The 71,850-nt window shown below is 45.1% G+C and overlaps 1 protein-coding gene and 1 non-coding gene across 3 annotated transcripts; both read right to left on the bottom strand.

Annotated features, from left to right (window-relative positions):
• Positions 1-4,173: 4,173 nt before the first annotated feature.
• On the bottom strand, positions 4,174-4,277 carry LOC138847751 (U6 spliceosomal RNA). The gene has a single exon (XR_011385711.1). It is a non-coding gene; the product is annotated as a U6 spliceosomal RNA (small nuclear RNA).
• An 18,441-nt stretch (positions 4,278-22,718) lies between these two features.
• Positions 22,719-59,220, bottom strand: GNL3L (G protein nucleolar 3 like). 2 transcript variants are annotated; one of them, XM_008272661.4, is made up of 16 exons: positions 58,515-59,220; positions 56,424-56,553; positions 45,834-45,874; positions 43,910-44,017; positions 43,175-43,291; positions 42,435-42,518; positions 41,784-41,919; positions 40,447-40,550; positions 37,145-37,289; positions 34,519-34,606; positions 33,836-34,010; positions 33,604-33,746; positions 33,137-33,273; positions 31,332-31,459; positions 27,509-27,728; positions 22,719-25,443 (listed from the first exon to the last, which is right to left on the bottom strand). In XM_008272661.4, the coding sequence occupies exons 2-16, from the start codon at positions 56,440-56,442 to the stop codon at positions 25,361-25,363; spliced, it is 1,728 nt and encodes a 575-aa protein (XP_008270883.2). In that variant the 5' UTR covers positions 56,443-56,553; positions 58,515-59,220; the 3' UTR covers positions 22,719-25,360. The 2 variants fall into 2 exon arrangements, with proteins under 2 accessions (XP_008270883.2, XP_051683095.2); XM_051827135.2 differs by lacking the exon at positions 56,424-56,553 and having other exon boundaries at positions 58,515-58,666.
• Between the last annotated feature and the right edge of the window lie 12,630 nt (positions 59,221-71,850).

Here is a 71,850-nt window from a genome sequence, read left to right as displayed (position 1 = left end):
GTGTCTGTTAAAAAATTTAGGAGAGGGGCCAGCTCACTTGGTTAATCCTCCACCTGCAGCGCCAGCATCCCATATGGGCGCCAGTTCTAGTACCGGTTGTTTCTCTTCCAGTCCAGCTCTCTACTGTGGCCCGGGAGGGCAGTGGAGGATGGCCCAAGTGCTTGGGGCCCTACACAGCATGGGAGACCAGGAGAAGCACCTGGCTCCTGGCTTTGGATTGGCGCAGTGCCGTCCATAGCGGCCATTTGGGGAGTGAACCAATGGAAGGAAGACCTTTCTCTCTGTCTCTCTCTCTCACTGTCTATAACTCTACCTGTCAAATTTTAAAAAAAAAGGCCAAAAAAAAACATATTAGTTTAAAAAAAATTTAGGAGAAAATTATATTCAATTTAAAAATGGGCTAATGATCTGAATAGACATTTCTCAAAAGAAGATATACAAATGGCCAACAAGTATATAAAATTCTTCAATATCTCTAAATCAAAACTGTAATATCTCACCCCAGTTAGAATAGCTATAATCAAAAAGAAAAAAAAATGACGCATACTGGTGAGGATGCAGAGAAACAGGAACTTTTACTGTTGCAGAGAATGCAAATTAGTAAACTATTATGGAAAACAGTATGGAGGTTGCTCAAAAAACTAAACATAGGGGCCTGCACTGTCACGTAGGAGGTTAAACTGGCATCCCATATGAGCACCAATTCAAGTCCTAGCTGCTCCATTTCTGATCCAGCTCCCTGATAATGACTAGGAAAGCCATGGAAGATGGCCCAAGTGCACGGGCCCCTGCACCCACGTAGGAGACCTGGAGGAAGCCCTGGCTGCTGGCTTCAGATCAGCCCCGCTCCAGCCATTGCAGCCATCTGGGGAGTGAACCAGCGGATGGAAGACCTTTCTGTCTCTCTGTCTCTGTCTCTCTCTCTCTGATTCTCCCTCTCTCTGTCTGTAACTCTGCCTCTCAAATAAATAAATTAATCTTTAACAAAAAACACCTAAACATGGACCTATCATATGAGTAAATGAACTCGGGATTTTGAAGAAATAACTATGCTGTCATGTTTATTGTAGCATTATTCACAATAGCCAAGATATGGAATCAACGGAAGCATCATCCGTTGACAGATGAATGGATAAAGAATATTTGCAATATATAAATTATGGGATATTATTCAGCTATAACATTTTGGCTTTTCATGGGCTGCCAGAGGGACTGCCTAAGGAGCAGTGCTGATGAGAACAGTTTGGATGCCGGAAGGCTACTGAGCACAAAGGAAGTAAGTATAGAGGCTTGTTGCAGCCCCAGAGAGGTTGCATTACCTCAGAGTGACACTAGGAGGAGGAAGTAATTAAAAGCTCCTAAAGATGCACACCATGTTTAGGGCAGCACTGTTCACAATAGCCAAAATTTGGACTCAACCAAGATGTCCATCATCAGACGAATATAAAAAAGTGATATATGTACATATACATACGCACACATGGAATATTATTCAGCTATAAAAAAGAATGAAATTCTATCATTTATAGAAAAATGGATGCAACTGTGTGTGAAACAGGCCAGACCCAGGAAGACAAATACTGCATGTTCCCCTTCAGTGTGGGAGCTAAAATTAAAAAAAAAAAAAGAAAGAAAAAACAAAAAGAAAGAAATGCCTTTGTGTATCAGTAGTGCTACAAATAGAGCTTCATAAAACTTTGTTTTATACCTTTGTAAAACCAATGGTTAAGAAGGTTACAGTGGAGCTGGCACTGTGGCATAGCAGGTTAAGCTGTGGCCTGCAATCCAAGCATCTCATATGGATGCCAGTTCCTGTCCTGGTTGCTCCACTTCCAACCCAGCTCTCTGCCAATGGACCTAGGAAAGCAGCGGAAGATGGCCCAAGTTCCTGGGCCCCTTCACCCATGTGGGAGACCCAGAAGAAACTCCTGGCTCCTGGTTTTGGTCTGGTCCAACTCTGGCCATTGTGGCCATTTGGGGAGTGAACCAGCAGATGGAAGATATCACCCTCCAGTGGTCACTGCAGCTGGCGCACTGCGGCCGGCGCACCGCGCTGATCTGAAGCCAGGAGCCAGGTGCTTCTCCTGGTCTCCCATGCGGGTGCAGGGCCCAAGCACTTGGGCCATCCTCCACTGCACTCCCGGGCCACAGCAGAGAGCTGGACAGGAAGAGGGGCAACCAGGACAGAATCCAGTGCCCCGACAGGGACTAAAACCCGGGGTGCCAGCACCACAGGTGGAGGATTAGCCTAGTGAGCCGTGGCGCCAGCCTGATACTTCTTTCCATCCCTCCCTCCCTCCCTCTCTCTCTCTCTCTCTGTAACTCTGCCTGTAAAATAAATAAATAAATAAATAATAAATAAATTTTAAAATAAATAAATAAATCTTTAAAAAAAGCCTCATACTACTGTGGGCCGGGGCTGTGGCCTAGCAGGTTTAAGCTTCAGCCTGCAGTATAGCATCCCATGTAAACACGGTTCAAATCCCAGCTGCTTCACTTATGATCCAGCCCCACACTAATGCACCTAGGAAAGTAGTGGAAAATGACCCAAGTGCTTGGGCCCCTGTACCCACGTGGGAGACCCAGATGAAACTCCTGGCTTTGGCCTGGCCCGGCTCCAGCTGTCGTGGCCTTTTGGGGAGTGAACCAGTAGATGGATGATCTCTCTCTCTCTCCTTCTGTCTCTGTAACTCTGCCTTTTATATAAATAAATAAATCTTTAAAAAAAAAGAGTGTAATAGCACTATAGGTTTAATAGTCTGTGATTACTTTAAAATTTACTGCATGTGGGTGAAAGGGTCAGTTTTCCATTCAATTATTGTTTATAGTCACTATTCCCACTAAATTCCCATATTCCCACTAAATTAGGGTCTTTTTGTTTTATATTTGTTAAACTTGTTTGGTGAAGCAATATGCCTTTTTACTGTAATGCAAATTTAAAAGATGCTATCTTAAAAACTAAAAAAACAGAAGGAATAAATAAATCTTTTTAAAGAAAGAAAGGGAGAGGGAGAGAAGGTGAAGTCAGCTGAGGAATGAACTAGTTGGATGGAAGAGATCTCTGTCTGCCCCTCTATATAGAACTCTGCCTTTCAGATAAATAATGCTTTTTAAAAAGCTATAAATCTATACGAATGGATACACAATGTAAAATTATATAAATTGTACAGCCGGCATTGTGGTGTAACGGGTAGAGCCGCCACCTGCAGTGCCAACAACCCATATGGGCACCGGTTTGAGTCCCAGCTGCTCCACTTCCCATCCAGGCTATGGCCTGGGAAAGCAACAGAAGCTGGCCCAAGTCCTTGGGCCCCTGCAACCGTGTGGGAGACCCGGAAGAAGCTCCTGGCTCCTGGCTTCAGATAGGCACAGCTCTGGCCATTGTGGCCATCTGGGGAGTGAACCAGCAGATGGAAGTTCACTCTCTCGCTTGCTCTCTCTCTCTGCCTCTGCCTCTCTGTAACTCTGTCTTTCAAATAAATAAATCTTTTTAAAAAATATATAAATTGTAACATGAGTAATAGAGTAACAGAGAAGAGTAAGATGTAAAGGATTAAGACTTGGGGGTTAGCATTATGTGACAGTGAGTTAGTCCACCGCTTGTGGTGTCAGCATCCCAAACAAGCACCAGATCAAGTCCCGGCTGCTCCACTTCTGATCCAGCTTCCTGCGAATGTGCCTGGGGAAAGAGCAGAAAATGACCCAAGAGCTTTGGTATCTGCAATCCTTTTGGGAGACCTGGAAGAAGCTCCTGGCTCCTGGCTTCTGTCTGGCCCAACCCTAGCCATTGTGGCCATTTGGGGAGTGAACCAGTGGGATGGAGGATTTCTCTCTGTCTCTCCTCCTCCACCCTCTATAATTCTGCCTCTCAAACAAATAAATAAATATTTTTAAAAATAGATAAATATTTTAAAAGATTTATTAAAACGTGTGATAATCAAAATGGTGCAGTATTGATGAAGGGATAATAGCATAGAACAAAGAAAAAGAATAGAGAACCCAGAAATAGACCTACATGAATATAGTCAATTTATTTTTATCTTTTAAACTTTTGATTAACATATACTTCTTGTACAACTTTACTACTTATTCAGCTTTCAGGGGGCACAGTGTAATAATACAACACATGTAGATAGCATAAATGGATACAATAAGGCATCAGCATCCCCACCTGAAACTATGGAATATTTCATGAATTTTTATGCCATTCCTTGTGCAGGGGCCATGCTCATCTTCTCTATATCATCAAAGTTTTAATATTTTTGCTGCCAAAGCGAACACTCATCAATTGATTTTTAAGAAAGGTACAAAGGCAATTCAATGGAGAAATGATAATGTGATTTTTGAGGTGGTGCTAGAAAAATTAGGTTGCAAACAAACAAATTTAAAAAGAAAAAAAGTTGATCTAAACCTCACAATTTACAAAAGAAATCAAAATGGATGATACACAACTTTAAATATAACATAGAACTCTAGAAAGAAACATAAAAGAATGCCTTTGTGACTTTAGGTAAAGCAAAGATTTCTAAGGACATCAAAACAACAACACATAAAATAAAAATGATGAATTTCAACAATATTTTATTTATTTTTATTTGAAAGGGAGAGAGAGAGAGAATCTTCCACCTGCTGGCTCACTTCCCAGATGCCTACAACAGTCAGGGCCAGGCTAAGCCAGGAACCCAGAATTCAGGTCAGCTCTCCTATATGGAAGGCAGAGACCCAAATAGTTGAGCCATCATCTGCTGACTCCCCAGGTGCACATTAGCAGGAAGCTGGAATAGGGAGTGGAGCCAGGACTTGAACCCAGGCAGTGCCATATAGAATGTGGACATACTAAGCAGCATCTTAACCAGAGTCAAATGTCTACCCACAGTTCAACAAAATTTAAAATCTTTGTTCTATGAAAGACAATGTTAAAAAAATAAAAAACAAGCTATAGGCTGAGAGAATATATAAGACAAAGCACATATATATAGAATATATAAAAAGTTCTCAAGGTCAAATCATAAAAACAAGTCAATTTTAAAAACAAGATAAATATTTGAGCAGATAATTCTTTATGAAAGACATATGAGTGTCAATTAAGCACATGAAAATCATAACACTGCATATTCAAACCACAATAATAATGATACCATTACAGAGCTATTAGGATAGGTAAAACGAAGTAAAAAAGAAAAGAAAAAACAGGCACTACCCAGTGCTGGAAGGATACAGACCACCTGTAACTTGTATGCATTTTTGCACTTTACAATGAAATTAAACGTATGTTTACTATATAATCTACAATCACGATTCTAGATATTCATCACAAGGAAAGAAAACACAAACATGCACTGGCAAATACTGATAGTTTTATTCATAACTGCTAAGAACTTGAAACAACCTGAAGTGATGAATGAACCCTGATGTATCCCTATAGTGGAATACTAATCAGTAATACAAATACCTAAAATAAATTATTAAATAAATACGTGAACTAGATATGTGGTGTGCAACACAAAATGGATGAATTTCTAAAACATGCTAAATGAGAAGCTAAATCAAAAGCTCACATACTTTATGATTCTATGTATATGACATTTTGAAAAAGGCAAAACTGTTTAGAACTAGTGAGTGATTATGAGTGGCCAAAGATTTGACTAAAAAGAGAAACATACGGAAATTATTTAGAGTGACGTAGTTTTTAATTTACGCTAGTTGTGGTGTTGGTTCAGACAAGAATCTATTTGTAGTTGTCAAAAATCATAGAACTGTATACCAAGAAGAGTGAACCTTACTACGAGGATAATTTAAAATAAAGTAAATTGGGAACGGTGCTGTGGCGCAGCAGGTTAACACCCTGGCCTGAAGCGCCGGCATCCCATATGGGCGCTGGTTCAGGATCCGGCTGCTCCACTTCTGATCCAGCTCTCTGCTGTGGCCTGGGAAAGCGGTAGAAGATGGCCCAAGTGCTTGGGCCCCTCACCCACATGGAAGGCCCGGAAGAAGCTCCTGGCATGGATCGGCTCAGCTCCGGCCGTTGTGGCCAATTGGGGAGTAAACCAGCAGATGGAAGACCTCTCTCTCTCTCTGCTTCTCCTCTCTCTGTATAACTCTGACTTTCAAATAAATAAATAAATCTTTAAAATAAAATAAAATAAAGTAAATGAAGAAGAAATATTTCCTCAGACAAACAAAACTAAGGCTGTCAGCAGCACTGCAGTACAAAAAAATGGGAAAGAAAGTTTGTTCCAGTAGAACAATGTGCTTCAGAAACACAAAAGTGAAAAATACCAAACAATGGAATAAATAAAAATAAATAGAAATTTCTTTTCTTTTATTTTTATTTGCCCTGATAATTGGCTAAAGCAATCATAGGACCAATGTGTTTCTAGCAAATGGAAAAATAAAATGTATGATAATACCATAATGACATGGAGAGAATATTTGCGGTTATGCTATCATGAGATCTTAACACTTCATGTGAATAATATAATATGAATGGACTATAAAAATGTATATTGTAAACCCCAGAGTAACCACTAAAGCTTTATTGAAAAGGGGCCAGTGTTGTGGCACAGTGGGTTAAGCCACCACTTGCAATGCCAGCATCCTATATCAGAGCACAGGTTCATGTGCCAGCTGTTCCATTTCCCATTTAAATCCTTGCTAATGTGCCTGGAAAAGCAGCGGAGAATGAACCAAGCACTTGGGCCACTGCCACCCACATGGGAAACCTGGATGGAGTTCCAGGATCCTGGCTTCAGCCTGGCCCAGCTCCAGCCATTGCAGCCATTTGGGGAGTGAACCAGCAGATGGAAGGTCTCTATTGGTCTCTCCCTGTCTCTGTTGCTCTGTGTTTCAAACAAATAAAATAAATAAACCTTTGATAGAAAAGAATAGTATAAATAATAAGCCAATAATGAAATAAAATCATAAAAAAACAACCCAAAAGATGTCAGAAAAAAAAAAACATGGAATGATGAAAATGGTTTAATACAACCATATCAACCATTACATATCCTAAATATTCCAATTAGAAATCAGAGAATGGTAGAGTGGACCAAAAAGTGAAACCCAGCTCTATGCTGTCTAAAGGAAACTTCCTTCAAATATTAAAAAATAAATGTTAAAAGTACATGATTGGGGGCAGGCACTGTGGTGTACTGGGTAAGGCCGCCCCCTGCAGTGCCCGCATCCCATATGGATGCCAGTTCAAGTCCAGGCTGCTCCACATCCGATCCAGCTCTCTGCTGTGGCCTGGGAGTGCAGTGGAGGATGGCCCAAGTGCTTGGGCCCCAGTACCCATGTGGGAGACCCAGAGGAAGCTCCTGGCTCCTGGCTTCAGATAGGCGCAGCGCTGGCCGTAGTGGCCAATTGGGGGGTGAACCAACAGAAGGCAGACCTTTCTGTCTGTCTGTCTCTCTCTCTCTTTTTTTTTTTTTGACAGGCAGAGTGGACAGTGAGAGAGACAGACAGAGAGAAAGGTCTCCCTTTTGCCGTTGGTTCACCCTACAATGGCCGCCACCAGCGCGCTGCAGCCAGCGCACCACGCTGATCAGATGGCAGGAGCCAGGTACTTCTCCTGGTCTCCCATGGGGTGCAGGGCCCAAGCACTTGGGCCATCCTCCACTGCACTCCCTGGCCATAGCAGAGAGCTGGCCTGGAAGAGGGGCAACAGGGACAGAATCCGGTGCCCCGACCGGGACTAGAACCCGGTGTGCCGGCGCCGCAAGGCAGAGGATTAGCCTAGTGAGCCATGGCGCCGGCCTCTCTCTCTTACTGTCTAACTCTGCCTGTTAAAAAAAAAAAAAGAGAGAGAGAGAATGCAAATGCATAAGTTGCAATACTTACAAAATTTTAAATAACTGAATTATAGAGTATTTCTCAGACAACAATAAAATTAAACTCAAAATCAGTAGCAGAAGGATACCTGATAAATTTCCAAATAATTGGAAATGAAACAATACACATCAAATAGCTGAGAGGAAATCACAATAGAATTTTAAAATATTTTTAACTGAATGGGGTCATGTACCAAATTTGTGGGAAGTGGACAAAACAGTGTTTCTAGGGAAATTCATATCATTAAAGATGTTAGAAAAATATCTCAAATCAATTATCAAATTTTCACCTCATTAAAGAAAACAGAAAAAGAAAAAAAAAGCAAGGGGCAGGTGTCTGGTGCAGCTGCTTGGGCACCCACATTGCATATCAGAGTCTCAAGTCTGCTTCCAATTCCAGCTCCCTGCTAATGTAAATTCTGGGAGGCAGCAGATGCTGATGGCACACGTGCCAGGGTTCCTTCCAGCCACATGGGAGACCTAGATTGAGTTCTGGGATCTCAGCTTCAGCCTGCTCAGCCCGAGTCGTGGGCATTTGAGGAGTAAGCCAATGGATAAAGATTTCTCCCCCTCCCCCTCCCCCTCCCATTCTCCCTTCTCTCCCTCTTTCTCCTCTCTCACCCCCACTCTTCCCCTCCCCTTTGCCTCTTCTCCCTCTCTTTCCTCTCGCTCTCTTCCTCTCCCTCTTCTCTCTCTTTAATTCAGGGGTGGGAAAACATTTTTCTGCCAAGGGCCATTTGGATATTTGCAACATCATTCACAGGGCACACAAAATTATTAACTTAAAAATTAGGCTGGGGCCGGTGCTGTGGCGCAGTGGGTTAAAGCCCCAGCCTGCAGCACCGGCATCCCACATGGACGCCAGCTTGAATCCCAGCTGCTCCTCTTCTGATCCAGCTCTCTGCTGTGGACCGGAAAGGCAGTAGAAGTGGTCCAAGCCCTTGGGCCCCTGCACCCACGTGGGAGACCTGGAAGAAGCTCCTGGCTCCTGGCTTCAAATCAGCTCAGCTCTGGCCATTGTGGTCATTTGGGGAGTAAACCAGTAGAACGGAAGACCTCTCTCTGGCTCTGCCTCTCTCTCTGTAACTCCATCTTTCAAAGAAATAAAATAATTCTTTAAAAAAAAATTAGGCTGCTATAGATTTATTGAATTTCAAGTCCCACCTACATTTGTCTTGGCAGGACCAGAACAAATGATTTCTTGTACCTTCTAGGGCCCATGGACCAGACATTCCACACCACAGCTTTAAAATAATTGGGATCGGGGTTTGGCGCAGCCCTGAAGTCATTTGTTGAGATGCCTCCATTCCACATCAGAGTGCCTGGTTCGAATCCTAGCTCCTCTGCTTCTGATCCAGCTTCCCGTTAATGCCCACCATGGGAGCGGGCAGCAGATCATGACTCAAATACTTGGGTCCCTGACACCCATGTGGAAAACTTCCATTGAGTTCCAGGCAACCAGCCCTGGCTATTGTGGGCATTTGGGAAGTGAACCAGTGGATGGATGATCTCTCTCTCTCTTTCTCTCTCTCTCTCTTAAATAGATCCTGTATTACTCTGTTTTTCATTACTAAAGTGATTATATACCTGACGCTTGGTAACTTTACTTTAAAATGATGCATCTCACAGTTTTTGAGGTTCAAGGACATGGTACCAGCTTACCCTGGTGAGGACCTCAAGGGAGAGGGCATCATGCTGGCAGGAAAGCTTATGAGAAGGACAGATCACATCAGGAAGTCAAGACGTTGGGGGATAGACACACTTTTTTTATAACCATCCTCTCACAAGAACTAACTCAGGGGTCTCACAAGAACTACCTCAACTCCTTCAAAGAGCGTGCATCCCAGTGACTTAAGAACTTCCCACTAGGCCCCATCTCTTCAAAGTGCTACACTGCAGAACACACCTTCCACATACAAACACTTGAGGAGAACAAACCACAGCAAACCAAAGCAGTCTTAATCTCTACCACACTCACATTCTGAGGTGCTGGAGGTTGGGACTTCAACAAATGAATGTGGGGGTGCCAATACCACACAACTGCTAATGCCTATCAAACACAACAAGCAAAAAAGGGAAATGAAAGACATATAAGTGGCAATCTGGGGATGGTTGAATGAGGAGCCTTGCAAATACTTTGAAAACAGAAACAATAAAAACTGAACAAAATCATCAAAACAACTATTTAAAGAATCTAGAAATTGTAGAAAACAACTTGAGAGCTCTGGAAATTGGCCAAAGGCACATAACACATTTATTCCAAAAATTCTACCAAACCTTGATCAGAAGCGTGATAGTCTGTGGTATTTCAGACACATTTCCTAGGGCCAGCGCTATGGCGCACAAGGCTAAGCCTCTGCCTGCGGCACCTGCATCCCCTATGGGCATTGGTTCTTGTTCCGGCCACTCCTCTTCTGATCCAGCTCTCTGCTATGGCCTGGAAAACAGTGGAAGATGGCCCAAGATCTTGGGTCCCTGCACCCATGTGGGCGACCTGGAAGAAGCTCCTGGCTTCGGATTGGCCCAGCTCCGGCCGTTGCGGCCATCTGTGGAGTGAACCAGTGGAAGGAAGACCTTTCTGTCTTTCCCTCTCACTATCTGTAATTCTACCTCTCAAATAAATAAATAAAATCTTTTAAAAAATAAAACTGACACTTCCTCTCTCTCTCCCCCAACATCTCTGGCATAGAAACTGTGGTAAGCCCTATCTAGGGGAGTTGTAGAAAACTCTAGCAACCTCAGTGGAAAACATTAAGGTCAGACTAAGATCTTAGCTAGCCTAAGAATGCAGCACTGTGTGGGGCAAGTAAAAGAGCAGGAGACCAGGCAGAAATTTATCAGAGAAATCAATGGAATGAGACAGCCAGTGTGAGTGTGGATAAGATCCAACTTACCGATAAGAAGGATGTGTTTAGTCACAAAGGCGTCAGCACACTCGGGAGAAATAAGAGATAGCTTGGAGAAATGCTTGTCCACGGCTGAATGTGAGGTAATACTGGATGTTGGGCTTCTCCAGAGAAAGAGAGACAGACACACAGAAGATGACAGATACATAGATACACAGATATATAGATACATAGATGATAGATACTGAGAGAGAGAATTTAAGGAACTGTCTCACGTGATCGTAGAGGCTACACATTCAAAAGCTGCAGTGTATAGCAGCAGGCTGGAGACAGAGGGAGGGGTTGATGTTGCAGCTTGAATCTGTAGGCAGTCTGCTGGCAAAATTTCCTTTTTCTACAGAAAGTCAGTCTTTTTTTCTATTAAGGCCTTCTACTGACTGGAATAGACCTACTCACATTTACTAAAGGTTGGCTGATATAAATATTAACCTCATGTTAAAAACACCTTCTCACAAACATCTAGAATGTTTCGCCAATTATATGAATACTATATCAAAGCCAAGTTAGCACATAAACTACCACATGCATGAACACAGAAAAATAGAACCCAAAGGGCCAGCATTGTGGTGCAGTGGGTTAAGCCCCTGACTGTCACACCAGCATCCCATATGAGTACCAGTTTGAGTTCCACCTGCTTGATTTCCCATCCACCTCCCTGCCAATGTGTCTGGGAAAGCAACGGAAGAGTAACTGGGACCCAGCCACCCACATGAAAGACTCGGATGCAGTTCCTGGCTCCTGGCTTCGGCCTGGCCCAGCCCGTTATTGTGGTCATTTGAGGACGTGAACCAGCAAATGGAAGATCTCTTTCTTGCTCTCTCTCTCTGTAATTCTGCTTTTCAAATAAATAAAATAAATCCTTTAAAAATGCCTAGAAATAAAGTTAACCAAAGAGGTGAAAGTTTTCTACAACAAAAACAATAAATCCTTGATGAATGAAATTGAAGAAGACAAAAAGAAAGTGGAAAATATCCCATGCTCATGGATTATTAGGATCAATAGCATTAAAGTGTCCATACTACCCAAAGCAATTTACAGATTCCAAGTAATCTCTAGCAAAATACCAATGACATTTTTCATAGAACTAAAAATATCACTACTAAAATTCATATGGAACCACAAAAGACCCTGAATTTCCAAAGCAACCTACCTGATGTTAAAATATCAGTAACTAACACATCATGGTATTGGCATAAAAACAGACACATAGAATAATGAAACAAAACAGACCCTGGCAGTAAACCCATACATCCACAGCTAACCGATCTTTGACAAAAGTCTTAAGAACATGGATTGCAGAAAGTACAGTCTTTTAAAAAAAATCCATCAATTTATTTGAGAGATAGAGTTACTTACACACACACACACACACACACGGGGAGAGAGAGAGAGAGAGAGAGAGAGAGAGGTCTTCCATCCACTGGTTCACTCCCCAAATGGCTGCAATGGTCAGAGCTGGGCTGATCCGAAGCCAGGAGCCAGGAGCTTCTTCCAGGTCTCCCACGGGGGTGCAGAGGTCCAAGCACTTGGGCCATCTTCTACTGCTTTCCCAGGCCATAGCAGAGAGTTGGATCACAAGTGGAGCAGCTGGGACTCAAACCAGCACGCATAAGGGGTGCTGGCATCGCAGGCAGAAGGTTAACCTACTGCACCATAGGACCAGCCCTGAAAGTATAGTCTTTAGTAAACAGTGCTAGGTAGTGTTCGTTTATCTGAGATGTTAAGCTGACATTTGGAATGCCTGCATTCCATATCAGAGTGCCTGGGTTCGAGTGAGTATCATGTGCAACCTGGGAGGCAGCAGGTGATGGTTCAAGAACTTGAGTCCCTGCCACCCACATGGGGGACCTAGATTGAATTCTCAGCTCCTGGATTCATCTTGGCCCAGACCTCACTGTAGCCAGCATTTAGAGAATGAATCAACAGGTGGGGAGATCTCTGTCTCTCTAATAAATATTTTCTAAAATATTTTTTATTTGAAAGGCAGAGTTACAGAGAGAGAGAGAAGGAGAGAGATATATATCTCTTCCATTCATTGGTTCACTCCCCAGATGGCTGCAATGGCAATGGCCAGAGCTGGGCCGATCCGAAGTCAGGAGCCAGGAGCTTCTTCCAGGTCTCCCACACAGGTGCAGGAGCCCAAGGACTTAGGCCATCTTCTACTGCTTTCTCAGGACATAGCAGAGAGCTGGATCGGAAGTGGAGCAGCCAGGATGATCTCTGTCTCTGCCTCTCTCTATAATTCTGCCTCTCAAACAAATAAATAGATCTTTTAAAAATCTGAATTTACACTTCAATAAATGAGAAACAGAAGAGAACACTGAACTTAAACCAAGCCAAAGGAAGAAAATAATGAAAACTAGAATAGGAACCTACAAAACAGAAATTGAAAAACAATACAGAAAGTCAATGAAACCAAAAGTTGATTCCTCATAAAGATCAAAATCGACAAAACTATAGGTAAATTAATCAAGAAACAAATTCACAAGTTATCAAAATCAAGAATGAAAGGCTGGGGTCCAGCATTGTGGTACAGTGGGTTAGGCCACTGCCTGCAAGACAAGCATTGCATTCAAGTCCCAGCTGCTCCACTTCTGAACCAGCTCCCTGCTAATGTGCCTGGGAAAGCAGTGGAGAGGACACCACTACTGACCTCACAGAAAGAAATGAAAAGGATTATAAGCAAATTCTACAACAATTTTATGGTACCGAATTAGACAACTTGTAAAATATGGACACATTCCTTCCAAAATGTGAATCACTAAAATTTAGGGAGAAATACAATAAATAGAGTAACTGATAGAAATGTAACAAGAAGGGCTGGCACTGTGGCCTCTCTCTGCCTCTGCTTCTCTATAACTCTACCTTTCAAATAAATAAATAAATCTTTAAAAATAAAAATATATTTTAAAAAAACAATGCTAACAAGAAGAGCCAGCATTGTGGCTTATTGGTTATTTCAGGTGGGAATAAAAATACAGCCCCTAGCCATTGTGCGCTTTGTGTACATTGTATAGCAGGTTAAGCCTCCACTCTGTCTCTCTCTCTCTGCCTCTGCCTCTCTGTAACTCTGCCTTTCAAGTGAAATAAGCAAATCTTAAAAAAAATCTCTCAACAAACCAAGAGTAGAATGGAACTTTCCCAGCTCAATAAAGGGCATCTACAAAACATAAAATTGACACCATACTTAATAGTGAGAGATCAGATGTTTGCTTCTTAAGCTTTGGAACATGACAGGGATGTCTGCTTTCACCCCTTCTTTTTGACATGGTCCTAGTCAGTGCAGTGAGTCAGGACAAAAAAATTACAACAACACATATTGGAAAGCAAGATGTAAAACTACTGCATTCACAGATGGTATGATCCTATATGTAGGAAATCCTAAGTAATCTATTTTAAAAAACTATTAAAACTAATAAGCAAGTTTAACAGTGATGAAGAAACAATATTAATTATACATTAGCATAAACAATACAAAATAAATTATATTTATCATAGGTCAAAAAAAAAAGGAAAATGTACGGGAATAAATTTAACAAGAGAAGTACACAATGAATAGGGGCTGTATTTTTTACTCCCACCTAAAATAACCAAAAAAAAACCCCACAAAATACATGAAGAATGCTTATTATGAACTGAACACCAGCCAATGAAGGACACCGTTCCCTGAGAGATAAGAAACAAATAAGGTGAGCCCCATGAGTATCTGTGCTAATTGCCTCAAAAAAAGATTCCAGTGCACAACCTGGAGAGAGGGAGCTGAGTCACCACGCAGTAGACTCAGTGAGTTCAAGAGACAGACCTGAAAGTCCAAAGAGATCAAGGCACCTTGAGTTCATAGAAAGAGTACCCAGGGCTGGCACTGTGGCGTAACAGGTAAAGCTGCTGCCTGTAGTGCCTGCATCCCATATGGGCGCCGGTTCGAGTCCCCGCTGCTCCACTTCTGATCCAGCTTTCTGCTATGGCCTGGGACAGCAGTAGAAGATGGCCCAAGGCCTTGGGCCCCTGCACCCACGTGGGAGACCTGGAGGAAGCGCCTGGCTCCTGGCTTCGGATAGGCACAGCCCCGGCCGTTGCGGCCAACTGGGGAGTGAACCAGTGGAGAGAAGAACTAACTCTCTCTCTCTCTCTCTCACACACACACACACTCTCTCTCTCTCCCTCACTCCCTCTCTGTGCAACTCTGATTTTCAAATAAATAAATAATCTTTAAAAAAAGAAGAAAGAAAGAAAGAAAGTCCCCGAGATGACAGAGCTGCACAGTGTGTCACTGACCTGCACAGGCCCTCCTCCCACATTCTCAGAGTACTTTCATACACAGGAAGAAACTACCCAAAGCTGGCAGAAGAACTATCAGAAAAGTTTACAGAGAACAGTAACTAGTATCCACACAGTGGCTGCTATCACCAGTCAAAATGGAAAAACTAATTCACAGGCCATCAGCTATGGTGTCCCAGAATGTCATATCTCAGTAGCAGGAAATAATTAGCCCTCAGGGGAGCACTGCTTTGGACCTGTTTAACAAATATAAAAGATCCAAAAGGATGAAATTGTTTCTGAATAACTTCACTGTGTTGAAGAACAAAGCTCAAAAAGTTCATAGAAATACAAATATACCCAGCAACCAAAACAGATAACAATTCACAAGACCTGGCATCAAAGATTACCAGGAATGCAGAAAAATATGATCCATGATGAGAATAACTAATCAAACAAAATCAACTGAGGACTGCCAAAGGCGTTAGAGTTAACAGAGAAGAACATGAAACAACTATTATCATAAATTCCTTATGTTCAAAACAGAGGAATGAAAAATATTTTTAAACGCAAATTTTCTATAGGGGAAAACTATAATGTCTCAGTGGAGCTACACTGAGTGGTGACCAGCTCACTAGACAATGCAGAAGAAAACACTGGTGAACTGAATGGCAACCCACCCCCCCACCCCCCCAAAAAAAAAAAAAACAAAAAACTGCCCAAAAAGAAACAAAGACTGAAAAAAGAATCCAAAACATGAAAAAAGCATCAGCAGTCTGTGGGGAAACATCTAGCAGCCTAATATGGGTAAATAGAGTCCCTGAAGAAGAGAAGCAGGTGAAGAGAAAAAATGTTTGATAAAATAATCCAAGAACCTTCCAAATTTGATGAACACTAAACCTAGATATCCAGGAAGATCAATGAACCCCCAAGCACAAAAATAGGAAAAACACCACCAAGACACATGATAATCACAATGCTCAAAAATTATAAAGAGGGGCTAGGGGCTGGTGCAGCAGTTGAGATACCGCTTGGGATGCCCATATCGCATGTGAGAGTGCCTGGCTCGAGTCCTGACTCCTCCACTCCCAATTTCGGCTTCCGCTTAATGCAGATCCTATGAGGCTGCAGGTGATGGCTCACATACCTGGATCCCTACCACCCACATGAAAACCCAGATGGAGTTCCCAGCTCCTGGTTTTGGCTTGGCCCAGCCCCATTCTCTCATTTTCTCCCTCTCCCTCCCTCCCTCTTTCCCTCTCTAATAAAAAAGAATTTTTTTAAAGGCAATGAAATCTGTAAGTATAAAAGCCAGGAGGGGAGAATTAAAGACTGATACTATAAACTCTAAGCAGCTAGTAAAATAAGAAAACAAAGAGTTATAGCTAATAAACCAAGAAGAAAGAATGGAATCATAAATAATAATAATTCAAAAGAAAGGGAAAATGAACAAAGTAAACATGGAACTAATAGAAAACACAATAGCAAGATGACAGACTCAAACCTATCCATACTAATAATAACATTTAATGTAGATGGTCTAAACACCAATTAATAGGGAGAGACTCTTGGGACCAGACATTTAGCTTAGCAGCTAAGCACCCATATCCCACATCAGAGTGCCAAATTTGATTCCCGGCTCTAGATCCTTATTCCAGCTTCCTGCCAAAGCAGAGCCTGGGAGGCAGCAGTGATGGCTTAAGTAATTGGGTTCCTGCCACCCATGTGGGAGACCGGGATAGAATTCTCAGCTGTTAGCTCTGGCCACAGCCCAGCCCCAGCCATTTACAGAGAGAACCAGAGTACAGCATGTGTGTCTGTCTAGTCTGTCTCTCTTAAATTAAAAAAAATAAGGCATATATTTGTAAAATGGGATAAAACAATAAGAACCTATATGTAAAGATAGGAGAGGTCGAAGAGATATTACACTGCTGTTTTGAGACGGGGAATGACCCTAGGAACCTAAGCAGCCTCTCAAAGCTAGAAAAGGCAAGGAACACTACCAGTGCTTTGATTTTGGCCCACTGAAATCCATTTGGGACTTCTGACCTCTAGAACTATAAATGATATATTTGTGATATTTTAAACCATTAAGTCTGTAGTAATGAGTTACAGCAGCAACAGGAAACTAATATACATCCAACAATATATTAAAAGGATATTATGACAAAATTGTTTAATCACAGGAATGCAGGCAAGGTTTGTTATTACATGATCAGAGGACACAGGGGGTTTAAGCTGAGCATGGTTTCTAGGCTCCAGGCTACTCCATTTCCAATCCAGCTCCTTGCTAATTCACCTGGGAAGGTAGCAGTAGACTGCCCAAATAGTTGGGCACCAGCCACCCATTTGAGAGATGTGGACAGAGTTTCAGGCTCCTAGCTTCAGCCTGGCCCAGCCTTGGCCATGACAGCAGCCATTTGGGGAGTAAATCAGCAAATGGGAACATCGAGGTCTCTCTCTCATTCTAAATGCCTTTCAAATAAATAAATAAATTTTTTTAAAACAACTAATGTGTATATTTTTTTCAAAGGTCAGTGTAATTTACTATAAAAACAAGCTACAGCAGAAAAGCTATGTTGATACCTCAATAGGATTAAAGCATTTGAGAAAATCCAATATCCAATCATGAAAACAAATCCTTGATACCCCATTCTGGTAAAAGGTAATAAAAAAAACCATACAACTAACATACCAAATGGTCAAAGAGAGCATACTTTCCCCTTAAAGTCACAAACAAGACAAATACTTGCCTGCTACTCTCACTCAGTAGAGAATAGAAGTCCTAGCTGCCACAATAAGGCAAAAGGAAATATAAGCATGAACATTAGAAATGAAGAAGTGAAACCATCTTTAACCACAGAAGACATGATTATCAATGTAGAAAGTCCCATAAAACCTAGAAAAAAGTATCAGAACTACATGAGATTAGCCCCATTGCAGGATACACTATCTACATATAGAAATCACTTATATTTTATATACTAACAGTGAACAACTGGAAATTGAAATTTTAAAAATACCATTTATATAAAAATTAACTACTTAAGGATATGTCTAAAAAATGTGAAAGTTCCACACATTTAAAACTACAGGAGCATGGCACTTAAGACACCCCTTGGATGCCTGCATCTGTTATTGGAGTGCCTACATCCAAATTCCCGCTATACTTCCGGTCCAGCTTCCTGCTAATGCACACCCTAGGAGGCAGCTCAGGTAGTTGGGTCCCCGTCACTCACATGGGGAACCAGGAATGAGTTCCAGGCTCCTGGCATTTACGTTGTCCAGCCCCACTTGTTGCAAGCATATGGGGAGGGAACCAGTGAATGGAAGTTACTCCCTCTCTCACATATGCACACTCTCACTTGTACTCTCTCACTCTGCCTTTAAATAAAGACAAAATGAATAAAACCAAAAAATACTGCCAAGAGAAATTAAAGAAGTCCTAAATAAATGGAGAAACACTTCTTGTTTGAGAGCCAGATTCTCAGTATTACTAAGATGTTAATTCTCCCCCACATTGATCTATAGATTCAGTGTTAATTCTAATTCAAAATCCTAGCAAGTTTTTGTAAAAACAGATGATTCTAAAATTCATATGAAAATATTAAATGCCCCAAATAGCCAAAACAACTGAAAAAGAACTACCTGATTTCAAAAATTATTTTAAGGCTACAATGATCAAAATCATGTGAGGGGCCATCGCTGTGGCACAGCAGGTAAAGCTGCCACCTGCAGTGCTAGCATCACATATGGGTGCCGGTTCAAGACCCGGCTGCTCCACTTCCCATCCAGCTCTCTGCTATGGCCTGGGAAAGCAGTGGAAGATGGCCCGAGTTCTTGGGCCCTTACACCCCCGTGGGAGACCCGGAAGAAGCTCCTGGCTCCTGGTTTCAGATTGGCGCAGCTCCGGCCATTGCAGCCATCTGGGGAGTGAACCAGCGGATGGAAGATTCTCTCTCTCTCTCTCTCTCTCTCTCTCCTCTCTCTGTGTAACTGTGACTTTCAAGTAAAAATAAATAAATCTTTAAAAAAAATGTGATACTGGCATATAAATACATCTATGTATAAATACATCAATGAAAAAGAATATTTCAGAAATGAACCCACATATTACATGGATTTTTCAATTTTATTCACTAATTTATTCAAAAGTAATAGAGGAAAAGCTCAAATTCACTGGTACACACCCCAAATGCCAGTAATGGCCTATGCTGGCTAGAAACAGGCCAAAACCAGAAGTCAGAAACTCAATCCTAGTCTCTCACATAGGTGGCAGGAGCCATCACTGCTACCTCCCAGGATCTGTGTTAGCAGGAAGCTGGAGTCAGGAGCTGGAACCAAATATTGAATCCATGTACACCTATGGAATGTGGGCATGTTTTTAAAAATTCTTATTAAGACAGAGACAGACTAAGAAAGATCACCTATTCTTTGGCTCACTCCCCAAATGTCTGGAACACCCAAGGCTGGGCCAGGTCAAAGGCAGGAGCCCAGAACTCCATCCATGTCTTCTACATGGGTGGCAGGGACCCACATACTTGAGCCATTACCTGCTGCCTCCCAGGGTACATATTACCAGGAAGCTGGATAAGAAGCAAAGGAGCTTGGACTTAAAATAGGAACTTCAATATGGGATGTCAGTATCCCAAGCAGTGTCTTTTAACTGCTACACCATACACGGGATCTAAGCATCTTAACCAGCAGCTTAACCTCTAGGCTAAAAACTAACTCCTGGACAATTAATTTTTTTTAAGATTTACTTATGTACATATGTATGTATTTGAAAAGCAGTGACAGATTTTTCCATCCGCTAGTTCATTCCCCAAACACCAGCAATAGTCAGGGCTGAGACAGGCCAAAGCCAGGAGGACCACAGAACTCCATCCAGGTCTCCTACATGCTGGCAAAGTTCTCCAGTTTTGGGGCAGTAGATGTGGCAAAGAGAGCAAAGACATTTCTACAGAGAATATAAACAGGTAGCCAATTAATGCACATGAAAAGATGTTCAAGGGGTGGGCATTCAGCCAACTAGTTAAGACATCCACTTCCCATATTCAAGTGCCTGGGTTTAATTCCTGCCTGTAGATCCTGGAAAGCAATGGTGATGGCTCAAGCAACTGCATTCCTGCCACCCACATGGACTACCTGGATTGAGTTCCAAGCTTACTAGCTTTAGCTTCGTCCAGCTTCAGCCTTGCAGGTATCTAAGTTAACTGATGGGAGTGTTCTGTCTCCATCTCCCTGCCTCTCAAAAAATAAATTTAAAAAGAAAGAAAGAAAGAAACCATGGGGCTGGTGCTGTGGCCCAGTAGGCTAAGCCTTCGCCTGCAGCACTGCAATCCTATATGGGCACCGGTTCGAGTCCCAGCTGCTCTACTTCTGATCCAGCTTTCTACTGATGGCCTGGGAAAGCAGTGAAAGATGGTCCAAGTCTTGGGCCCCTGCACCCACGTTGGAGACCCAGAGGCAGCTCCTGGCTCCTGGCTTCAGACCGGCTCAGCTCCAGCCATTGCAAACATTTGGGAGTGAACCAACGGATGGAAAACCTTGTTCTCTGTCTCTACCTCAGCTTGTCAAATAAATACGTAAAAAAACTTTTTTTTTGGACAGGCAGAGTTAGTGAGAGAGAGAGAGAGAAAGGTCTTCCTTCCATTGGTTCACCCCCCAAATGGCTGCTATGGCCGGCGCTGTGCCGATCTGAAGCCAGGAGCCAGGTACTTCCTCCTGGTCTCCCATGCAGGTGCAGGGCCCAAGCACTTGGGTCATCCTCCACTGCACTCCTGGGCCACAGCAGAGAGCTGGATTGGAAGAGGAGCAACTGGGACTAACTAGTACCCGGTGCCCCAACCAGGACTAGAACCTGGGGTGCCAGCGCCACAGGCGGAGGATTAGCCAAGTGAGCAGCAGCGCTGGTTTTGTTTTTTTTTTTTCTTAATTTTTTATGGGAGGAAGCACCCGGCTCCTGGCTTCGGATCAGCACAGCGCCAGCCATGGCTGCCATTAGGGGAGTGAACCAAGGGAAGGAAGACCTTTCTCTCTGCCTCTCTAATTCTGCCTGTCAAAAAAAAATCACCTTTTAAAAAAGATGCACAACACTATAAATCATTGGGGAAGTGTAAAACAAAACCATACTAAGATACCACTTCACACTCATTAGAATGATTATTATAAAAAAAATTAGAAAATAATAAGTGTTGATATACAGAAACTGGAATTCTTGTGCACTCTGGCACTGCCACTGTGAAAAACAGTATGGAAGCTGCTCAAAAAAAAATTAAAAATAGAATTACATATGATCCACCAATTCTACTCTGGGTATATGAATATACCCAAAAGAATGGAAAGCAGTGATTCAGAGTTATCTGTACATCTATGCTCACAATAAAATTATTCACAATAGCCAAAAGGTAGAAGTAACCTAAATATCAAACACTGGATGAGTAGATAAACAAAATGTGGCATATACATACAATGGAATATTACTCAATCTTAAAAAAAGAAATTCTGACACAAGTTATAACATGGATGAGCCTTGGAGGTATCATGCTAACTGAAATCATCCAGTCACAAAAAGACAAATACTGTTTGATTCCATTTATATGAGGTAGCTACAGTAGTCAAATTCATAGAGAAAGAAAGTATAATGGCAGCTGTTGGGTGTAGAGAAGGGGAAATGAGGGTTATTGTTTAGTAAGCAAGAGTTTTAGTTATGCAAGATGAAAAGTGTTCTTAAGATGAATTGTAGGGGGCCGGTGCTGTGGCACAGTGGGTTAACGCCCTGGCCTGAAGTGCTAGCATCCCATATGGGCACTGGTTCGAGACCGGGGTGCTCCACTTCCAATCCAGCTCTCCGCTATGGCCTGGGAAAACAGTGGAGGATGGCCCAAGTACTTGGGCCCCTGGACCCACGTGGGAGACCCGGAGGAAGCTCCCGGCTCCTGGCTTTGGATTGGCACAGCTCCGGCCATTGCAGCCGACTGGGGAGTGAGCCATCGGATGGAAGACCCTTCTCTCTCTCTTTCTCTCTCTCTCTCTGCCTCTCCTCTCTGTGTAACTCTGACTTTCAAATAAATAAATAAATCTTTAAAAAAAAAGATGAATTGTAGTAATAGCTGTAAAAGAATGTGAATGTACTTGATATAACTAACTCTACTTTTACAAAATATTTACCTTTTATGGTTGCATATTTTATCACAATTTTAAAAAATAAAAATAAACTTACCAATAAAGCTTCTCTATAAAGAAAAAAAAAGACAGTTTAGAGAATGACAAGACAAGCCAGACTGAGGAAAAAAATTGTTAGAGCATATATCTAATAAAGAATGTGTGTTCAGCATAGAATTCTCAAAACACAACAGCAGTAAAACAGCCCAATACAAAATGTGCAAGAGACTTGAACACTTTGCCAATGACAGAGATGGCAAATGAGCACATGGATATATGCTCAGATCATTAGTCATTGGGGAAATGCAAATGGAAACCACAATGAGATCCCACTACATACCTATTAGAATAGCTAATGTCAGGAAAAAAAAAACCTGGCAACATCAAGTGCTAGAGAGGATGTGGAACTGAAAGTTTCATACGCTGATGGGAATGTCAAATGTTAGAGCCACTCTGAAAAACTGTTTAGCAGCTTCTTAGAATGTTAGACATATGCTTACCATATATCCCAGCAATCCAACTCTAGGTATTTACTCTAGAGAAATTAAAACACAAAAAGTTGCATACAAATGTTTATAGCAGCTTTATTCATAATCACCCAAAACTGGAAAGAACCCAAAGGTGCTTAACTGGGAAACGGAGCTGTAGTAAATCCACAACGAGTACAAGTCAGAAATAAGAACTACTGATACACCCAATGCCATGGATGAACCATAAACTCATTATTCTTAGCAAAAGTTACTCTCAAAAAGCCACATACTGTACAATTCCACTTATGTGACATTCTTCAAAAGGCAAAGATATAAAGACAAAAATATCAGTCATTGCCAGGTTATTAGGTGTAGGGGACTGGTTTTGACTATAAAGTAGCAGGAATTAACTTGGTGGGAAGAAGTTAATAAAATTGTTCTGTAGCTTATATTGGTAGTGACATAAACTGATGCATTTACCAAAGTTTATAGAACTATACATCAGTGACTTTAAGTTTTTTAAAAAATTTAAATACATAAAGGCATAAAAATAAGCCTATACAGTATATGATTCCATTTATATGACATTCATGCTAAAGCAAAATTAAAGACAGAAAACAGGTCCATTGTTGCCAGATTCTGACAGTATGTGATAAGAGTTGACTATAAAGGGCTGCTTGAGGAGTTTTGGGGGTGATGCAACTATTCTCTATCTTGATCATGGAAGTGGTTCACACCTGTATGAAGTTATTCAAACTCACAGAACTTAAAGGGTGAACTTCACTGTATGTAAATTATACCTTACTATTTTAAGAAAGAAGACTCAAGAAACAGCTTTTTTCAGAGAATCTAGAGCCCCAAAGTCTTATCCTAGTATGACTATTTCAGTTCCTCTGATTTTGCCCAAATTACATTCTCGTGCTGTTTCTTACTCATCTAGCTCCTTCTATTTCTAGTACTTACGAGCACTTCCTAGTAGTCAAGATTTTATGTTAAATTATGAAATGTCATATGATAGTACAGTGACCTTAGCTGTCCTGGAATCTTAATTTTTGATTGTAACATTGTAATGTACCAGATTTTGATAATGAAATATTGTGAAGTGGGTTTTAAAGCAAAAAAGAGAAAATGCATTTCAAGGACTTGGTATCAGAAACTGGCACACAGTAGGTACTTAATCAGTGTTCCTTTGTTAAAATGTTAAAGAGGCAGCACAATGCAGAGGAAAGAGTCTGCATAGGGTGTTAATCACATTTGTATTATAATTCTGACATCACCCCTTAATATGTCATCTTGGGTGCAGCCTGTCAACTTTCTGAGTCTGTTTATTTTTCATATGGGGATGACAGAGCTGTGTCGGAGGATAGAGCAGGTAACGGGTTCCCAGGGCTTGATGCAGCTTGTGCCCAACCAGTATTAATTCTCTCCTCGGCTATCCCTGAATGAAAGCGTCTGCACTGTCTTGCCCAAACAGCCTGCAGCCACTGGCTTTCTAGCCCCTGTCATGTCGTTTCCCTCTTAAGATCTGGGTATGCAGTGCCAAGCTAAGAAGCAAAGGCAAGGCTAAAATGCAGACATGGTCTAAGGATGGTGTGCAAGGTAGGTGGCAAAGACTGCAGTAATACAATGCCCACTCCTTCCAAATCTGTCAGCTCAGGTAGGCCTCTAGGAACTGAAGCCACGTGTACAATCCCAAAGAACTCTGGTAAAGTTAAGATTAGGTTTCAGCTGCCATCATCAACCCTAGTCACTTTCTGAAGGCCCCTGGCACTGCTTGGGCCACTGCCCTTGTCCAGGTGGGACAGGTTCTCCCAGACAAGGCAGCCAATTATACTTCATCAGGGTGGCCTCCAAAAACTGAAAAAGGAATTAGCTGGTATGCTGCCAAATACAGCAGCCCCTCGAGGACACAGGGTATGAATAAATGGTACTATAACCCTCTTGAATCACAGAATTCAAGTGCTGGCACTGGATCAGACACAGTCACACAAGAGTACGGCCCGGCCAGGGAACTTCAGTTAGAGGGATCCCTCCAATTCAGCCTGCGCAGACAGGGCTTGCCCATAAAGGCACCCAGCCTCTCTATCAGCAGCTGCCTTTCTCTTCATACAAGTGAGGTAGTACCTGCCACACTTCAGCATCAGCCAGGCTCATATGTTCTCTTCTTTCCTATATCCTATCCCCAGACCCTTCCAGCAACGGAAAAGGCTCATCACTCCCTCCACCCACCCGCACTGTTAACCAGGCAAAGACCTGTGGACTTAGAAGGCGGATGTGTTATGTGAAGCCCACGGCAGGCTGTCGTAGATACACTCCCTTCCCAGGAACCACCAGGGCTCCCAGCAGCCTTGGCCCTGGCTGCATGTTCAGCTATCTGAGAGGGTTTTTGGGGAGTGGGGATCAGCTTACACACCAGGCCAACATACAGGGTAGGGACTCCAAGATTGAAGGTGGGGGAGAAATTGTTGGCTACCTGGGTTCTGCTGACATTTACTTCTCTGGTAAGAGGACAGGAGTTAAATAAAGGGTATTGGGTTGTTTGGCAGCTCCAGACACTTGGGATACTTTTGTTTACCAGAGAGAACAAAGGCAACAGTGGGGGAAGGAGACACGGGTGTGGGATGGGTTCTTTTAATACACAGGTGCTTTGAGGAGAACCAAACTATTTCCTCTGTATTCCCCATCCCACTGGAAGTGATGCTTGGAGGGGGAGAGGAGTGAGATCAGCCGCTCAGTCACCAGCACCATCATCACCGTTGCCAGAGAGGTCGAGGGCAGACATCATGGAATCAGACAGCTTGCTGGCGATTTTATCTGCAGATGGAGAAATACAGGCAACCTCTTGGTGGCTGGCTTGCCAATAGACAGCCTTGCAGAGCTGGCCCACATCTACCTTGGTCTGCACCAAGCTCACCTAAACTGACTCATTTATCCCCCAAATACTAAACAAAACAACTGATGAGCTGTTGGAAGCCATAGGTCAACCTCACAGGTAGACCCATTTGTCTATCTGTGAAACGTCCACTTCAACACAGCTTCTAACTCAAGGTTCAACGCACTGTGTTCTAAGTAATTGTGTCTTTTCAAGTCCCAAAACAGTTATTTTCTTTCACTGTGTTGAACTTAGCACTCTGCCATTAATTTCAAAACAAAGGTCTCCCAGCAAAGGGGCAGGAGCACGGGAGGAGCTATGGGCCTAAATGATCCCTACTCACATCTCCCATTCTCCAGATATACCCTGTTGCTCCTCAGTATTCCCTTGGGCTTCATCTCCTCCAGGAAGCCTTCTCTGATCATCCCCATACAACCATCATCCCCAGAGTAGGTTAAGTTTCCTCACTGTGCTTGCTGGGTCATCAGTGATCATTGTGTGCTACCAATGTTCATTTTCTTGTCTCCACCCAACTCCCTAATAAGACTAAAAGTTCAAGGGCAATTCATCTCTGGATTTCCAGGACTCAGTGTGGAGCCAGGCAAAGAGTGAATGTTTGGTTACAAAAAAGAGCCTCATTCAAAGAACAGGCCTGAGCAAATCAAATAATGCTAGGCTTGCACTGTGCCTCTAGCAGTTACTAGTTGCCTTATCTTAAATGTGTCTAGGTCTGTTGCTTCACTTCTCAAATGATGGTAAGACTTCTGCAATGAGTTAGTGAAGATAAGTATACAATAACGACCCGGACAGGCCAGCTACACAATAGAAAGGAAGTCCTTTGGTGGACTGATGTGCAAATACTTCTAAGATATATGAAATGGAAAAACAGGACAAAACTATGGCCTCAGTAGACTAGCATTTGTGTTGGAAAAAAAAAAACAAAGAATATACATACTGGGATACTTCAAAAAGTCCGTGTAAAATGGAATTGAAAGATGTTTATTTTGGTGCAAAAATAATTCAAAATACACGCATACAAGGAGTCTTTCAAAGTTCATGGGAAATGTCTATCATGAAAACACTATGCATGGCTTTTTGGTTTTTTATTTTCCTTTTTATATCTGGAAAAGACACTCCCCAAATGCCCACAATAGCCAGAGCTGAACTACACCAAGGCCAGGAGCCTGGAACTCCACCTGAGTCTCTCATGTGGGTGGCAGGGATCCACATGCTTGAGACATTAGCTGCTGCCTAATAGGGTGCGCATCAGCAAGAAACTGGATCAGAGGTAAAGTAGCTAGACTTGAATCAGAGAGTCTGACAGGAAATGTGGGTGTCCTAAGCAGAGACTTACCTGATAGGTCAAACATCTGCCCTTCAACTATTTTTAGCACCAAAATAAACTTATCTTTTTTTAATTCTACTTTCACTGAACTTTTCAAAGTGTCCTCATATTTGCTTGCCTATCTAAGAAAAGACAAAAGGAACTAATTGATTGCCCATGGCGGGAGGGATAGATGATTAGTGGATGAGAGAGAAAGGTTATGAGAGAGATTTGTCTTTTTGTACCTTTTGGTTTTTTAATATATTGCCTATTGATAAAGCAAAAATTATATAAGCCTGCAAGCTGCCTAACACCTAGAAGTCACGTCATACGTGTGTCTATTTGGCCTGCAGACTAGGCCAACAGTTCTCCGACTGTGCTCCCCAGAGGATCAGCAGCAGCTGGGAGCCTGCTAAGATTACAAACGCTCAGGCCCCACCTCCAACCTACTCGGTAAGAAACTGGGGGATGGTCCCAGAAATCTGTTTGAAGAAACCCTCTAGGCAATTCTGAAGCAGGGTAAAGCTTGAGAACTACTGTGCTAGTAGCTGAGCCTCCTAAACCATCTCTGCCCCCTAAGCTTTGCCTGGAGTCGGACACACAGAGATGCTCATTTCAAGAGCCCCTATTCAAAGCCCCAGGAAGGCCCATTCTGGAGCACAGCAATGGCCACGTGTCCCCACCTGAACGCTTCTGCATCTTCTTCTTATTCTTCAAGGCAGAGGCCAGAGCCTGGCCCTGCTGCAGGGGGTCGGTCTCCATGATCTTCTGCAGCATCGGGCGGCGGTCCACTGGGCAGGCATTCAACTCCTTGTTGTTCCTGGGGCAGTGTTCCACATTGCGTTTAGCCCACCCCATCTGATGACGGTTTGGTTTAGTGCAATACCCAGTGAGCTCTCCAATCTGCAGAGAGAGAAGATAACAGACCTCCAAAGACTTCTGCAGACCAGGCAGGGACAGGCCTGGGTACAAACAGAGAGCCTGGAGCCATGCAGAACTGAACTTCAACATTGGCTCCACCACATGTGAGCACGCTTGAGTTTGCTCTCAGCCTCTGTCAAATGGACTAGATAACAGGCAGCCTGTATAGCTTTTACAAGAATAAAATGAAAGAATTACTTCATCAATAATAACTGATATTGCAATGCCCCTTCAAAGTCCTACTCAATTTAACATGTTTCCTGATATCTATTTTGTGCCCAGCTCCATATGGGGCAACGCTGTGAACAGAGAAATGAATCACACTCAGTCCCAGCCCCATGGAACAATGAGGCTACAGAGGATAGAACAATGTATACCACAAGTCAGAGTACGGTAATAGTAACTGCCCACTAGAGACATGAAGGCCAAGTGACTGAGAGGCTGGGGGCAATGGCATGGTCAACATACAACTGACAGGGAGAGTCATTCCTGACTGAACAGTGGAAAAGTACACAGCATACCTGGGCACTAAAAAGGGGATCTATCTGGCAGCAGTGAAAGGTACAAGTGGGTAGTAGCAGCCATTATTGTCAGAAAGCTCACTGTGTACCAGGCACCACTGTGAGCACATGTGCACACACACACAACAAACACATATGTTTGGCCATGAGCCACAGGAAGACATTCTGGTCAACAATGGACTGCATGTACATGGTGATCCCATAAGATTTATCACCAAGCAATGCCATAAACTGTCTTAGTTTGTATAAGTCCCCTCCATAATGTTTACACATGAGAAAATTGCCTAATGATCCATTTTGCAGAACATATCTCCATTAAGTCATGTATTATCTCATTTATATATTTGTATTAACTCACCTTGTAACAATACTATGCAAATGGGGTACCTGAGGTCACACAGCTGGTAGGCAGTAGAGGAAATCAGAACCCAAGCAGCCTAGCTCCAGAACCCATATGTATGACCACTCACTATCTTATCACAGGGAAAAGCCAAGATGGGTGGATCTAATCAAGGATCACACTGTACCAGGGCCCGTATTGTGGTTGCAGCAGGTTAAGCCACCATCTGTGACACTGGCATCCCATATGGGTGCTGGTTCGAGTCCTGGGTGGGTGCTCCACTTCTGATCCAACTCCCTGCTAACACACCTGGGAAAGCAGTGGAAGATGGCCCAAGTGCTTGGGTCCCTGCCTCCTATGTGGGAGACTTGAATGGAGCTCCTAGGTTCAGCCTGGCCCAGCCCTGGCCTTTGTAGTCATTTGAGGAGAGAACCAGCAGATGGAAGACCTCTCTGTCTCTCTCTCCCTCTCTCTCTGTACCTCTGCCTTTCAAATAAATAAAAAAAATTTTTAAATCACGTTGTACTACCTGGGATAGGGATGGGGAAACCATTCATAATATAGTGTCCCTAAGTGGTGTCGCTCAGAGTTGTGCAATGGTGTGGCCCTGATGAGAGTACAGGTTCTTGAGGGAAAATGCTATGTTCTGGGGCTTATGGGTTTAGTGAGAGGTATTATTGGGGGAAAGTGAACTTAAAACACACAACTTCACGATGTTATTCCTTTAAGCAACAGGGCACCTCTGAGACTATGTGAGAATGGGACAGAGTGGCTCCTGCCACTGTCAGAGTTCAGACCCCATCTTCTCTTATAGACTCACTATAGACTATAATTTCTTCCCTGAACTCCCTGCTTTTGCCATGATCTCCACTACTGCCCTTTCTCCCTCTCCCCCATCCCTCTTTTCTTCACATCCTCTCTCCTGCTCTCTTCGAATTTATTTCAGAGGCAGACAGACAGAAACAGAGTTCCCATCCTTTTGTTCACTCCCCAAAATGCCTACAATTAATGGAGTTTCAGAGCAGGAAACTCAATCCACATCGCTCACATGAGTGGCAGGAACCCAAGTACTTGAGCCATCACCATTGCCTCCCAGGGTCTAAACTGGTACCAGAGCCAGGAATCAAATCCAGGCACTCTGATGTAGGACACAAGTACCTTAACTGCTGGGTAAATGCCCACTCCCTGGCCCCTTTCTTTCTAATCTGATTTTTTACTCCAGCCACCAGAATGACTGTTGTAATATACAAATCTGACCATGTCACTCCCTTGCTTAAGAAATCCTTCCAGGCATATAGCCATGAAAAAAAAAATAACAGCCCTTTGAATAATCATGTGGAACAGGCTCCAGGATGAATTTGTAAGTAAAATAAGCAAAGTACACAACAACGTGAATAGCATGGTATTGCTTGAATTAAAAGTTAGCTGCATCTGCTTGTATCTATATAGGAGGGTACTTAAGAAAACTTGGATCCAGGGGCAGATGCTGTGGCACAGCAGGTTAAGTCAGTGCTTACAATGCCTGCATCCCATATCAAAGTGCCAGTTCAAGTCCTGACTCTGCTTCTGATCCAGCTTCCTGCTAATGTGCACCTTTGGAGGCAGCAGAGAATGGCTCAAGTGCTTGGGGTTGTGCCACCCACCTGGGAGACCTAGATAGAGTTTTGGGGTCCTGGCCCCAGCTGTTGTGGGAGTGAAGCAGCAGGTGGAAGATCTCTGTCTCTCTGGGTTCCTCTGTCCTCCAAGTAAATCAAAATATGTTTAAACTACATATTTTTAAAGGTTTGTATCCAGGGGGCCAGCATTGTGGTGCAGCTGGTAAAGCCACTGACCAGGATGCTGGCATTCCATATGTGCACTAGTTTGCATCCCAGCTACTCCACTGCTGATCCAACTCCCTACTGATGGCCTGAGAAAAGCACCAAAAGATTGCCCAAGTGCTTGGATCCCTGTACCCATGTGGGAAACCTGGATGAAGCTCCTGGCACAACCCTGGCCATTACAGCCATCTGGGAAATAAACCAGCAGACGGAAGACATCTCTGTCTCTTCCTCTCTCTCTCTCTGTAACTCTTTCAAATAAATAAATCTTTTTTAAAAAAATTAGTATCCAGGGGGTCCGACGCTGTGGCGTAGCGGGTAAAGCCACCATCTGCAGTGCCGACATCCCATATGGGCACCAGTTTGAGTCTCGGCTGCTATACTTCTGATCCAGCTCTTTGCTATGGCCTGGGAAAGCAGTAGAAGATGGCCCAAGTCCTTGGGCCCCTGCACCCGCGTGGGAGATCTGGAAGAAGCTCCTGGCTCCTGGCTCCTGGCTCCAGATCGGCACAGTTCCAGCCATTGTGGCCAATTAGGGAGTGAACCAGAGGATGGAGAGACCTCTCTCTCTCTCTCTGCCTCTCCTTCTCTCTGTCTAACTCAAATAAATGAATAAATCTTTAAAAAAAAAGCCATTTGCAACTTGGACAACCAGGAGAGCAGACAATGATGCCTATTCTATGGGCTAGAATAGGCCTGGGAAAGCTGCTTGAGAGAGTGTGCCTCCCGCCTGGAACTGTCGTTGCTTGGCAAATGATGCACCGTGCCAAGTACCCAGGATCCCTCAGGGAGTGAGTGAACCACGCATGTCTCACGACCTCATGGAAGCCAGGCAGAAGGCAGGGACCATTTCTAAGAGCCCTAGACAGAGTGAAGGGCTGCCAGGAAGAAACAGAACAGGTACCTTGTACACGGTGGTTTTATTTTCAATGGCATCTGCTATTTTCACCATCGGAGAATGAAGCCACTTGATCTCCATTTCAAGTGGGTCTGTGTCACCCAACAGTTCATCTGATTCTCCTGTGGCCAAACCTTTAACATAAGCAACACCACTGTCAGGGCCCTGACCTGTCCCTGCTACCAGTCCCTCATCAACCCCCAGTGGAAAGGATATATGGGTGCTACCCAGGGCACTTGGTGGCTTTTTCATTCCTACTAGAGATTACATGACAAAGTATTAAAAGCATGGCATGGCTTCTGCAGTAAAACACCCGCCTACTGAGCTAGCCTTGGAGCCTGAGCATCCTCATCTGAAAAATGGGGATTCCATAAGGCTACTCACACAGCGCTGCTGTGTGACATGGCAGGGGGCATCTACGATGCTTGGGCCACACTGCTACTCGGTAAATGGTAGCCACTGGGACTCCCCCTCCTCCCATTGGCCCCTTGCCTAGGGCTGGCCTCTACTGTTAGGTGTGCCCACTGCCCTGTGCCCATGCTACGCTCAAGCCTGCTTCTACACCTTAGTCCACCCCTCCCCTGGCCCCTCTCATCCCTACTCACCCTTCAAGATCAGATCCAGCCCTAGGGCCAACTCCTCTGGGAAATCTTCACCACTCATCTCTCCCTCACCCTCTCTCAACTGCCAAGTCTCCATCTTCAGCACTCTCAGCAAAGGAGTCCCTCTTGACCTCACATCCAGCCAGGGACAAGCGTCATCATCAGAACATGAGCTCTACCCACTCTCAATCACTGGCTGACACAAGGATAACTCATTCAGAAAGGGGGACCAACTCGCCTGTCGCCACATGAGGAATGCACTAGGAAGCAGGCAAGTCCTCTTTCCCTCGTTTGGAATTCAAGGACACTGAAAGACCCAGTGGCCCTAGAGAGAAACTCAAAGCAGAAATCCAGAGCTTTCTCAACTAGGCCAGAGTGTCTACAGACAGGCCCAGAGAAAGGCCCACCCTTCTTTAGGGCAGACAAGGAAGTAGGAGCCACAAGGCAGAGCTGCAGAGGGTAGTGTCTGAATGGGACAAATTTCCCCAGGAGTTTCTGAAAGGCATGCCTCTGAACTCCAGCAAATAATCTTAGTAACAGCTAACATTTGCTGAGTATTTATTTACTATACACCAGGTACTGTTTTTTTAAGTGTCTTTTACATATTAAATAAATCCTCACTTCTACCTTTTGGGGAGGGTGCTATTGTCACCATTTTACAGATGATATCATTGAGAGAGAAGTGAAGGATCACACAGCTAATAAAAAACAAATCTTGGATTTCAATCCACCTAGCTACTCTTAAGTCTTCAAGAGCTGGTTTGAAGGCCACCTTAACCCGCCAGTGACAAAATGCCTTTCTATGACTTGGATATCTGACCTGCAAATGGAGATAAGAGGGAAAATCTAGGAACTGACCTGAAATGGCTAAGAAAAGGCCTAGGGAAACATCAGAGAAACAGTTTTTTAAAATGTCTACTCCAGGTCCCAAGGACAGGAATGGAGCCTTACATTTCTGGAACACCTCAACAGGTATAAGATATCTGCATATTTCTTTCTTATCTACCAAAAACACACAACCACCACAACCCCCATGATCCAGAGTAGAAGTCTCCACCTTAGATAAGAAATTAAGCATAGAGCTTGCTAAACAACTTGCCCTGAAGCCTGAGTGGGATCAGGGAAGGGAGAGGTCAAATGTGGGATTTGCTGTCAGGTCTATGTGGCTCCACTAGGGCAAAATCAAGTGTACCCACCCACCACACTTACATTCCATGGTATCTTCATTGGCCTGCTCCGTATCCTCAATGTCAAAGACCTCAGTCATCTCCTTAACAATCTCGGCACTGAGGTGGGCGGGCAGAGTATGGGTCGGTGGTGGTGGTGTGTAGAAGCTGATCTTCCCACTAAATTGGGAGGTGGGGAGAGATTGGCAGAGATGTCACTGAGAGAACAAATTTGCCCAAGCAAAGAGAGGACGAGTTTCAAGGCAGAAACCGGTGAGGAACAAGAAAACTGACATTGGCTTCTGAGCAAGGAATTGAGTGGCTGGGTAATCACTGGGTACACGGTCCAGAGCAAGACATGATATGACACCTTGGCCATTGACTGCCCTGGGACCCCGGAAGTAAGGCTGCCCCAGCAGCTTCAATGAACACAGATGAGCCCCTCTATGGAGATCTATGGAGATGGATGACAGAAAGCCTCACCTTTTTCCCTGGCCCCCGCTTCCTCACCTCACCCAGTCAGCCAGGACAGCTTTGGCTGCTTGCTCCTGACTGTATATGCCTCCCTTCTTCTTCTTTCCCAAGCGGTGGGCCACTGCTGTCAGAAAGTGCTCAGTGGTCTGGAACCCAGAGATGCCGTAATAGTTGGAAATCTGGAGAAGGGAGGAAGGAGAGAAGTCCTGAGAAGGATGCAGGGTCCTTGGGGTGGGGTAAGGCATCAGCCGGGGGCCTTGCTACGTACCTCCTCCAGGTTGCAGCGCTGAAGGATGGTCTCCACCGGGGTCACGGGGTCTGCCAGCTGCTGCACGTGGATGCAGTTGCGCAGGATGGTGCCCACCTCAGAATTGGGTCCCGGGACAATGCCTGGAGCATCCAGCAGCCTGATGAACTTGTCTAGATGGACCTCTTGCATGAATCTGGGCAAGAAAGAAGAAAGAAGGCCTGCATGTACCTGGCATCCAGTAGGTGCCACTGTCAAAGTTGGGCCTGGGCAGGGGTAAAGAAAGAGGGGATGGTGTGTTACAGAAGATGGAGAGACATCAGGCTGGGACACTATGGGACCCTACAGACCTGCGATGGATTCTAATCCAGCCTCTGTCATTGGGGACTGAGCTGCAGGACCTTGGGCAAGCTTCTGACTCTTAAGCCTCACCTGCTACTCCTCAGCTACAGTGGAGCTACTCATTAGTAGCTCAAAATGCATGGCAGAAGCTTCAAGGAGCTATGGGGGAAGCATCCCGATGGGTGCCTGGCCCAGTCATAGGGTATGTCAGGTAAAGGAGGGCTGTCAATAAGAGTCCCTTACTAGGGAGAGGAATCAAAGATGAGCCATGATAAGGAAAGGGACAGGGGCCAAAGGTATGGGAGTTGAGTGGACTGGAAGGCTCAAGGTGTTGTGAAGCATGGGAGCAAACAGGTGCTTACTTGGTGACCCCAGGAACAGCTCCCACGCTGCATGCACGGCTGCGCTTCAGGCTGTTGATCAGGCTGCTCTTCCCAACATTGGGAAGGCCTGCAATGTAGGGCAGAAAGGGTCCTCAGGAACATTCAGGCTAGCCCATGTAAGGAAGGCCCAGGCAGGGGCAGTGACTAGGCCATGGCCTCTGCCTTCCCCTGACCCCAGGCCCTGAGCAAGCCTCAGCAGGGCCTTTCTATGTCTCTCCTTCATTTGGGAGCATGCTGGGTAGACATATCCCTCTTTTGAGATATGACACCCACCTCCCACCCATACGTGGCCATAGAGAGCCACTCGACGCAAGGCCTCAGTGACACAAGCCAACAGAAGGTGAACATCGCCAAGTGACTGAGACAGGGGACCATCTGCAGTGGTGTGTAGTTCCCCCGGGCTGGGGCTCAGCTCTAGAAGCCAGTCCCTGTGCAACTATCTGCCAGTGTGCCGCTCTTCTATTTGCGTACCTTGAGCGGCTCTCAGCCAGTCCTTGTGTGTTTCCCCCTCACTGGGTCTCTTACTCTGTTCTCTTTCTGCATGTGCTAATTTATATATACATCCTCTCTTCCATCTATGCCTGCGTCTACCTCATGCATGGGAGTTTCCACACGTGTGTGTGTGTAAGACCAAGAGAGAAAGACAGAGAGATTGATTCTCATTCTAAATAGCACTGCCTTTTCCCTTTATTCTCTCTCCCACCAAGTCTGCACACCCATCCTATCTTTGTTTCTCTATCTGTGTCTGTGTCTAAGCACCCCCTTCTTTTCTGGCTTGTCTCTTTCCTTCTGGCCATTGTCCTTTCCCTCTGACTCTCCCCACTCTGCCAATTCGGCCTCTCTTTTGGAATTCCTGTCCATCTCTTCCTGTTCATATTCCTCTTTATGTGCTTATCTATGTCTATGTTCCTCTGTATTTTTTCTACTGTTTCTTTCTCTGTCTCCTTAACATTCTCTCTGTATGTCTCTATTTCCCCCTTTATACATATATGAGTGGACTTCAAACAGTTCATCGAAAAACAGAATTAAAAGATAAACTTACTTTAGTGAAAAAGAAAAAATTTTAGGGGCAGGTTTGTGGTGCAGCAGGTTAAGATGCCACTTGCAATGCTGGTATCTCACATGGAATGCCTGGTTCAAGTCCTGGCTATTCCTACCTTGTGATCCAGCTTCCGATCCAGATAATACGCCTGGGAGGCAAAAGATGATGGCTCACATATTTGGGTTCCTGCCACTCACATGGGAGACTCAGTTGGAATTCCTAACTCCTGCTCAGCCTCACCCAGCCCCTGCTATTTCAGGCATTTTATGAGATCACTCTCTGTTACTCTTTCAAACAAAAATTAAAAATTAAAAAAATTGAAATCTATGCAGCTTTCTCATAGCACACATTTTTATGATGTTTTTGAAGACCCCCTTGTATGCATGGATTTCAAAAAAATTGTGAACCAAATAAACTTATCATTTAATTCCATGTTCACTGAGTGCTTTGATGTCCCCTCATCTGTCTCATCATAGACATGTCAGTGTATTTGTCTCTCTCAGTGACTCAAAATACACGATTTACCTGGGCATGTGTGTATCTCCCTGTGGCTCTATCTGCTTTAGGGGAGCAGAGCTTGGGTACTGGGTAGGGGAAAGACTGCCCTGTGTGTGTTTTGCTTCTAGACTGATATCACTAAACGTACTTCCCCCCAGTCTGTACACATCTCCCCACATGTAGATCTAGGTATGTGTGGCTCAGGAAGTACACCTAGGTCTACGTATGCATTCCCGTGTCCACTTCTTTGTTCTGGCCTGTTTCTACGTGTATCTCCAACAGCCTCTCTCCCTGTCTGTATCCTTGACTATATCATTCTTTCTTTGTGCGCACATGTCTGCCTCTCTTCACACAGAGGGTCTCAATTCTGTGTTCCTCAGCAGGTATCCATACACACATGTGTCTGCCCTGAAGTCCCGTTTGGTGTTTCTTGCTGACTATATCCCCCTCTCTCTGCAGGCCTCTTCCATTTAAATTTCTGTCTTCTTTCAATTCTCTAACAACTCTGCCTCCCAGCATCCCAGTTCTTTTTCTGTGTCTTCTTTTGGGTCTACTCAGGGTTGCACATCTATACATTCTCAGTGCACAGCTTTCTCCAGTGTCTCTCTTGGTTTCACTTTCTCTCCCTGATGATCTTCCTCTGCTTCTCCCAAGCTCTCTATTGCCTCCCGAGCCCTCCTTCAATACCCTGGGTTCTGAAAAGGTCCAGGTTTGCACCTTAGCTCTGCCTTGTCTCACACAGGGCTGAGTTCCACAGTATCTTTCCCCTTCTCGGGAGATCAGTGTTCCCATCTGTAAAAGGTAGGTGGTCACCCCCCCCACAGCTCTGACAGGATAAGGGGGCCAACTCCAGGCTTGGTACCACATTTGGTCCATGGTTCTAACATTGAAAATACAGCAGAGATTCTCCCACCCCCAGTGATCCAAATTACAAATCACAAAACCCCTCCTGGACCACTCCCTGCTTCCTCAAAATGGCAACACCAAGTTCTCGGGCTCCTTTCTCCCAGTGAAGTCCCTGCTGGAGGAAGAATCTGAGTGCCATGACTGCTCGCCAGGCCTTACCCACAACGCCCACGCGGATGTGGGTACGCACTTCACCAAGGCGACAATAGTTCCCCAGAACCCTCATGAGGTTTTCAGCTCCAAAACAGGCTTTGCTTTTCAGCAGTGACTCAGAAGCCTGCTCTACTGGAACACTGCAACGATTCTGGAAGACAGGGGATATCACAGAAGAAGCATCAGGTAAGAAATGTAGTCTGAGCCCAGATTCTTGACTTCCAAGGAAACTTTCACTCAGTCTGGAACAAAGGGCTTCTCACATAGGCCAGGAACCCCTGCTACTTCCCTGCTCCCCTCTGCTATCTTTGCCTCTCCAGTCTTCTCTGTCCCTACCTCTGCTTCAACACATGTCTCTTTCCTCCTACAATAGGGACATGCTGGCTGCATCTGGACAGGCCAGGTTTCAGTTCCTGCTCTACCTCAAACAGACTTCTGCCAGACAAGGCCTGCTTCCCTTCTCTGGGCCTCAATGCCCTAATGTGCACAACAGGATGCCTGTTTTCTCCTTGCCTGTGCAGGGATGACAGCCCCTGGCCCGAGGCCTACATTCCCTTGATTTCTCACACAGGACAAGCCATTCCAGCTTCCATCTCTTTACTCCTGATTCCACCTCCAATGCCCAAAATATCTTTACGCTCTTCCCTTACTTACTCACCCCAGCATGGTTTCTAATATCACAAAACTGCAATTAACCTAAATAGCCAGCAATAAGAAACCGTTTCAAAAGGTATATCCTTAAAGTAGAACAAAATAAAATACAGCTGTGAGAAGAGGATGTTTACCACATTCTTGCCATCAATAAGACCAAAAACTGTAAATGAGATATCATGTTTCTCAAAGATTTAGACATTTAATGCTTTCAAGTGTTGGCAAAGGCATAGGGAAAGAGGCCCCCTCCCACATTCATCTACTGCACTGGTAGAAAGATACCTGCTACAGCCATTACAGAGAGCAATCTGGCAGTGTGTAGGAAAAATGTAAAAAAGCATAAAGCCCATGACCCAGCCACTCCCGATCTCACGACCTAAAAAAAAAACTGCCCACGTGTCAGGAAAACACAGGCACAGGAATTTGTATACACACTGGCCATAATGATGAAAAACCAGAAACTGGGGCCGGAGTTGTGGCTCAGCAGGTTAACGCCCTGGCCTGAAGCACCAGCATCGCATATAGGCACCGGTTTGAGACCCGGGTGCTCCACTTCAGATCCAGCTCTCTGCTATGGCCTGGGAAAGCAGCAGAAGATGGCCCAAGTCCTTGGGCCCCTGCACCCACGTGGGAGACCCGGAAGAAGCTCCTGGATCCTGGCTTCGGATCGGCGCAGCTCCGGCCGTTGCGGCCATCTGGGGAGTGAACCTGCGGATGGAAGACCTCTCTCCCTCTCTCTCTGCCTCTCCTTCTCTCTGCGTAACTCTGACTTTCAGATAAATAAATAAATCTTAAAAAAAAGAAAAAAGAAAAACCAGAAACTAAATTTATGTTATTCAGTACCCACAAGGTACACTTCTATAGAAATATCCCCAAGGGGAAAAAAGCCAGCCAGCCACAGAAGGATTTGTATGAGGGTACTTCAAAAAGTTCATGGAGGGACCAGCATTGTGGCACAGCAGGTTAAGAACAGCCTGCAATGCCAACATCTCATATGAGCACAGGTCCGAGTCCCAGTTGCTCCACTTCTGATCCTATTCTCTGCTAATGTACCTGGCCCTGCCAGCCATGTGGGAGACCCAGATGGAGTTTTTGTCTCCTGGCTTCATCCTGGCCCAGGCCGCTGTTGTGTGCATTTGGGGTATAAATCAGCAGATGGAAGATATGGCTCCCTCTGTCACTCTTCCAAATAAATATTTTTTTTTAAAAGAAGATCAATGGAGGGGCCAGCACTGTGGCATAGCCAATAAAACCGTCGCCTTGCAGTTCCAGCATCCCATATGGGCGCGGGTTCAAGTCCCGGCTGCTCTACTACCAATCCAACTCTCTGGTATGACCTGGGAAAGCAGTAGAACATGGTCCAAGTTCTTGAGCTCCTGTACCCTCATGAGAGACCTGGAAGAAGCTCCTGGCTCCTGGCTTCAGATCGGCACAGCTCCAGACATTGCAGCCAATTGGGAAGTGAACCAGCGGATGGAAAACCTCTCTTTGCCTCTCCTTCTCTGTGTAACTCTGACTTTCAAATAAATAAATCTTAAAAAAAAAAAAGGTTTGGCCGGCGCCGTGGCTCACTAGGCTAATCCTCTGCCTTGCGGCGCCGGCACACCGGGTTCTAGTGCCGGTCAGGGCGCTGGATTCTGTCCCGGTTGCCCCTCTTCCAGGCCAGCTCTCTGCTGTGGCCAGGGAGTGCAGTGGAGGATGGCCCAAGTACTTGGGCACCTGCACCTGCATGGGAGACCAGGAGAAGCACCTGGCTCCTGGCTTCGGATCAACACAGTACGCTGGCCGTAGCGGCCATTTGGGGGGTGATCGAACAGAAGGAAGACCTTTCTCTCTGTCTCTCTCTCTCTCATTGTCTAACTCTGTCAAATAAAAAAAATACAAACACACACACACACACACACAAGAAATGGAGCAGCCAAGACTAGATCTGGAGCCAATATGGGAGGCTGGCACTGCAGGTGGCAGCGGCTTAACCCACTATGCCACAGCGCCAGCCCTGAGGTTTTTTTTCTTTATTTTTTGTTTTGAAGTTAATAAGTAGTAAACTGTATTTTCCAAATTTCCCATCAACAGTATGCAAGGTCCTCATAGCTGAAAACAAAGTTTTTCCTAGAGTGACACTATAGGAAGGAGTGAAATGAAACGCCGGGGTAGGCATTATTGTGGTGCAGCAAGTAAAGCCACAGCTTCAGATACCCACATCACATATTTGAATGCCAGCTACTTTGCTTCCAATCCAGCTCCCTTCTAATGCTCCAGAGAAGGCAGCAGACAATGGCCCAGGTATTTGGGTTTCTGTCAACCACATGCGGAGCCTGGATGAAGTTTCTGGCTCCTGGCTTTGGCCTGGCTCAGTCCCAGCTGTTGCAGACATTTGGGAAGTGAACGAGCAAATAGAAGATCTCTCTTCCTTCTCCCCTGACCCATCACTCAGCCTTGCAAATAAATCTTTTAAACAAATAATAAGTCATCCAGTAAGAAAAAAATTGTCAAAGATATAAGAAAAAAATTAATCACCCAGTAGCAGAATATAACTCAAAGTTGAAGTCCAAATTCAATTACTAAAGGAATCAAGGTCACCATCCAAGTCTTGAACCCTCAACCATAACCCCAAGTTACCATGAAGCAGGCTAATGCATCAGCCCCAGTCTTACCAGGTTTTTGACCTGATGCTGAGTGCTGGCCTTGAAAGCCACAGTTGGCAGCTCATTCCGAAGGTAATCCAGCCACTTCTCCACAATGTCCTTGGGTACCAGGTCTCGGGAAAATTGGATCAGGTAGAGAGGTTAAGCAGCACAACACCTCCCCAGCTCACTCCAAAGCATCTACACATACCTAAAGCTAGACCTACCTCCTGTTAACAAGTCTCCCCAGGAGCCCTGTCAGTCCTGATTGGCATTAGAAAACACAGCCTGGTCTATGGGACCAGTTGGCTCTCCCTAATGAGGATGCTGTTACATCGGGAAAAATCCACTAACTGTTTGGTCCCATGTACCCTCTTTCCACGTCAGGGTACTCAGAGTGCCAGAGGCCTCTGAAAGACAGTTTCCCATCATCTCCCTGGATCACCCTAGGTTGGGCCAAATGTCAAGAATAACCCTAAAAAGAATTACTGCCATTTGCAAAGTAAATTTGCGTGTACCAAGCACTTTATCATTAATTCTCACAATACTGTGAGGTTGGCTGCGGCTGGTGTTGTGGCATAGCAGGTTAAGCCACTGCCTGCAACACAAGCATCCCATACTGGAGTGCCAGTTTGACTCCTGGCTGGTCCACTTCTGATCCAGCTTCCTATTAATGCATCTGGGAAGGCAGTGGAAGATGGACCAGGTATCTGAGGCCTTGCCACCCACATGGGAGACCCAGATAGAGTTCCTAGCTCCTGACTTCAGCCTAGTCCAGCCGCAGCTGTTGCGGGCATTTGGGGAGTGAACCAGCAGATGGAAGATACCTGTCTCTCCCTCTTTCTCTGTTGTTCTTTCAAATAAACAAATAAATCTTTTTAAAAAATCCTGTGAGATTAGGCCCATTATACCACTTGAGAAATGTGAGTTCTCAGAGGTGATATGACTTGTCCAATACCTCAGTGAATACAGGTGGCCAGGTAGGACAAGACCCAGATGTCAGTGAACCCTGTGAGTGCCTCCTGGACACATGTGCCCTTCTGCCCATCTTTGGGAACCAGCTTAGGGAGAGAAGAGCTCTCCAAGGTTGTGCAGTCACAGAAAAAGCTCAAAATGTCAAGAACAGGGAACTAAAAGGCAGACAGCCTTTGCCCCTTGACTCTGCTCCCACCTGGTATTACACACTGTGTACATGGGCATGTGGACCTTCAGACAACATTCCTGGCTTTGAAAAACTAGAACAAGAATTCCTATCTTGCATGACTATTATGAGTGCCACTGAGTTGCTGGGTTGCAGGGTGTGATTCAAGTTAGCCTTCAAGAAGGCTTGATCCGTTTCCTGCCTTACCCAGTTCTGGCACACCTACCAATCTTGTTCAAGACCAGGACCAGCTTCTTATTGCCTTCTGCCTGAAGGACAGCCTCCTCCATTTGGAAACAACGGCAGCCCAAAGGGTCTCTGGCATCCAGCACTTCCAGAATCACATCAGAATATTCCACCACCTGTAGTGCAGAAGACAGGGGGATTAAAAGCAGGAAAGCACACGAGGGTATAGTCACATAGGCCTGTGAAAGAAAAGGTTTCCATATCAGGCAAAAACAAACCAATACAGACAGGAAATGGGAACTGATTGTGGCCCTCCCCAAAGGACCTTAAGAACTCGATTCCCAGGGCCAGCATTGTACCATAGCAGGTAAAGCTGCCACCTCTGATGCCAGCATCCCACATGGGCACCAGTTCAAGAACCGGCTGCCCCACTTCAAATCCAGCTGCCTGCTAATGTGCCTGGGAAAGCAGCAGAAGATGGTCCAAGTGCCTGGGTCCCTACAGTCCCTACACCCACACGGGAGTTCCAGAAGAAGCTCCTGACTCCTGGCTTTGGCCTGTCCCAGCCTCAGTTGTTGAGGCCATTTGGGGAGTAACCAGCAGAAGGAAAGATGATTCTCTCTCTCGTACATCCTCTATGTAATTCTTTCAAATAAATAAATCAAAAAAAGAAAGAACTGGATCACAATACCTTACGGAACTCCTTGTAATAAGCCTTCCTCGTAGCCTCATCATCCAGCTGAGGAAACATATTTAATTCCTGCAAAACTTCTTCCTAACAGAGGGGGAAAAAAAGGAGAATGGTCCAAGGGAGGAGAAGAGAGGGCAGGACTTTGGAAACCACAAGACACCATGGAAGCCACGTGAGTCTCAGCCCATTGCAAGGTAACTCTGTGACCAACCAACAAAGCTGGGAGCTGGAAGAAGAATGGACAGACCCACATGGCGCACATCTGCCTATGTGCGTATTGAGCACCAGCTGCAGAGCTGAGCATGCACAGGGGTGAAAGGAAAGTGTAAGTGAGAAAAACAACCTATGCAGGACATGAGAGGGGGGCAAACTACGTTATGTTAGAAAAGGGAGTCTGGGGTGGCAAGTATATGACAAGAATATACAGAAAGGCAGCAAGGTGCCCTAAAGATGAAATCTTCTCACATATGCTTATGGGTCTCTCAATCTTCCCTTCACACTCACTCCCTCTCTCTTCATCCCGTCCCCTAGTCACACCTCTCCAGACCCCTGACCCAACCACCATTTTCAGTCTTTAGGTTCAAGCTCCTCTAAAAATCAGCCAGTCCCAAGTGTTCTGTTATAGTAACAGAAAACAGTCTAACACACCTTTCCTCTTTCCCTGTCACAGAACAGCAGCCAGAGTTGTTTAGGAGTAAAGCCACAGCAGTCCTATGCAGAGGCAAGGGCTGCCCTCTTACCTTGCGCTCAAACTCCTCCTGTCGTTTCAGGACGTCCTGGCAGTAGCTCTCCATGGTCCTGTGTCTGCGTCTCTCCTGCTCCCGGGCAGCCTGCTGCTTCTCCCTCATCTCTTCCACCTAACAAGTGAACACACAGTAGGGCTGCAGCTGACTGGGTCCGCAGCCTGCAAGACAGGTGGCACTCAGAGGAAACAGGATGACATGTTAGAGGTGTGAGGTGCAGGGGTTCAAGGATAGGGAAGGCATGACAGCAGAAAACAGGGTCTGAGACAAAGAAAGAGGGAGGATGGGAAGGAAAGAGTGGTAGAGAAAATAAACAAGCTATGTGAAGCAGAGAGAGAATGCAGTCTAGGCAGAGGAGGAAACAGGCTGAAGTCCTGAGATGCATTCTCACTGAAAGAGCAAGAAGAGGAAAGAGCAGTAAAAGAGGTCAAAGAGGAAGGAGGGAGATGATGAGCAAGGCCGTTGGAGGGCTTTAAGGAAAGCATGGTCTTAAATGCTCAGAATTCCACTACAGTGGAAGCATAAGGCAGACAGCAATGGTCTGGGCAGGGAGAGGCAGAGGAGCAAATGGCGACACTACATCCAGTACCCAGGTACTCTCCTTCTCTTCTCCCTTCCACAAACAGTCTCGAGAACCCTAACGAGTCCACCCTTTGTCCTTCCACCCAACACTTCCAGAGATCTGGCATTCAAGCCCGGCCCTCCCTCTCCTCCAAGGAAGAGAGAGCTTACTCGTTTCTTCTTTAATTCAGCTTCACGACTGGCATGATCATTGGAGCGAACAAACTGGGAGGCAGAAGACACTTCGTGGGTTGCTTTCTTACCACTGCGCTTTGCAGGCTGGTGGACACACAAGAGAAAAGAAATAAAACAGAGCTGATGAACCTATGGACATCAGCCCACCCCCAGAGAGGCAGAGGCTAAAGCAGTTCAGATCAGTGTAGTTGCTGGGGAAGAAATAGAGGTAAGGAGTAGGCTACAAGGGCTCTGTTCCCAGAAATCTGCCCATCTGGCTGCTAGAAGATCTTCCTTCTCCCAGCCAGTCACAGACTAACTAAAGAATTCCAGGTAAGTAATAGGGGTAGGCAGAAAAGTAGCTGGGAAAGTTTCCCAAGGCCAATGGAAAAACTGTCTGAACAAATCATCATCAAACTGGGAGCAGCAGCAGCTGGGAACTTGTCAAAAATGCACATTATGAGATATGCCACATCTACTGAATCAGAAACTCTGGGATGGGGCCAGCTATATGTTCTAAGCAGCACTGCAGGTGATTCTGGAGGATGGGTTAAAGCTGGGGAAGCATGGGACTGGCACTGTGGCACAGCAGGTAAAGCCAGCCGCCTGCAGTGCCAGCATCCCATATGGGTGCTGGTTAGAGTCCAGCTCCCTGATAATGCACCTGGGAAAGTGGCAGAGGCTGGCCCAAGTCCTTAGACCCCTGCCCCCACAGGGGAGACCTAGAAGAAGCTCCTGGCTCCTGGCTTCAGCCTGGCCCAGCCACAGGAGTGACAGCTATTTGGGGAGTTAACCAGTGGATGGCATCTCTCGCTCTCTCACTCCACCCACCCCTGTACCTCTGACTTTCAAGTAAATAAATAAAATCCTTAAAAAAAAGTTGAGGAGGAGGCCAGTGCTGTGGCACAGCAGGATAAAGCCCTGGTCTGCAGTGCCAGCATCCCTTGTGGCTGCTGGTTCGAGTCCCAGCTGATCCACTCCTGATCCAGCTCTCTGCTATGGCCTGGGAAGGCAGTAGAAGATGGCCCAGGTCCTTGAGCCCCTGCAGCCACATGGGAGACCCAGAAGAAGATCCTGGCTTCAGATTAGCGCAGCTCTGGCCATTGCAGACTGGGAAGTGAACCAGCGAATAGAAGACCTTTCTCTCTCTCTGCCTCTCTGTAACTTTGCCTCTCAAATAAATAAATAAATCCTTTTAAAAAAAATTTGGGGAAGTTTTATCCATACTAACATCCAGGAACCCAAGCCTTCTCTGGGCCATACCTACTTCTCACCACTTTAGCCCAAGGCTTCCTTGTTCACATCTTTCCCAACAGGACCAAGGCACCCAGGAACTAGGGCAAAGATGATGCTTTCAGCACCACCCCCGCCTTCATAAGAGGTAGGCACTTGGGAATCAGACTCAAGTCCCCGCTGTGTTACTTGGAACCAAACTTTCACTGAGATTTAGTTCCTTCTTTTAAAAAATGGGGATAGATGGGCATTTGGCACAGCAGTTAAGATGTCACTTGGAATGCCTGCATCTCATACCTGGGATCAAGTCCTGGCTCCACTTGATTCTAGCTTCCTGCTCATGTGTATCCTGCCACCGAAGTGGGAATCCCAGATTGAGTTCCAGTCTCCTGGTTGTGGTCTGGTCCACCCCAGCCATTGCAGGCATTCAGGGAGTGAACCACCACACACTAGGGCTTGCTCGCTCTCTCTCAAATTATAAATAAATCTTTAAATGGGGATGATGATAATCCCAATCGAAGCAAGTCAAACCCAAAGCAGCATATGACTTGTGGTGGAAACTTAGTGAATGGTGCTGATTCTCTGCTGCAGCCACCCAGAGAGGGGGCAAGCCAGTTATGCTGACTCTGATGTGCTCTGACCTTACCCCGCAGTGGGCACACCTCATCTGAGGGCACAGCCAACTTACCTTCTTGCAGCCTTTGGAACCTTTACCTGGCTTTTTATTTTCTGCAAAAGAAAGGAAAGAGCCATCATCTACCTACCCAACACTTATTGATACCTAAATCAATGCCAGACCACTCTGAGAACCTAGGAAACCTCAGACACCACGTCTGTCTAGATCCACACAAGGCAGAGAACCAGATGGAAACACTGGTATGAGAAGAAGTACTAGTTATGTTTGGAGCAAACTCCAACAATTCTTAAGGCAGTTCTGTGAAGAGTGACCTGAATATGTGCTTGTGACTCCTCTTTCCTTGCCAGCTTCCCACTGGGGGCAAGTCAGTAAATGCAGTCCCAGGCGGACGTAAGGGAACTGGAAGCACGAGAAAGTGCTCAGAGGACTCCCAACACCTAGGCCTGGGTAAACGCCCTCAGCGTGTGGGGAAAGAACTGCCCCTTCCTGGTGACCATGCTAAAGCCATTGCCTCTAAAGGAACTTGACTACTCAGCTAAATTGTTGTGTCTCCTGCACAGGAGGAGAAAGCAGCTGCGTGTCCAGTTACGCCTTGTAACGCCCAGGAACTTAAGAGGCCTCTCCCAATTTCAGTGAGAAGTTTTTTTGGAAAGAATGGCTTTTTTTTTTTTAATTCTCACCACCTTCAAAGGGAGCTAAAGGAATTCCGAGAGAGAGAGGCGGCCCTGGAAGATCAGGATATATACAAACAAGTATGTGAGCGGCTTGATATTACCAGAGAACCAGCTCCACAATCACCTCAAGCGGTTCACACTGAAGCAAAGTTAATGTAGGAGACAGAATTTAAATGCTACTGCAAAGCTTTCAGGAAACTCAAGAAGATACTTAAAGGGAATTATGTGAGAAAAAAGAAGATTCCACAAACTTGATAGCAAATAAGAATGCAATACATGTAGTGAAAAACAGAAGAGATGTAACCATCAAATTAATAAGCTAGAAGACAAAGAGAGGAGCTTACTTAGCACACACAAAAAAAGAAAACAGAACAAATATTCAAAGGAATGGGGATAGGCATTTGACACAGCAGTTAAGACACCTCTTAGTATATCTGCATCCTCATGGGAGTGCCTCAAGTCCCAACTCTTCCACCCCCCAATCCAGCTTCTTTCTACAGCAGATCCAGGCAGGCAGCAGTGATGACTCAAGTACTTGGGTCCCCCCCACCCATGTGGAAGACCCAGATTGAGTTCCAGAACACCTGGCTTTAGCCTGGCCCAGCCCTGGCTGTTGCAAGCATTTGGGAAATGGGCCAGTAGATGGAAGATCTCTTTCAGTCACTGTCTCTCTCTTTGTCTCTCTGCTTTTCAAATAAAATGAAAATAAAAGAAATGGAAACTAAGAGAAAATTTTCAAAAATATATATAAAATGGACCCACGAGAACTAATATCTAAATAACAGGAATTTGTAAAAAAAAAAAAAAAAAGGCCCCAAGTGAGAAGCAATACTTTTATTAAATAACAGATGAAGGTTCCTCAAACTGATGAAATTTCTGAACTCCAAGAATAAAGAAAAACCTTATAAGCTTCCAAGCAGGAATTTCTAAAAAACAAGAACGAGGCAGACGGCCTTCTCAAACCTGTAACTCTACACACTTGAGACAAAAGAAAAGCAATTATAAGACTCCAAGAAAAGGAACTGTGTTCCAAGCCAAGTTCCTCTACCTTGCAAATAGATTACTCTTATGTGAAGATGAAATAAAGACATTTTCAGATGTGCAAAGATTATTACCTGTACTTCCTTTCTGGTAAAATGCCTAGTAAAAATAAAAATTAAATCAGAATAACCATTTTAAGCTAAAGAAAACAAATGGTGGCAGGCAGAAAATCTATTAAATTTATTAAAAGAAAACTGGGGCAGGTGTTTGCCCTAGAGGTTTAGGTCACCAGTTAGTATGCCTGCATCCCACACCAGAGTAACTGGATTCAATTCCCAGCTCTGCACCTGACTCCAGCTTCCTGCTAACGAAGACCCTAGGAAGCAATGGTGATAGTTCAAGTGACCAAGTTCCTGCCACCCATGTGAGAGACCTTCATTGAATTCTCAGTTCCTAGCTTCAGTCAAAGCTGAGGAGCAATTGCAGGCTTTGGGAAGCATACCAGAAAATGGAAGCTTCCTTTCTCTCTCAAACAAATAAAGCATTAAAACAGAAATCTGGAAATGTGGCTAAGCACTGTAACACATACTAAGAAAGGACCATAGAGGCTCGTGTTGTGGTGCAACAGTTTAACCCACCACCTGTGATGCCAGCAACCCATAGGAGTGCCTGTTCAAGACCAGCTGTTCCATTCCGATCCAGATCCCTGTTAATTCACCTGGGAAAGGCAGCAGATGTCCCAAATCTTTGGGCCCTGCTACCCACATGGAGACTCCTGGCATCAGCCTGGCCCAGCCCTGGCAATTGCAGCCATTTGGGGAGTGATCCAGCAGAATGGAAAATCTCTCAATTTCTAACTCTTTTAAAATAAATAACATTTAAAATAATAAGGAAGGGGCCAGCGCTGTGGCATAGTGGGTAAAGCTGCCGCCTGCAGTGCCAGCATCCCATATGGGCGCCCCTTCGAGTCCCAGCTGCTCCACTTCCAATCCCGCTCTCTGCTGTGGCCTGGGAAAGCAGTAGAAGATGGCCCAAGTCCTTGGTTCCCTGCACCCACGTGGGAGATCTGAAGGAAGCTCCTGGCTCCTGGCTTCGGATCGGCACAGCTCCAGCCATAGTGGCCAATTGGGGAGTGAACCAGTGGATGGAAGACCTCTCTCTCTCTCTCCCTCTTCTTCTCTATGTTAACTCTTTCAAATAAAATAAATAATAATTCTTTTAAAAATAAACAAATAAGGGGAAACAAATAATACATACAAAATAAACTGGTGGGACAGGCATTTGACACAGCAGTTAAGATGCATCCCATATTGGAGTACCTAGGTTCAAGCTCTGCCTCTGCTCCCAATTCCAGCTTCCTGCTAATGGGCACCCTGGGAGGCAGCACATGATGGCTCAAGTGGCTCAAGTGACCTACATGGGAGACCCAGACTGAGTTCCTGGCTTCTGGTTTCAGCCTGGCCTACACCCCAGGTGTTGCAGACATTTGAAGTGTGAACCAGCAAATGGGAAAGAAAATATATTAGTTAGAAAGGGGGAAAGCATCTATTTCAGAGGGAAGAAGCTAAGGGGAAGGAGGGAGGGGGAAGAAGGGAAGGGTGCAGTTAGTCATCATTTAACAGCTTTTCGACTGCGCTCAAAGAAAACAGTTATTACCCTTTGTAGCTGGCAGACCTACATTCTAATTCTGGCTCAGCAACTACATAGCTACAAGACCTTGAAGAATTATTTGAAACCTGTCTCAGTGGGGCTGGTGCCATGGCATAGCAGTTAAAGCCATCACCTGCAGTGCTAGCATCCCATATGGGCACCAATTCAAGTACTGGTTGCTCTACTTCTGATCTAGTGCCCTGCTAAATACATCCGGGAAAGCAGCGGAAGATGACCCAAACCCTTGGGCCCCTGCACCCACAGGGACACTCAAGAGCTCCTGGCTCCTAGCTCCTGGCTTCGGACCAGGCCAGCTCCAGCTGTTATGGTCATTTGGGGGAGTGAACTATCAGATGGAAGACTCCCCTCCCTCCCTCCCTCCCTCTCTCTCTCTCTCCCTCTGTAACTCTGTCTTTCAAATAAATAAATAAATCTTAAAAAAAACTCTTTCAGCATCAATATCTGCATCTACCATCATCATCTAGCCAGGGGCATGGAACATCTGGACTGCAGGCTGCATAAGGCTTATGAAATCATTTGGCCTGGCCCTGCAAAGGCAACTATAGGTGGAACCTGAAATTCAATAAATCTAAAGCAGGCTAATTTTTAAGTTAATAATTCTTTAAAATATTTATTTATTTATTTGAAAGGCAAACTTAGAACGAGGCGGAGGCAGGGAGACAGAGAGAGGTCTTCCATCCACTGGTTCACTTCCCAGATGGCTACAACAGCTGTAGCTCGGCAGATATTGAGGCTGGAGCTTCTTCCCGGTCTCCCACGCGGGTGCAGGGGCCCAACTTCTGTAGCTATCCGGGGCCTAAACACTTGGGGCCATCTTCCACTGCCTTTGCCAGGCCATTAGCAGGGAGCTGGATCAGATGTGGAGCAGCCAGGCACGAACCTAAGGCTTCAGCTTGACCAGCCACACCACAACGCCAGCCCCTAAGCTGATAATTTTTATGGCCCATAAATGATGCTATAAACATCCAAATGGCCCTTGGAAAAAAAAAAAAACTTGCCATCCCTGAGCCTGAAACAACTAACTCTCACATCAATACCCAAAGATTTCTCTCCATTCATTCACCCGTCATCCCTTGTCCCCGTACACCCACCAATGCACTTACTTCATCCTTCTACTCCTCCCCCTGCCCCTACATCAAACATCCCATCAGGTCCTCAGAAAACACCCACTTGGGTGACCAGCACTCCCCTATTTTATCAACCTCTCCTCTGAGAGCAATTCCCCAATCTACTGCCTTGAGACTTGGCTCTCCCAAAGACAAAGCCTCACTTGCAGGCCTCACAAAAGGTGGTTGTAGACTCCCACATTCTATATCTGAGTGTCTGGGTTCAAGTCTTGGCTCTGCTCCCGATTTCAATTCCTGCTAATGCACACCCTAGAGGCAGCAGGTGATAGCTCAAGTACTTGGGTCCCTGCCACTCACAGAGACCCAGACTGCGTTCCCAGCTCCCAGCTTCAGTTTGGCCCAGCCCTAGCTGTTGCAAGTGCTTGCGACTGAATCAGCAGATGGGAGACTTCTGTCACTGTCTTTCAAATAAATAAGTTTTTTGAAGTTTTTTTAAAAGACTTATTTATTTATTTGAAACGCAGAGTTACAGAGAAGGAGAAGACACAGACAGAAAGATCTTCCATCTGCTGGTTCACTCCCCAAATGACTGCAACAGTCAAGACTGGGCCAAGCCAAAGCCAGGAGCCAGGAGCCTCATCCAGATAGTCCATGTGGGTGTAGGAGCCCAAAAACTTGGACCATCTTCCACTGCTTTCCCAGGTGTATTAGCAGAGAGCTGCTTCAGAAATGGAGTAGCCGGGACTTGAACCGGTGCCCATAAGGGATGCCGGTGCCACAGGTGGCATCTTTACCCACTATGCCAACATTGGCCCCTAAAGTTGTTCTTTTCTCTGGAACATGCTTGGGGCCAGCAGGTAGAGGAGGTACTCTCCAACTGAGACTATTTCTCTCCCATTAAAAAGTAGGAAAAAAGGGTCAGCACTGTGGCATCCTGGGTTAAGCCACTGTCTGCAGTGCCGGCATCCTATATGGGTGCCAGTTTGCATGCCGGCTGCTCCACTTTCAATCCAGCTCCCTGCTAATGCACCTGGGAAAGCTGCAGAAGATGGCCCCTGCACCCATGTGGGAGACCCAGATGAAGCTCCTGGCTCCTAGGTTCAACCTGGCCCAGCCCTGGCCGTTGTGGCCATTTGGGGAGTGAACCAACAGATGGAAGATCTTTCTTTCTACCTCTGTCTTTCCCTCTTTCAAATAAATAAATAAATCTTTTAAGAAAAAGAAAGGGAAAAAAGTGGGAAAATTATTTTTAGTAAAACCCTCCTCTTTTGAGGCCCCCGCCACACATCTATGCCTGTTGTACATATATAAGTCACTTTTCCTCATTTATTCAAGCAACTGGCTCAGAAGTTTACTTTAAAAAAAAAGATTTATTTATTTATTTATTTAAAAGGCAGAGTCACAGAGAGGCAGAGGCAGAGAGAACAAGGTTTTCCATCCACTGGTTTACACCCCAAATGTCTGCAATGGCCAGAGCTGTGCCAATCCGAAGCCAGGAGCCAGGAGCTTCTTCCAGGTCTCCCATGTGGGTGCAAGGGCCTAAGGACTCGGGCCATCTTCTACTGCTTTTCCAGGCCACAGCAGAGAGCTGGATGGGAAGTGGAGCAGCCGGGACTCGAACTGGTGCCCATATGGGATGCCAGCACTGCAGGCAGTAGCTTCACCTGCCACGCCACAGCACTGGCCCCTCTAAGGTTTACTTTCTTCTTTTTTTTTTTAAAAAAAAGATTTATTTTATAGAGGTTTACTTTCAACCTAACTCTGGCCATCACCAAACTGGATGACTTTGGAGATCATTGGACAACGTTTCCAACAACCTATGCTTCTCACTTCCTTGACATCTTAGGATCTACACTCTATCTAGATCACCCACCCATTCCTATGGCTACACCTGGTGGCATCACCTCTGAATACAGTCTGAAAGCAGTCTTAGAACCCCCTCTCCTATCTTCAGTTGTCTAACGTCCTAGAAACGTGAACCATCTGCTAAGTTCCTTATTCATCATCCACCATGCTCTCCCCCCGTCTGGCTAATATTCCACAGTCTGGTATTATAATTGTGCTCTTGTAGAGCCACATTCCCCTTGCTCCTCCTTGCTCTGAAGGATGAAGATGGCCCAAGTACTTTGGCCCTCGCCACACATGTGGGAGACCCAGACGGTTCCTGGCTCCAGACTTTTGACCCAGATCTGGCTCTTGTGCCATTTGAGAAATGAACCAGCAGATGGAAGACCTCTTACTCTGTATCATTCTGCCTTTCAAAAAAAATAATAAATGATTAAATATTTGCAGAAAAACTGAATTTAAAATGTCACTACATTTAAAATATATATAGGGGCCGGCTCTGTGGTGCAGTGGGTTAATCCTCCGCCTGCGGCGCCGGCATACCATATGAGTGCTAGTTCTAGTCCTGGCTGCCCCTCTTCCAATCCAGCTCTCTGCTGTGGCCTGGGAAAGCAGCAGAAGATGGCCCAAGTGCTTGGGCCCCTGCACCCACGTGGGAGACTGAGAGGAGGCACCTGGCTCCCGGCTTTGGATCGGCGCAGCTCTGGCCATTGTGGCCATTTGGGGAGTGAATCAACGGAAGACCTTTCTCTCTGTCTCTACCTCTCACTGTCTGTAATTCTAGCTCTCAAATAAATAAATAAAATCTTTAATAAATAAATAAATATGTATAAACATATCACATATTCTTTTCCAAATATTCTTAATTCTTCCCATCTTCTCCTATAAAAAGTAACATAGTACAGTCCTGTCAGCAACTTGCTTTTCTCACTTAACAAACCTTGAAGACCTTTCCCTCTAATATTCTTTCCATAAAATAGTTTACCCATAATCTTTCCATACAATACTTCCTCATTTTTTAAACTGCCAGAATTCTTATTCACGCTTATGATGGTAGGAAAATGGAATTAAAATGTAAGTTTATTGTAATAGGTCCAAAAAGTTTGAAATCCAGGGTCGGCGCTGTGGCACAGAAGGTGAAGCTGCCACCTGCAGCACCTGCATTCCATATGGGCGCAGGTTTGAGTCCCAGCTGTGCCACTTCTGATCCAGCTTCCTGCTAACGCGCCTAAGAAACCAGTGAAAGAGGGCCCAAGTCCCTGTACCCACATGGGAGACCTGGATGAAGCCCCTGGCTCCTGGCTTTGGCCTGGCTCAGCCCTAGCCACTACAGCCATTTGGGGGGGTGGGCCAGCAGATGGAAGATCTCTCTCTCTCTCTGCCTCTTCTGTGTAACTCTGGCTTTCAAATAAATTTTTTTTTTAAGTTTGAAATCCCAGAGTACAAGGATCTATCAAAGGGCCATGGAAAATGCATATTATGAAAAAAACTATGCCTGAATTTCAACATTTTTATACCATAATAAACTTATCTTAATTCCATTTTCTAGAAATGTTTTGAAGTACCCTCATATATCCTACTTTAACCAGTTTATCTTTTTTATCATCATCAATATGATCATCCAGCATCATATGTTACTGAGTAAATATAATTAATTTGTTCATTTTTCTTGTTTTACTTATAAAAGTAATTATCTGCTTTTACTATTAAATAGTATGACTCTTGATGAAATTTCTTATGATTGTATAAAGAAAATATTTGGCTTTTACCAAGCCCCTGATAGGCAGGGCCATCATTCATACAGAATCTGGAACCACTAGGTTGTGCTAATCTCACCCAGGCTACCCAATGTGCTAGCCAAATAAGATTATTTCCTATGTGGTCCATGGTAGGATAAAGGCAGGGAAATATGGAAATAGTTCTGCCCTCAGATCCTCACCTTTCTTTTGTACAGGAAAGAATGTGTATCCCATTTGTCTTTTCCTAGGCTGTAAATATCAGGGTAGAAGGAGGGGGGAATTAAGTCAGCTCTACTGACTTAGATACTCTAGTGCCTGGCACACAGTAAGCATGAAAATTAATAAAACTTGTCTGGTCATGCTGGGCCCTTGGGACACAATGATGAATACAAAGTAGGTGAGGAGACAGACCCAATCATGCTGTGTCAGTAGCCTCGGACCCTGGGGGTACACAGACTGGAAACCCAGGAAGGAAGTGGACAAGGAGAGATTCCCTGAGGAAGTGATGTATAAAGTTGAAATCTGAAAAATTAGCAACAAGTATCCAGTTGAAGAATGAAGCGGACAGGCGGAAGAGTCCTGAAGGCAAAAAAAGAAAGTCATTTGTCCACTTGGTCTGTTTTACAGGTAAGAAAAATCCAAAGTTCAAGATGGGTCAGAGAACAGTTTGATCGCAGAATATTAGCTTTCTCTGAGGGGCTCAATTCCAAATTGAAATGAAGAGTCTGACTTTTGTTTAAGACTCATTCATTTTATTTGAAAGTCAGAGTTTCAGAGAAAGGGAGAGACAGAGATATCTTCCATCCACTGGTTCACTCCCCAAGTGGCCACAGCCAGGACAGACTCAAGCCAAAGCCAGGAGCAAGAAGCTTCATCTGGGTTTCCCACATGGGTGACAGGGGCCCAAGCACTTGGTCCATCTTCTGCTGCTTTTCACAGGCACATCAGCAGGGAGCTGGATCAAAAGTGGATCAGCCAGGACTCAAACCAGTGTTCATATGGGATGACGGCATCACAGGTGGCAACTTTACCTGTTATACCACAACGCTAGCCCCAAGTCTGACTTTTTAAAGCCAATATTTATACTTCCAGAGCACTTATTATGTGTCAGACAGGGTTTCTAAGTATTTTTTTACCTCTTTTAACTCGTTAAATCCTCACAACACTGCTATTAGGTGGATACTATGATTACCTCAGCTTTTATAGATAAAGAGGATGGACTTAAACAACTTGCCTGAGGCCCCATAAATTATAAAGCAGATTGCTGAGATTCAAACCCTATTTGGCTCCAGTCCCTACTTTTAACCATAGGTACAATTTACAGTACCAAGGTAAAGGTGCAACTTATAAATAAAATGTTAGGGGGCTGGCATTGTGGCATAGTGGGTTAGACCTTCACCTGCAATACCAGCATCCCATATGGGTGCTGTTTGATTCCCAGCTGCTCCACTTCCAATCCAGCTCCCTGCTAATGCACCTGGGAAAGCAGCAGAAGATGGTCCAAGTGCTTGGGCCCCTGCACCCATATGGAAGACCCAGAACAAACTCCTGCCTTCTGGCTTCAACGAAGCCCAGACCTGGCTGTTGTGGCCATCTGAGGAGTAAACCAACACATGGAAGACCTCTCTTTGCCTCTCTCTCTTTCTCTGTAACTCCGCCCTTCAAATAAATAAATAAATCTTTTAAAAAGTGCTAGGGTGGGGCCAGCGCTGTAGCACAGCGGGTTAATGCCCTGGCCTGAAGTGCCAGCATCCCATGTGGATGCCAGTTGGAGACCCGGCTGTTCCACTTCCTGTCCAGCTCTCTGCTGTGGCCTGGGAAAGAGGTGGAAGATGGCCCAAGTCCTTGGGTCCCCACACCCATGTGGGAGACCTGGAGGAAGCTCCTGGCTTCGGATGGGCACAGCTCTGGCCGTTGCGGCCACCTGCGGATGGAAGACCTCTCTCTCTCTCTCTCTCTCTCTCTGTGTGTGTGTGTGTGTGTGTGTGTGTAACTCTGACTTTCAAGTAAAATACATAAATCTTTAAAAAAAAAGTGCTAGGGCATGTTAGGGTTACAGGCAGCGTGACAGTAATTACTACTTATTAGGCTCAGTCATTTAACCTTGCTTTCCTCATCTGTAAAATGGGCATGGGGGATAAAGAGAGCATGACGTCACAAGTAAGTCAGGAGGACAGCAATGATACGATAGGTAAAACATCCAGACTAAGTGATCTAGAACATACTAAACAATCTTTGAAAGTTGCTGCAAGGTGTCCGGCGTGGTGGCACAGTGGGTTACGCTGGCACCTACAACACCAGCATCCCATATGGGTGCCAGTTTGAGTCCTGGCTGCTCTGTTTTCAATCCAGCTCCCTACGAATGCACCTGGGAAAGCAGCGGAGGATGGCCCAAGAACCTGGGACCCTGCACCCCACGTGGGAGACAAGGATGGAATTCCAGGCTCCTGGCTTCAGCCTGGCCCAGCCCTGGCCACTGCAGCCATTTGAAGAGTGAACCAGCAGGTGAAAGGTCTCTCCCTCTCTCTCCCCCAGCCCCCTCCTTCCCTGTCCCTAACTCTGCCTTGCAAATAGATAAATCTTTTTTTAAAAAAAAGGTGCTATGAAATACTATGAATATTTGATAAAAGCACAAGATGCAATGGGGTGGTAAAGGAAACTCACTGTGTCTAAATTTCATCATGGTGACCAGCTAGAAAGCAGGCAGGTTTCAGATCTGTCCTCTTTCTTCCTGCCAGAAGTGATTTGAAGACAGACGTGGAAATCACAATGCCACAGACCCTTTGCAAGATCCCTAAAGGAAAATAAAATATCAAAAAAGATGATGAAGAAGCCTTAACAATCACAGAAATGGGGCAAAGGGGCTGTTCTAGAGCGAGTGCTTGAGCCTCTCTTTCTGGGTGGAGTCAGAGCCTCAACGTGTCAGACTGGATCCTTGGTCCTTAACCACTCGGCACCATGTATTTTATACCCTAGGTAAGAGAATAGTGCTAAACCCCTCCACACCAAGCAGGAAGGGGCACGAAGCCTCATCTGTTCCTACAGGAGATGACACTAGTATCTCTTCTCCCAAGTAGGGGGTCCTGGGTCTCATCTACCCTGGGAGAGAAAGAATAGATACAAAGTGTCTATCTTAAGGAAAAGGGGCCTCAAACAGGGCTTCTTAACTCTATGTCTATACAGACTGTGCTCAGTGCATAATCTTGGAGGAGAGGAAGAAAAATCTGTGCCTCCATGTGTGGCTTGGCTCTGGACCGTGGTAAGTGGGGTGAGGATTGCCACATGTTCCTCTACTCTAGGGTGGAGAGAACCTAGGGAAACTAGCACACTGGCTGTGGCATCTCTGCTGCATGGGAGAGAAGCACAGGCCCCTATATTTCTAAATTAAAGAGAGGAGTCCTGGGTCTCTTTACCCTGGAAAGGGCTGTGGGGCAAGACTGATATACCTGATCCCACCATGAGGTGACATTAGGGCCACAGAAAGAGTGAAACTGTGAAGCTTTAAGTGGGATCAGCACCTTGCCTGCAAGAGTCTATTCTGGACTGTTCCATGAGACATGGGCTGGGATGATCTGTGCATCTTTTATGTGGGTTGAAATCAACACACTAACACTGAAGGAACTAGGGATCTGGTTCTCCCCATGGGAGGGGGACTGAGAGGCCAAAGTTCAAAGGATTGCCCCTTACTCTTGGGGGTAGGAATGTCTGTGATTTCATCCTAGGAGGACAGAAGCAAGTCTGATCTCCTCTACTTTGGTAAGGGGAGAGCCCAGATGCACCTCCCTGTGGGACCATCAGTGATGGTGCTGCCTCTCCACATCACAGAGAAGGGGAGCTGCATCTCTCTGCTCCTGTGTAGTCTATCCCATACTATAGCTGATGATTATAAATCTTGGAGAGATGGCTCTGTGTCTTCCTCAAAAGAAGAGTTAGCCTGGGCCCTGGTGGTGAGGGGAAGCCTCCAGGAGCAGATCTGCCTGTTTGCTATGGGCACTTTTGGGGTTGGGCCTTATACAAATTCATTAAAACATCATCTCTTTACAGGTTAAGGGTTGGGTCTACTCTCCACAAAGCCTAGGCGGAGGGGGAAGTCAGCGTGGTCACCAGCTGAGACCTGTGCCTCTAACCACTTTGGAGAGGGGTGATCTAAGGATTCCGCAGGAGGGAGGGTGGGGCTTCTGTCACCGAGTTATTCTTCAGGAGTCACGGAGACGCCAGGAGGTCTCTGAGTCTCTACACCAAGGAGGCTGCCTCCCTCTCTGTATAGTAGACATTTCTGCACCCCTCTGAATTAGTAGGGTTGGGGAGGGCAAGAGGTGAGGGGAAATACATCACAGCATCTGTCCTAATGGATGGGGAACCTAGAAGCGCATCGGTGTCTTAGTGCAGGAGGTCTACACTGCTCAGCCTTGCCTCCTGTCTATATCAGAGGAATGCCGAGTGGTGCCCCAGTGTCCTGCGGGCCAGAGGGTGAAAGACGGTCTTCCACACAAAATAAGATCTGAGCCTCTCAACACGCTGTGTCCGGAGTCTACATCTTTCTAGACGGGGTGGAGCCTTGCCCCTTTACCCGCCGAGATGCCAGTTTGGCGCGTCTCCATGTGTACAGCAATCCCTGCCCTTTTTTTGGACCCTTCTGCCCTGGAAGGGGGCCGGCTATTACTTCTCTGCTTCAGGCTAACGGGCATCTCTGGATTCACTTCAGATACAAAGGCCTTGTAGCCTTGCCGGGAAAAGAGAAGAGTAGTCTCTTACCTATACTTCCTGCGGGGGCCCGACACACAGTGTAGCACACGGTTGGCGCAGGCGACAACGCTCATGCGGCACGACTCCGACTTCCGGATCCCACGCTCAGGACGCACGGTTCCGCCCTCTGTGCGTAGCCCCGCCCCTGTGTGCGTGTCTCCGCCCTCTGTGCGCCCTACGCGGGGGGCGGAGCCTCGGATTGACGGCTCGCGCCCGCCGGTCCCTTCCTCACCCCCATGCCAGCCCCGCCTCCTGGCTGCTCCGTAAGGAAATAGCGGAGGGGGAAGGAGGAAGGTGGGCGAGTGGCGAGGGGAAGCGGTGGGTGACTTGTGGGGTCGTTTATCGTATTTGCAAGACGGAAATCTTGTGTGCGAGCCGCTGCCTGGGGTTGGATTTGGATATTTCCAAATCGTAGTGACCAAGCGATCACCCTGCCTGCCTCAGACGAGAGTGGGGGTTGGTGTCTTTGTCTGCTTGGAAGATGGCGACGGGCAGCGTGTGAGAAAATGGCCGCCCGGGTCACATGTCTGATGGAGTATTCTCCACATGAAGTGGATCCGTTAGCTGTTCCCAGCCCTGAGCCAGCTACTCCCTCTGCAGCAGCTGAGATTCATGGCCAGGCGCGACTCGAGTAGGAGCTGGAACGGTTGGCAGCCTCTCCCACCTGTTCGCGCTCCCCTCTTCCTCCTTCCCGCCGTCGGTCCCGGATCAGCATCTGCAGAGGGAATGTGTTTCTGTCTCCGGAGCGGGGACACGTAAGGGATTCTGCAGAACTTGCATCTCGAGGAACTCCTGACCTGGTTGGGGAATGAGGTCTTCCCCTAAAGTAGTAAAATATTAATGTGGAAAAAAATGTATTTTTCCTGATGGTTTAATTCCAGCCCTTCCTTTACCTCACGCCTAAACCTTAAAGTGGGGTACAGGGTGGAAAAGGGCTTTATCCCAAAGGTATGTTCCTCCACTTGAACTGAAAACACACACACACACACACCCTCCACTGCCCTTCTGTCCCTTGCATATCTAGAATTTAGTGTCCCTACATCCATGGAAGGCTTCTAACCTCTCACCCCGGAGAGACACAAAATTCCTCTGGACCCCAAGCCAGCCCAGAGCACCTTCACCTTTCCCCTGCCCTTCCCTGGAAACCTTCCCTGACTTTCCCAGATGAGTTGGAAACTCAGTGCTCCTTGCCTGTGCTAGGTAGCAGGTGTCACTTGATACTGTACTGTAGTTCCGTGATTGTATTTCCACAGGAGAAGGAACTCTGAGAGCAGGGACCATAGGTCTAGAGCATTCAATAAGAACCAGCCAACACAAGACTGGTACAAAGCAGGCTTCAGCAAATGTTAAGTGGGTGAGTTTACTGGTTTTCACCACAAAACGGTGGGAAATGAACGGTTCAGAGATAGCATTGGGAAATTTGGCTCAGCATAAGAAGAAAAATAAAACAGGGGGTCAGAGCTGTGGCATAGATGGTTAAGCCTCCATCAGGCAGTGCCAGCTTCCAATATGGGTGCCAATTTAAGTCCCAGCTGCTCCACTTCTGATCCAGCTCTCTGCTAATACACCTGGGAAAGAATGAAGATGGTCCAAGTACTTGGACCCCTGCCACCCACATGGGAGACCCAGATGAAGCTCCTGGTTCCTGGCCTTGGCCTGGCCCAGCCCCATCCATTGCAGCCATTTGGGGAGTGAACCAGCAGGTAGAAGATTCTCTCTCCTCTCTCTTGTTTCTCTGTATCTCTGACTTTCAAATAAATCTTAAAAAAAAAAAAACTGGGTTCCTACTTATTCCACATAAGAGATTGGACTATGAAGCTGTACAGTTAATATAAAATGTACAGGAAAATCTCTTTGTGAACTGACTAGGGAAAGACCTTTAAATTTTTTTTTCCTATCCTTTGTGTTCTCATACTTTTTTAAAAGTTTATTATTATTATTATTATTATTTGAAAGGCAGAGCAACAACGATCTTTCATCCACTGGATCAATCCCCACCCCCATCCGCTGCCCAAATGCCTGTAACAGCCCAGCCTGGGCTGAAGCCAGGAGCCAAGACTCCATCTATATCTCCCACGTAGTACCAAGGACCCAAGTACTTGAGCCATCATCTGCCTGTCAGGGTGCGTGTTAGCAGGTAGCTGGATCAGAAGCTGAAGGAGGGGGCCAGAGTTGTAGCTTACCAAGTAAAACCGCTGCCTGTGATGCCAGCATCCTATTTGGATGCGAGTTCGAGTCCTGCCTGCTCCACTTGCAATCCAGCTCCCTGCAAATGAGCGTAGGAAAAGCAGTGGAGGATGGCCCAAGTGTTTGGGCCCCTGCAACCCATGTGGGAGTTCAGGATTAAGCTCCTGGCTTCAGTTAGCCTAGCCCTGGCTGTTGTGGCCATTTGAGGAGTGAACCAGCAAATGGAAGACCTGTGTCTCTCCCTCTCTCTCTAACTCTGACTTTCAAATAAATCTTAAAAAAAAAGACATTTCTGCCTCTGATCTCAGACAACTGATATGGGATGCAGTGACTTAATCTACCAACCAGGAAGGGTTTTTTGAAACAAAATCTTAAGTGCACAAACTATAAGGGGAAAAACTGTAATGAAATCTTTCATATCAATAAAAACTAGGAAGAAAGTGATGAGTTAGACACAATTAAAATTAAGAATTGCTATGGGGCCACTGCTGTGGCTCAGAAGGTTACAGCCCCAACCTGCAGTGCCAGCATCTCATATGGGCACTGGTTTGAGTACTGGCTGCTCCACTTCCCATCCAGCTCCTTGGCTAATGCACCTAGGAAAGCGGAGGATAGCCCAAGTGCTCGGGTCCCTGTACCTGGGTGGAAGACCTGAATGAAGCTCCTGGCTTTGGATCTGGCACAGCCCTTGCCATTGTTTCCATTTGGAGAATGAATCAGGGAATAGAAGACTTCTCTCTGCCTCTGCTTCTGCCTCTTCCTCTCTGTAAATCCACCTTTCAAATAAATAAATACTTTTTAAAAAGATTTATTTACTTATTTGAAAAGCAGTGTTAGAGGGAAAGAGAGAGAGATGTCTTCCATCCACTGGTTCACTCCCCAAATGGCTGGAGCTGGGCCAGTGCAAAGCCAGGATGGAACTCCATCAGGGTCTCCCATGTGGAAGGCAGGGGCCCAAGTACTTGGGCCATCTTCTGCTACCTTCTCAGGCACATTAGAAGGGAGCAGGATCAGTAATGGAATAGCCAGGACTTGAACTGGAACTCAATAGGTTGTTCTACTTATTACTTTTTTCATTTATTTTCATTCATTGTTTCATTTTCTTTTATCCTTGTGTTTTTAAGGTCTATGCATATCAATGTGTATACTTCTAATCCATTGCTTCTAATTGCTCATCATAACTAGTATACCTTGACAGCATTTTCTCTGAATTCTTTCTCCAGTGATGGGCAGCATCACTGCCTTCAGCTCCTCAATACCACAAATTACACTTCAGTGAACGTCCTGGTGTATGTCCCCTCACTGACCTCTATAAGAACTTCTTCCGGGGCCAGCACTGTGGCACAGTGGGTTAACACCCTGGCCTGAAGCACCTGCATCCCATATGGGCGCCAGTTCGAGAAACGGCTGCTCCCCTTCCTGTCCAGCTCTCTGCTATGGCCTGGGAAAGCAGTAGAAGATGGCCTAAGTCCTTGGGCCCCTGCACCCACGTGGGAGACCCTGAAGAAGCTCCTGGCTCCTGGCTTTGGATCAGCGCAGCTCTGGCCGTTGCAGCCATCTGGGGAGTGAACCATCGGATGGAAGATCTTTCTCTCTCTCTGCCTCTCCTCTCTCTGTGCAACTATGACTTTCAAATAAAAATAAATAAACCTTTAAAAAGTAACAAACAAACAAACAAAACAAAGTTTTCTTGCCTTCTTTGAAAAAAAAAAAAACTTCTTTGGGAGCATATGCCCAAGAACAGAATGACTGAATGATAAAGTGTGCATATACTTAGTTTGACTAAGAACATCAATACTTCTAGATGGTTCTTGAAGATGGCTGTACCAGTCCACACTTCTTTCACCATGTACAAGAGTACATCAAAAAGTTCAAGAAAAATGGAATTAAAACATGAGTTTATTTTGGTGCAGTGAATTTTTAAAATCCATGCATGAAGATATCTGTAGCTCCACATCCTCATTAACACTCAACATGTTCCAACTTTTTAATTTCCGCCTTCCTAACAGGTATAAAATGATATCTTGTTTTGTTTTAGCTTGCTTTTCTCTGATTACTAATGAATTTTTGAATGTCTTTTCATATGTGTTTTGAACACATCTTCTGTAAATTGCTTGCTTGGTCCATTTTTCCGTTGATGTTCCTGTTTCTCCTGTTAATTTACTGGAGTTCCTTATAGTCTAGCCATTAGTTGGTTTCAAAAGTTGCGGCCGGCGCCTCGGCTCACTTGGCTAATCCTCCGCCTGCGGCGCTGGCACCCCAGGTTCTAGTCCTAGTTGGGGCGCCAGATTCTGTCCCGGTTGCTCCTCTTCCAGTCCAGCTCTCTGCTGTGGCCCGGGAAGGCAGTGGAGGATGGCCCAAGTGCTTGGGCCCTGCACCTACATGGGAGACCAGGAGGAAGCACCTGGCTCCTGGCTTCAGATCGGCGCAGTGCACCAGCCATAGTGGCCATTTGGAGGGTGAACCAAAGGAAGGAAGACCTTTCTCTCTCTCTCTCTCTCTCACTAACTCTGCCTGTCAAAAAAAAAAAAGAGTTGCAAATATCCTTTCATTTAACTTGACCCGTGACAGCTTTCTTTGAACAGAAATTGTTCATTTGGGTGAAATAAAATTGATCAGTTTTTTGCTTTGTGGTTTTTGGTTTGGGAGTTTTATTTCAAAAGTTCTTCACCCTTCTATGTCACAAAGATATTCTCCTAATATTTTTTCTACTAACTATATGGTATGATCTTTTTTAAATTTAGGTTTCAATCCATCTAAATCCACTCTCATGCATGAAGAGAGATACATTTTGATTTTTTTCCACATAGTGAACCAAGGTTCCCACTTCAAATACTAAAGATTTTCCCATTGAGTTACCATATCACCTTGATCATATACCTTTTATGATATGCACATATGTAATATGTACAGGTCTATTTCTGTTCTTGTACTAATTCTACCTTGGTTTTAATATTTTGTAATGTGTCATACTGTCAGGACGTTTCTGCCTCTTTAGTCTTCTTTTAAGGTGGTCTTAGCTGTATTGCCACATACATTTTCAAATGAGTCTATCAAGGTCTACAGAAACCCAGCTGGGATTTTGATTAGTATCACACTGATTTTATGGATCAACTTGAGGAAAAGAAGTTGATGCTGCAATAACAACTCTTTCCATACAAGATTGGATATCTCATTTGTTCAGTTCATCTCTCTGTGCTCTTTATTAAAGTTTTCTTTTTAGAATTGTACACTAGGAGCTCCAGTAGCAGTCAGTTAGCTCAAGGTACTTATACAGAATTGTATACTTTAATTTCTAGTTGCTTTTTTATTACTATTGTGAATATTTTTATTTACTAATAGACAATACATGACATTTTGAATATCAAAACTATTAAACATTATACTTTAAGACATCTCACTCACTCTTGTCCACTGTACTTAGTTGCCCCCACACTAACCTTCCACAAGTATCACTTTTATTACTTTATTTTGTCTTCTTTTAATGAGTCTTTATGCCGATACAGATAGAAAGGTATAGCCTATTCTACCTTCAGCCTTTCTTATCCAAAAGGTGCCATACTATACATACTGTTATACAGATTCCTTTTTCACTTAATGCATCCTGAAGGTCTGTCCATAGCAGAACATTAGAGAGTTTCCAGTACTTAGAAAGCTTCTCTAAGAAAACACATGAAGTACTTCCTCAAAGTGCTACATTATGTGGATGTACAATCTCTTCATTAAGGACTGTTGTCTCGTATTGACATAATTCAGGTATTTTTAGTCTTTGGTATCACCAACAATGCAACAATGAATAACTGTTTCATACATGTGCTGATGTTTCCTATTTGTTTTTATTTTAAAGGCACAAAAGAGACACAAAGAAAGATCTTCTGTCTACTGGTTCACTTCCCAAATGCCTGCAGCAGCCAGGGCTGGGCTAGGATAAAGCCAGGAGCATGGATTTCCTGCTCAAGTGGCAGGGACCCAATCACCTGAGCCATCATCTGCTGCCTCCCAGGGGGTACATTAACAGGAAGCTAGAGTCCAAAGCAGATCCAGGAGTCAAACCCACGTACTCTGATATTGGATAAGAGGATCCCAAGAGGTATGTTAATGGCTATACAAAATGCCTAGCTCCATATGCTGATATTGCTGTTGTAACTTTGATGGTATTGTCAAAACTGCCCTCCGTAGATGTTATACAATTCTACATTTCTTTTTTTAAGATTGATTGTATTTACTTAAAAGGCAGACAGAAGAGTGGGAGATACAGAGAGAATCCTCCATCTGCAAGTTCACCCCCAAATGGCCTCAATGGCTGGGGCTGGGCCAGGCTGAAGCCAGGAGCCAGGAGCTTCATCTGGGTCTCCCATGTGGGTGGCAGGGGCCCAAGGACTTGGGCCATCTTCCTCTGCTTTTCCAAGTACATTAGCAGGGAGCTGGATCGGAAGCGGAAGCCCATATAGGATGCCAGCAGTGTTGCAGGCAGAAGCTTAACCCATTATGCCACAACACTGGCCCCCACCATTCTGCATTTCTACCAACCTTGTATAAAGGTGTCTGTTTCAACACAGCCTCATAGACAAAAAAGTGTATTGTTAGACTCTTGAATATTTGACAATGTGATACATTGATATCATTGATAAATTGTACGTTGATACATCTGCCTCATTTTCTTAATGAGAATTGGGAATTTAACCATTTTTATTCTTTTTTTAAAGATTTATTTATTTATTTGAAAGCCAGAGTTACAGAGAGGCAGAAGCAGAGAGAGAGAGAGAGAGAGATTGTCCATCTGCTGGTTCACTCCCCAAATGGCTGCAAAGGCCGGAGCTGTGCCAATCCAAAGCCAGGAGCTAGGTGATTCCTCCAGATTTCCCACACAGATGCAGGACCCAAGCACTTGGGCCATCTTCTACTCCTTTTCCAGGCCATAACAGAGAGCTGGATCAGAAGTGGAGCAGCTGGGACTCAAACTGGCATGAATATGGGATGCCAACACAGCAGGCAGTGGTTTTACCAGCTATGCCACTGCATGACGTGTGTCGGTGTTTTAATTTTTTTAAAATTTATTTTCATCTGCTTAAAAGGCGGAGTGAGAGAGAGAAAAGAAAAGATGGGAATACAGATATCTTCCATCTGCTGGTTCACTCTCCAAATGCCCACAACAGCCAGGGCTGAGCCAGGTTGAAGCTAGGAGCCCAGCACTATATCCAGCTTTCCTATGGAGGGGGCAGGGCACAAGCACTTAAGCCATCATCCGCTGCCCCCCAGGATGCATTGTCAGGAGGTAGAACTGGAAACAGAGTATCTGGGACTCGAACCAGTCGAACCAGCACTCTGATATGGGATGTGGCCATCATAAGAGCCAGCTTAGCCCACTGCACCACAACTTTCAACAGTCATTGTTTCAATTTACATTTCTCTTATAAGTAAGGTTGAACATTTTTTTTCATATATTTAAGGGACACATTTATACTTTTTTCTACAAGCTATCTATTTACATCCTTTGTCTCTTTCTCTGTTGGACTGTTGGCTTTCACTTGGTTTCTTCTTTTTTTTTTTTTTAATTTGACAGGTAGAGTTATAGACACAGAGAGACAGAAAGGTCTTCCTTCTGTTGGTTCACTCCCCTACTGGCTGCTATGGCCGGCACTGCGCCGATCCGAAGCCAGGAGCCAGGGGCTTCCTCCCGGTCTCCCATGTGGGTGCAGGGACCCAAGTACCTGGGCCATCCTCCACTGCCCTCCCAGGCCACAGCAGAGAGCTGGACTGGAAGAGGAGCAACCGGGACTAGTACCCGGTGCCCCAACCGGGACTAGAACCCGGGCTGCCAGAGCAGCAGGTGGAGGATTAGCCAAGTGAGCCACGGCGCCGGCCTTTTACTTGGTTTCTAGAACCTTATTATGTAATTAGACAGATTAGACCTCTGTCATTGATATCAATTGTCAGTGTTTTTTCTCAGTTTGTCGTTCTTCTGACTTTGCTAATGGATTTTTCCCAAGCAAATTTTATATTTCTGTGAACAAATTTATCTTTATTTCCCTTTATGAATTCTAGATTGGGGTCATAATTTTTGTGACAGATGGCATTAATGACCCCAGTTTTTCTTGCATCTCTGTATCTACACCCTTTGGTAGTGCCCTCTCACCCTGACCCAGAGAAGGCCATATGACTTGCTTTAACAAATAGGATAATAGCAAATTTAACAGGAGCAGAGAAAAAAAAACTCTTAGATTCTGCTTCCTCTGTTGGACCCCTGCCATGACTACGGGGACATACTCAGGCTAGCCTGCTGGAGGGATGTAAGAGACATGTGTAAATGAGTTTGGTCATTCTAACTGATACCAAATGACTACAAACACATGAGCTAGTATAGTTGAGATAAACAGAACCTGGTCCAAATTGTAGAACCTCCCAGCTGTTCACAGATATGTTTAAGTTTAAGTACGTAAATGTTCATCTTTCTTCCTTTCTTTCTTTCTTTCTCTCTTTCTCTCTCTCTCCCTCCCTCCCTCCCCTCTTTCTTTCTTTCTTTCTTTCTTTCTTTCTAGAACAGAGCAAGAGAAAAAGGGGGAGAGGGCAGGAGAGATCTTTCATCCACTGGTTTACTCCCCAAATGACTGCAACAGCCAGGTCTGGGCAAGGCCAAAGCCAGGAACCAGGTACTCCATCTGAGTCTCCCATATGGGTAGCCAGGGTACAAGTATTTGGGTCATCATCAGCTGCCTCCCAGGTCCATTATTGGGGAGCTGGATCAGAAGCAGAGTACCAGCACTCAAATATGGAATGCCAGCATCACAAGCAGCAGCTTAACCCTGCCATGCCACACCACATGCTAGCCCCTTCATTTTGGTTTTTACAGAGCATGATCGTGGCAGTGATCCTCCATCATCAGTCGTTCTTGCTTCTCAGAGATGTCCTGGTTATGCTTGCTTGTTGGTGTTCCATATGAACTTCAGAATCTGCTTGTCTAGTTTCAGAAAAAGAGAAAAAAAAACTGGGATCAGCATTGTGATGCAGCAGGTTAAGCCACTGCCTGTGACACTGGCATCCCAGTGATGAGCACCAGTTCAAGTCCCAGCTTCTCCACTTACAGGTCCAGCCTGGACTGTTGTGGCCATTTGGGGAGTGAGCCAGTGGATGGAAGATGTCTCTCTGTGTTTCCCACACTCTCTCTGTAACACTGCCCTTCAAATTAAAAAAAAGTCATTTAAAAATTGATTTATGCTAAATTCATAAATTAATTTGACCTCCTTATGACTGAGTCTTGCCGTCTAATGGGTGCCTTTTCATTTTGTTCCCTTGGTACAAGCATTTGGCTCAATGGTGAAGTCACAGCTTGGGAGGCCCACATCCCACACCTGAGTGTCTAGGAACAAGTTCCATCTCTACTTCCAGTCCAACTTGCTGCTAATGTGCATCCTAAGAGGTAACAGATGATGGTACAAGTACTTGGATCCATGCCATCCACATGGAACACCCAAATAGAGTTCTGGGCTTCTGGCTTTCGTCTGGCCCAGCCCCAGCTGTTGCTGGACCAGTTGATAGAAAATTGATATCTCTCTCTCTCTCTCTCTCTCTCTCTCTCTCTCTCTCTCTCTCAAATAAAGTGCAAGTAAATACAATTTTTAAATGTAAATGTTACTCTTAAATATTTTAGACAGGGGCTGGCACTGTGGCATAGCAGATAAAGCCTCTGCCTGTGGTGGCAGTATCTCATAAGAGCTCCCATTCGAATCCCGGCTGCTCTACTTCAGACCCAGCTCTCTGCTATGGCCAGGGAAAGCAGTAGAAGATGGCCCAAATCCTTTGGCCCCTGTGCCCGCGTGGGAGACCCAGAAGAAGCTCCTGGCTCCTGCCTTCGGATCGGCACAGCTCCAGCCGTTGCAGCCAACTGGAGAGTGAACCAGCTGGTGGAAGACCTCTCTCTCTCTCTCTCTGTCCTGTGTGTGTGTGTGTGTGTGTGTGTGTAACTCTGACTTTAAAATAAATATATAAATCTTTAAAAAAATATTTTAGACATTTGTTACGGTTGTTGTTTCCAAATTTTTTGTTGTTATAATACATGGAGTCTTACTTTCCCTAGACTAAGTATGGTATCTTCTAATTGACTGATTTCCATATTGTGAGAGAACTTCAGAAAGTTTGTGGAAATGGAACTAAAATGTAAGTTTAGAGGCCAGAACGGTGGCCCACCAGGTTAAGCTGCCTCTTGCAACACCAACATCCCATATCAGCTGGTTTGAATCCTGGCTGCTCTATCTCCAGCCCAGCTTCCAGCTCATGTCCCTGAAGGCAGCACATGATGGCCCAAGTGCTTGGGCCCCTGCCATCCACATGAGAGACCTGGATAGAGTGTCTGGCTCTGCTGTTATGGCCATTTGAGGACTGAACAAGCAAATGGAAAACCTTTCTCTCTCTCTCTCTCTCTCTGTCTCACCTCTTTATTGCTTGACCTAAAAAATTTTGCTGTAGTAAAATACTCTTAACAAAATTTACCACTTTAACAATTTATGTGTACAGGTCAGTGGCATTACATTCACATTTTTGTACAACCATCACCATCCATCTTTAGAACTCTTTCATCTTTGCAAACTGAAACTCTTGTCCCCATTAAACAGTAACTCCTCATTGCCCCCTCCCCTAGCCCTGGCAACCATCACTCTATTCCTAAAGTACTTAGACTCAGTTTCTATTTCACTTAATAAAAAAGAGAGTCCACTATAGTAGACTAGTGAGATTGCTGCTATATATGCAAGCTTTCTTACATGTATGTGCTTGAGTTTATTGTAGATAAAGATAGAAAAAATGGGACTAGAGAAAGATGAGAGGCGGAGATACAAAATGGACAAAGGTTTTCTTCCTGGGCCTTCTATACACAGGCTTCAGCAGCCGTGCCATGGATCCGCTCGATTTGTCTGCATCAAGAAGTCGATCTGGGGCCAGTGCTGTGGTGTAGTGGGTAGAGCCACCACCTGTGGTGCTGGTATCCCTTATGGTTGCCAGTTCTAGTCCTAGCTGTTTCACCTCCAATCCAGCTCTTTGCTATGGCCTGGGAAAGCAGTAGAAGATGGCCCAAGTGCTTAGGCCCCTGCATTCACGTGGGAGGCCCAGAAGAAGCTCCTGGCTCCTGGCTTCGGATCAGCACAGCTCCGACCATTGCTGCCATTTGGGAAATGAACCAGTGGATGAAAGACCTCTCTCTCTTTCTCTCTCTCTCTCTCTGCCTCTCTGTAACTCTGCCTTTCAAATAAATAAATAAATTTTTAAAATGAAGTTAATCTTTTGAGTTATTTCCATGTTGTAGATCAGCATAACTTTCCCACTGTCGCCTGCTGCAAGGTTTCTCTGTCCTTAATCTCCCTTATTGTCCTCAATGAGCCCGTGCATAGTAAGGATTCTCTATTTACAAGGTTTCCTTTACTTGAAATGTTATTTAGTTCAGTAAATGGTAAGTTTTATTTTGGTGCAAAAAATTTGAAATCCATGCATACTTGTGTTAATTTTATATCCTGCTACCTTACTGAATTCTGTGGTTTGGTCTAGTTTTGAAGTTGGTTTATGTATTCTGGCTATACAATCTTTTTCCTTTTTTTTTTTTTTAAGACTTATTTATTTATTTGAAAAACAGTTTACAGAGAGAGAGAGAGAGAATCTCCCATCCGCTCGTTCACTTGGCAAATGGCCACAATGATCAGAGCTAGGCCAGTCCAAAGCCAAGCGTCAGAAGCTTCTTCCATGTCTCCCATGTGCATGCAGGTGCCCAAGGACTTGGGTCATCTTTCGCTGCTTTCCCACGTGCATTAGCAGGGAGCTGGATCAGAAGTGGAGCAGCTGGATCTCAAACCAGCACCTGTATGGGATGCCGGTGTCACAGGTGGTAGCTTTACCCACTATGCCCACCCACTGGCTATGCAATCTTACCAACTACAAATACTGATCACTACCTCCTCCATTCCAATTGCAGACTTCTATTATCTCTCTTTTTCTAATTGCCATGATTGCTACCTCCAATACATTCTTAAATTATAGTGAAGAGGGGCTAGCATTGTGGTGCAGCAGGTTAAGCTGCTGCTTACAATGCCAGCATCTCCTTTTGGAGTGCCAGCTTAAGTTCTGGCTCTCTGCTTCCAATCCAGCTCCCTGCTAATGCACCTGGGAAAGCAGTAGATAATGGATCAAGTTCTTGGGTCCCTGCCATCTACATTGGAAACCAGGATGAAATTCTTGGCTCCTGGCTTGGCTTGGAAATATGGCCAAAATATTTGGGGAGTGAACCAGCAAATGGAAGATTTTCTCTCTCTCTCTCTCTCTCTCTCTCTCCCTTCCTCCCTCCCTCAAATAAATAAATAAATAAATAAATCTTTTAAAAAGTATAGTGAAGAGAGCAATACCTGCACCTGGCTTCTGACCTTAGCATATAAATGCTGGTGTTTCCTGATTAAGTAAAATGCTAGATTTCATAGAGTCAGCACTATGGCGTAGTGGGTAAAGCTGCTGCCTGTAGTGCCAGCATCCCATATGGGTGCCAGTTCAAGTCCCAGCTGCTCCACTTGAATCCAGCTCTCTGCCGTGGCCTAAGAAAGCAGTGGAAAATGGCCTGGGTCCTTGGGCCCCTGCACCCACGTGGGAAACCCAGAGGAAGCTCCTGGCTCCTGGCTTCAGATCCACACACAGCTCCTGCCGTTGTGGCCAATTGGGGAGTGATCTAACGGATGAAAGATCTCTCTCTCTCTCTCTCTCTCTCTCTCTATCTGCCTCTCCTTCTCTCTGTGTGTAACTCTGAAATTAAGATAAATAAATAAATCTTTAAAAAATGTTAGATTTGAGGATGACTCTATCTGTTGAGAGAGAGAATATCTCCACAAGGAAGAAACCATATATCCATATATTCCTCTTTTATTGAATGTTTTTATAAAAAATGGGTGTTGATTTATATCAAGTGACTCTGGTATCTCTGGAGATACCATTTTCTATAAATTTAATAATATGTTAGATTGTATCAATGGATTTCCTAACATTGAATGATTTTTGCATTTGTGGAATAAATCCCACACAGTCATGGACACTTGCTAATATTTTTATTTAAGATTTTTGCATTGATGTTTATAAGCAAGGATTCAGTGTGGTTTTATTTTTCTTGTAGAATCTGTCAGATGTTGGTATGAGT

The sequence above is a fragment of the Oryctolagus cuniculus genome, chromosome X (assembly GCF_964237555.1).
Source record: "Oryctolagus cuniculus chromosome X, mOryCun1.1, whole genome shotgun sequence".
Taxonomy (NCBI): Eukaryota; Metazoa; Chordata; class Mammalia; order Lagomorpha; family Leporidae; genus Oryctolagus; species Oryctolagus cuniculus.
The sequence above is the reverse complement of the archived record's forward strand: the minus strand, read 5'-3'. Positions and strand labels throughout refer to the sequence as shown.

Excerpts from the sequence above, each read along its gene's own strand:
- GNL3L (XM_008272661.4), bottom strand. Across the intron at positions 43,292-43,909 it reads CTGAATTAAAGAAGAAACGA|GTGGAAGAGATGAGGGAGAA; the intron begins GTAAGCTCTCTC and ends TTCACTTGTTAG. Across the intron at positions 34,011-34,518 it reads GCTGTTCCTGGGGTCACCAA|ATTCATGCAAGAGGTCCATC; the intron begins GTAAGCACCTGT and ends TTTCTTGCCCAG.